The sequence below is a fragment of the Peromyscus eremicus genome, chromosome 12, assembly GCF_949786415.1.
Source record: "Peromyscus eremicus chromosome 12, PerEre_H2_v1, whole genome shotgun sequence".
Classification (NCBI taxonomy): domain Eukaryota; kingdom Metazoa; phylum Chordata; class Mammalia; order Rodentia; family Cricetidae; genus Peromyscus; species Peromyscus eremicus.
The window spans coordinates 6,236,496-6,308,288 of NC_081428.1; the positions used below are offsets into that span (position 1 = coordinate 6,236,496).

The following is a 71,793-nucleotide window of genomic DNA, read 5'->3' on the forward strand; positions in this document are numbered from 1 at the left end:
GGTTAGGAAACCTGTAAGGTTCTCTGAAGGTGCCTTGTAGGGGCTGTGGCGGTGGGGCTGGGTCAGCTGGAGCTGGCTCGGAGAGTCCCAGCCCAGCAGACTCTAGTACCTGGGCAGTGGGCCGCAAAGGCTTGGACCTGAGCAGTCCCGGAGGGTGACCTCACTGCCCTGTTACCCCTGGGAGCCCCAACAGTGCACAGCCCAGTGTGATTTAACTGAAATCAGTAAGTGTAGTGGCTTCCAAACAGTGGGCTGTGAGGTACCACGCTAGCCACAGTACACATCTGTTGATAGTGACAGTGGGCTGTGAGGTACTACACTAGCCACAGTACACATCTGTTGATAGTGACAGTGGGCTGTGAGGTACCACACTAGCCACAGTACACATCTGTTGATAGTCACAGTGGGCTGTGAGGTACCACGCTAGCCACATACACATCTGTTGATAGTGACAGTGGGCTGGGGCTTAGTGGTGGTTTAGATCCTTTTGTGTTTTGTGTGACTAGTTTCGAAGTACTCTGAGCTCTGAGTGATACTCAGCCAAAGCTCCAGGATCCCAGGGGTCCTCTCAGGGGTCTTCCCAGGAGTCCTCCCAGGGGTCCTCCCAGGAGTCCTCCCCAGCTGGCTTACCTCAGCCCCATAGCCCTATTCTTGCTCTAACATATCCCCAAAGACGATTAATTTGTGCATTTTATATCAAATTCCTAGTCTCATATTTTATCAGATGCACTCACAATGAAACGCGAACTTGCCCTCTGAATTGGTAAAGAGTAAAACATATTACTATCAAGTAGCAAAGACCACAGGCCTTTATGAGGGCGGTATTTCAGCTATGTGTGGTTTGGCCCTTTTCCTATTCCGCCGTCCATATAGATGTAGATCTGCACACTTAGTGTGGGGACTGACAGAACAGTGTGTTGAGGTAGGAAACTGTGGTGGGGGGAGGGAATGAGGGAGGGAGAGAGGGAGGGAAAGAGAGAGGGAGGGAGGGAGGGAAAAAGGGAACGAGGGAGGGAGGGAGGGAGATACACAGAGACAGAGGGACCAGGCAGAGAGCAAGCACACAGACCAGAGTTCCTATGTCCCCAGTCCCTAACTCGCTTCTCCTGACAGCCCACCTCCTAAAAGCTCCTCCACTCCCAGTAGCTCTCCAGGGTGGAGACCAGCTTTAACACACAGGCCTTTGTGGAACATGCCATATCTGCCCTCTAGCTCTGGGGAGACCTGAACTAGCAGGGAGTGCTCTCACTCCTTAGGTGTGTTAAGGAACGGACCACTTGGCGACCAGGATGTGTGTGGACAGCATAAACACAGGGAGGCCCAGTGACTTCTTCACTCTGGGCAAGTGCCGGTCCCTGAGCTGTGACTTCATTACAAACACTCATTCACACAGGCAGCCATGGTCAGTGGCCCGCCCCCGCCATCCACTCTCACTGACTTGCCCGGCCATGCCCTGGACAGAGTCTGCAGCCCCTGTAGAAACATCTGCTTCACATTCCCCAGAGTCTGGGAAAGCAGCAGAGTTTTCAAAATACGCCTTAACATCAGGCATTATTCAGGGAGGAGACTGGTGCTGGTGTGGGGTTACTATGACAACAGATTCTGCAACAGCAAAAGAGATGAGTCTCAACTGGAGCACATCTTGGAGAAGTGGGTCTCGAAACCCAGGAATAGTGTGGGGTCAGAGGATGGGAAATCACCAAGACCAAGAATTAGGAATGAGAGGTTCTCTGGCTGAAGACAAGGGAGCGATACCACCTGGGAGACAGTGGAGGGTAAGCCTGACACCATCTGAGGAAGCGGGTGGTTCTCGCTAAAATCGGACATCACAGGGAGTGCGCAATGGACCTCACAAAACTCCAGGAATACTGAAATGTGGTCGAGCCACAGGTCTTTAGAAGTGCCCACCTCCTCCTCAGCCCCTCTTCACAGGTGTGCCCTCCTGGGTTCTCATGATGGGACCTGCCCCACCCCTCCTGGGGAACCTAGGATCCCTCCAGTCTCCCCTCACCCCCGCCCCCTCGTGGCTCCCAAGACCTGTCCCTCCTGCCAGGACTTGTGGACTCTTCCTACAAGTGGCGCCACCCTTGAGGGTGGCCACTGTGGCCTTCCATGGTTTACTAACAGGTAAAGGAACTGGGGGTAGGGGTTGGGGGAATGAAGAAAAGGAAGGGAGATTTCTCCTCATTTGTTACGGGAAGGACTATTTACTTCCTCTCCACACTGATCAACTTTTCTTGCATATTTACTTTCTGTTAATGTACATGGATTACACAAAACCATGGCCACGTTACACCACGTTCACAGTCTGTGAGGTCCGTTGTAGTTACTTTCCCAGGGACTGTTGGCACTACAGCCTCCCTCCTACACGAATTTCTTTCTACTTTAGGTCTCTTGTTTTTTCTTCTATGTCTACTAGGGAATGTGAGGCCTGTCTCCCTGAGTCTGTCTTATCTCAGTTAACACAGTTCTTCCCAGTTCCTTCCATTTCCTGCAAACCTCACGGGTTCATTCTTCAAAAAATAATTATGTGTGTATGTATGTATGTATGTATGTATGTATGTATGTATGTATGTATATGTATGCAGTTATTTATGTGGGTGGGTGGCGTGGGTGCCAAAGCCTGCACATGACAGGAGTTAGTTCTCCCCTTCCACCGTGTGGGTCCCAGGCTGGCAGGCTCAGCAGCAGGCACCTTTACTACATGCTTCAGTCACTTTTCTGCTGCTCGGATAAGACGCTGTGACCAAGATCCTCGTGGAAGGAAGGAAGGGTTTGTTTTGGTTTACTGGCCCAGAGCGGCAAGGGTCCATCACCCTGGGGAGGCATGGTGGAGCCGGGCAGTAGGAACAGAAAGCCGGGCACGCACATCTCCAACGACAAGCAGGGAACAGAGAGCAAACTGGCAATGACGTGAGGCTTTTAACTTCAGCGCTCACCCCCAGTGATGTGGTTCCGACAGCAAGGCTGTGCCATCTGAACCTCCACAAACAGTGTCAGCGACCGAGTGTTCAAATACCCGAGACTGTCTGGGATTCTCACTCAAACCCCTATTCCCTGGGCCATCTCACTGGCCCAATTTCATTCCCCTAAAGGGTGAAAACATTCCATGTGGGGGTGGGGAGCAGTGTGAGTGTATGTGTGTGTGTGTGTGTGTGTGTGTGTGTGTGTGTGTGTGTGTGTGTGTGTGTGTTATGCGTTTATCTACTCATCCATTTCTGGGCATCTAAGCCCACTCCACAGTTTGGCTACTGTGGAGAGCCATAATAAACACAGGTGTGTAGGCATCTCTCTGTGTTACACTTGATTCCTTGTTTGTTGTGATGTGAATGCCAAACCTGCATGTGGAGGTCTACTTGCAGGAGTCAGCTCTCTCCTCCTACCACGTGGGACCCAGAGATCAAACCCAGGGTGAAAAAGTATATACCTAGGAGCTGGGTAGTGTGGTAGCTCTTGTTTTAATTATCAGTATTATTTGATAAACCCTCAGACCTTCCACAGTGGCTGTGCATATTCACACAACTGTTAACAGTTTGGAAGGACTCCTTTTCTTTCATACTTGTTTTGTTGTTTGTTTTTTTATGACAGCCACCTTGACCATGATGAGCTAGACTGTCAATGTGGTTTTGTTTGGTTCTTTTAGTTTTTTCAGACAGGGTTTCTCTGGCTGGTCTCTGCCTCCCAAGTGCTGGAATTAAAGGTGTGCGCCACCACTGCCTGGCGTCAATGTGGTTTTGATTTGCATTTCCCTGATGGCTAAGAATGCTGAATAAGAGCTTTTTAATTTCACGTAATCTCATTTGTTAATTCCTGAGCTAGTGACGTCATTACCCGAATCTGTAGCTTCAACTGCTTTCCTTTACTCATTTCAAGATTTCAGGTCTTACATCTTACAGAGTGACCTTTAGACAGGACCACCTCATTCTTCTGCATATGGATATCAGTTTTCGAACACGATGTGTCCTTTTGCCAATATGTTTTGGGCACTTTTAAAGTTGAAAATCGAAGGGTTGAGGCTGTGTGGTTTACTTCTGGGTCCCCTCTTCTGTCCCATTAGTCTACATGACTGTTTTTGTGGCAGCCATGCCATTTTGGTTTGTGAGATTTTGTTACTGACACGGTAAAAAACAAAACAAGACAACAACAACAAAAAACCACTTTAGTTTATCATTTGGTGTTATTTGTATTATTTAGATATTGGTTTGTGCTAGTTTTTTTGTTTTGTGGTTTAAATTGCAATTTGAATATAATCATGCATACCTGCTAAAACTGAATAAATCTAGAGAGCAGGATGTATTCATGAGATATGGATATCCTGTTTTTTCCTCCATTCTCTCCTTCTGCTAAGTAATCAGTTTAGTGTTTATTCTCCTGTAATTTCTATGTGAAATATAATTAAATGTTCATACCTGTCAAAACATAAAACACACATATATATTCTCCCATACTTTTAACAAGTTTCTCACATCTGTAACTTCTCATAAGAGAAACAGAAGGTTGTATCCAAGTGACATTGCACGGCCATTGTGGCCTGTTGGGTGCCTTCGGGCAGGAGAGGGAACAAGCAGAGTTTCTGAACAGGGGAACTATGGGACACCGTCACCAGTTCAGAGTGCTCTGGTCACACACTTGGTATCTGTATCAAATTTGATCTTTAATGTGTTTTCCACAGCTAAAGGAACGTCTCCAGAGAAAACAGCCACAAGACAATTACAAACTGAAGCGGCCGCCTGTGGTCTCTGGGGGGATGTTTGGTAACCACACGCTTCTTGTGAACTTGGCTGTGGTGATAGTCCAGGTTTGCCTGAATCCAAGAAGACCCTGGTGGATCGGGGTCAGGGAAGAGGAGATTCCAGTCATTCGACAGAGAAGCAAATGACCAGACCAGTCTTTTTCCCACACTGTCGTTTGGAGGACCCACTCAGCACATTTACGAAGCACCTTTGGCTTTGATTAAAGGACAAGAAAACACAAAGGAAATTTAAAAAAGTCAGAGAAAGGGAGGCAAGCCATCATTTTCCCCAAGTATAAAACGAAGTGCTGCTGAATGTGGTGGTGCAGATCTGTAACCCCAGAAATTAAACAGCCGAGGCAGGAGGATTGCTAAAAGTAAAAGGCCAGCCTGGGTCAAATACTGTGCCACTTAGGGCTACATAGCAAGACTTTGTCTCAAAAAGCTATAACAAATCAAATGCTTTTCAGATAATGTGCTGAATCGGCTCAAGTATTGGCAGCCCCTAAGAGGGACAGGCACACAGCTTGTGTCTTCCACTCTCTGCCATCTGGAAAAACTACTGTAAAAGTGGGCAGGCAGGTGGCACAATTTCCGCATGTACACAGGCACACAACACTCACACTCCAGGCTTCCCTGAACACATCATGGCTATCCCTTGGCACATGGCACAATCAGTAAATACCTCTGAAATGGATGGATAAATATGATATCTATCCTGATACCCGCATGGAAAGGAGCCAGAAACTTGACCACCATAAAAAGATCTATTCCAGAGGGATGTCAGGTGGCATTTTCTGCAGTTGGTGTTCTGAGCACGCGGTTCGTGATGCTTTGTGTCTGAAGTGTAGCTACGGCGCTGGCAGAGCTATGAGCAAGCCCTTTATGAGGTCATCATCCTGCTCCTTCCAGAACTCCCCCGATGGGGAAATGTAAGCCACTTGGGGAGCCCCCATGGCTCGCTTGACAAACTCTCTTCTGAAGAACATTGTCATCAGAACTCAGTTTGACAGCGTCAGGAGGAAACAGTGTCTCCAGTATCTGAACACTCTGAGAACTCTGCAATATGATGGATATAAGACTGTGTATTTTGGGGAAACTGAGATCCCAGAAACCCTTGTCACTGGGGAAGATTTTAGTGACAGCTATTACATGAACACTCCAACCTGGTGTATTCTACATGCTGGAGGCAGTCAAGGGTGGGTGCCTTGGAAATACCGGATGTTCTTAAGAGATGACCTGTGCATCAAACCGGAAGACAGCCTCTTCTTTGAGTTCTGTGACGTCGTGAAGAAGGCCTACGGGAAGTGCGCCATCGTGGTCAAAGGACGAAGGCAACAAGACGAGATGAAACCAAAGGCCAATAAGGAGGGGGGCGCCCAGGCCTGTGCCCCAGCAAGCATTAACTTAACCAGCATCGTGTGTTCTCCGGGAGTGGCCAAGTCCTATGGCCATGAACTAATCTCTCTGCCCTCCCCCTATAACTACCTGAACCCCTTAGACTCCGCTTGGTCTTCTATGAAATGGTTCATCATCAACAACAGGAAAGAGTTTTGTCTGCAGTCTGTCGACAATGTCTATGCGTACCAGTACATACTTTTCAGCGACTTAATTAGCAAAGGGATCGAAAAGGTCAGCCTGAGCAAGTGGAAGGCCCTAACCAGCAAAGTGCGGAGGTGGGAGAACTACTATCTGGGGAAGTTTTCTTAAGGGCGTCTCCTCCACGAAGAGACCAGCCGTATGGTCTTTATTGCTAACTGTGGAGTTTGATTCTGGCCCTCTGTCACCACAGACACCTCAGGAGTGAACTCACAAGAATGTTGCCTGGACTGAGAGGTTCCTGGGGGTACTGGCAAGGTCCTGTGGTTCCTAGAGGCGCCATTAAAGTTTGTTGATAATTATAGGGGGCAGTCTCAGCTCTCATCTTGTGATAGCTACCTTAAGGACCATATTCACAGGGAGGATAGGGAAGACTCAAGCCCAGAGGACTGTAGTGGTGAGCAAAATTAAAGGATGTATGGTCAAAATTTAGGTTTAAGGAAAAAAAAGAGAACCCAGTGTGTAGTTATTTAAAAAAAATAAAAACACTCAAAATTAAGGACTAAGCCAATAATCTTCAGCCAAAATAATCCAGGAAGATCTAGCTTGCTATGAGCAAGAGACATGATCAGATGGCCAAGTAGATGCTATTCTTCTGTGAGGTGGTGGTGGGTGAGCGGCCCCTGCACAGGACAAACCCCACCATATGTCTAAGGCAAGTGGGGGTGGTCCACCAGAGGGAGCCAGGGAGACACCACAGGTCTTAGGTAAATGGGTGGCATGAGAGGGGGCACTATGGAACCCACATATCCAACCTGCAAGAATCCCATCAGGAGGGTCCAAGGCTGCCATGGTTTACCTCAGGACTCTGAGCTGAGCCTCCTGCAGTTGGTCCAACACCCTGTTCAAACTCAGGGTGCCTGCTGTGGGCCGGAAGGATTGGTGGCTGCATGTTCGTTACAGAAAAAGCCTGTCCCCTGTGGAACCCACCACCAAGTTCATTCTCCTTGTATATGTTCAAGCAATAACTTTACAACAGAAGGAATCACCCTGAGGTGCATAAAATAATGACCAACATGGGAAAGTATGGAAAGCCACGAGGCAGGAGCAAAGAGGGCGTGGGAACTCTGCTCTTTGTGTTCAGTTTTGCCGAACCTTAAAAAAAAAAAACAAAAAAGCAAGCTCTAAAGATAGTCTATTAAAAAATGGCTTGTGAAAGTTTCCAGCTGGCTCCCATCAGACTTAACTGCCGATGAAGCCGTGAAGCCAGGTTCTCACCAGACACAGAATGCTTTATGGTCTTGGCTTGGCTTTATTCTTTCTAGAACCTTCCTGTGCTATTCAGAAAGAGGCCGTGGGATGAAAAGAGGTGTCCAGGGCTTCAGTGTCCTTCAGTCACAAGTGGTGGGTTCAGCAGACTTTTCAAGCTGGGAAAGGGGATCTTAACATACATCTTATCTAAGGGGGTCACACCCCAAACTGCCAACCACGGGCACCTACCAAGTTCCACCTGTTGCAGATCCAACTTTACACTGTGCCGTGTGGGCTTCCGGTGACCGCTGTAACAAATACTCCAAATCTGGTGGCTGGGAGCAGCAGCTTATCCTTTCCTGTTCTGGGCACAGGGAGCCAGACATCAGTCACACTGATCTAAATCAAGCTAGAAATAGCATGGCCACACTGCTCGGGGCTCTGGGGAGGTCTGCCACAGACGGCTCCACAGACGGCTCCACAGATGGCTGGCTTGCCCTTTGGCTAGTGGCCCTCATCACTTTCTCCTCCCCTGGGTCAGATCTCCCGTCTTTGTACTTAGAGTCCATTTGACACGATCTTCACATCCTAACGTCCTTCACTGGACCACATACGCAAAGACTCTTTTCCACGTTAGAAGACATAGCTCTAGAAGGCAGGACCTGAATGCTCTGGTCAACCACGGCCGCGAAGCTGGCAATGGCCCCTTACTCTGCTCCTTAAACACACTGTTTCTCTTCGGCAATTAAGCTGCCAAACCAACTCTGTGTAGCACACTTGTGCGGTCTACTTCACAAGTGCTGTGAGGTTTAAATTCCTTGGGAGCAGTGAGCATGACTGGTCTTTAGACTTCTTGGTCTCTTTAGCTGTCACTGTGCAGATGCAAGTGACACACGCCTGAGTTTGGGGCTGTAATTGGGGTTGCCCTTTGACTATATTGATGATATTGACCTCACACTACCCTGAGTTCTAGGGTGATAAGTGGACTCTGGTGTCAACTGTCCTCACACTTGATGTGTCTGTGTGTACGTGGGCCAGCTACTGCATGAGTTAATCACTTCAACATCACAGCAGATGCAATGGAGGGATGACTGTGTCTACACTTTACAGATGTGGAAACCTGGGGCACAAACCTGTGAGAAGAGCTGCTGTGCACAGAGCTAAGATTCATATACAGTTCACAGTTAAGGCACTGTCACACTGCCTTGTTTACCACGTCACTACCCACAGTACCTCGTTTACCATGTCACTACCCACAATGCCTTGTTTACCACGTCACTACCCACAATGCCTTGTTTACCTCATCACTACCCACAATGCCTTGTTTACTACATCACTATCCACGATACCTCATTTACCACGTCACTACCCACACTGCCTTGTTTACTACATTACTACCCACAGTACCTCGTTTACCACATCACTACCCACGGTACCTCATTTACCACATCACTACCCACAGTACCTCATTTACCACGTCACTACCCACACTGCCTTGATTACTACATCACTACCCACACTGCCTTGTTTACCACGTCACTACCCACAATGCCTTGTTTACCTCATCACTACCCACAATGCCTTGTTTACCACGTCACTACCTGTAGCTTAAGTTTTCCTGCCTGGCCCACAGTCAGGGCAAATCTCTTTCACGTGCTAGTCCCACAGCCTCTCAGACCCGACCAAGTAAACACAGAGACTTATGTTGCTTTCAAACTGTATGGCCGTGGCAGGCTTCTTGCTAACTGTTCTTATAGCTTAAATTAATCCATTTCCTTTAATCTATACCTTGCCACATGGCTCGTGGCTTACCGGCATCTTCACAAGCTGTTTCTCATCATGGCGGCTGGCAGTGTCTCTCTGACTCAGCCTTCCACTTCCCAGCTTTATTCTCCTCCTTGCCCCGCCTATACTTCCTGCCTAGCCAACGGCCAATCAGTGTTTTATTGATTAATTAGCAACACATTTGCCATACATCCCACAGCACTTCCCCTTTTTTTTTTCAAAAAGGAAGGTTTTAACCTTAACAAAGTAAAATTACATATAATTTGGGAATTTGGGCGTAGCTTCTCTTACTACTTCCTGCTGGAAGGGGGCGCTGTATCTTATGGGGAAACAAAGAAAATTTTAGAATTATGGAGTAGTCCATGAGGCTGTATCGTCTGAGCCAGATGCCTTCAAACCATTCTGGATGTTGGATCATCTGGGCCATGGTGTCATTGGAGACCTTCAGGGGGTCTTGGCTGGTCAAACCTGATGTATCTTAATCTTGAACAAATCCATAGCCTCTGGCTTTCTGTGGGAACAAAAACAGAGTCTCCTTTCCAAAGTAACATATCCTTACATCGAAATTTTGAAGTCAAGATATCTTTAAAATATGCATATTGGTTTAACTCAGCTTCCTTTACAATCAAATATCTCTCTGCAGTTAAAAATCCCAAAGACAACACAATCCAGATTCTCTGTGTAATATTCATCTTTACGTGGCTTATTTTTTATACTACCTTTACTGTCTCTTTAATGACTTTATTTTTTAAAACTATGTATTTCTTTATACAACTGTATATATTCCTTTTTCTCTCTCTTCCAAGCTTACGTACATTTTTACACACATTGTAAACTATTACATCTGAATCTGTCTTATTGTGAATCTATTACTTTAAACTGCAGCAGCTGTGGCTGCTGGCTCCGCCCACCTCAGCTTCCCAACATGGCTACATTTACCACCAGCTCTGGGAGCTATCGTGGGTCTATGTTTTTATCCAAGCACCGTGTAGTCCAGAAACCTCTTTTTTTGTTTTGTACCAGCAAAGGCTAAATCCACCATGCAGCTTAATGTGCCACTTGCAGAGGCCTCATTTCCGCCCTACTGCAGATCAAGCACACGCGCTAGGAACCCGCCAATAGCTCAAACTGGCAGCTGCCACTCATTTGAGAGAGACAATTAGGAACTGTTTTTAGCTCCGATTTAGAATCTTTTTTCTCAGTTTTTAGGTGGAAACTCTTGCCACCACGTTGGACGCCATTTGTAGCTTAAGTTTTCCTGCCTGGCCCACAGTCAGGATATATCTCTTTCACGTGCTAGTCCCACAGCCTCTCAGACCCGACCAAGTAAACACAGAGACTTATGTTGCTTTCAAACTGTATGGCCGTGGCAGGCTTCTTGCTAACTGTTCTTATAGCTTAAATTAATCCATTTCCTTTAATCTATACCTTGCCACATGGCTCGTGGCTTACCGGCATCTTCACAAGCTGTTTCTCATCATGGCGGCTGGCAGTGTCTCTCTGACTCAGCCTTCCACTTCCCAGCTTTATTCTCCTCCTTGCCCCGCCTATACTTCCTGCCTAGCCAACGGCCAATCAGTGTTTTATTGATTAATTAGCAACACATTTGCCATACATCCCACAGCAACTACCCACAATGCCTTGTTTACCTCATCACTACCCACAATGCCTCGTTTACCTCGTCACTACCCACAATGCCTTGATTACTACATCACTACCCACACTGCCTCTTGTCCGAGACGACCTGCCAGGCAGCTGCTGTCACTCTTCCCCTTGACAAACATGGAAGCTGAGGGGTGAGCCAAGACCCTAAGGTAGTCAGGTCATAAGGACAAGCTTATCCACCGTGCTCCACTTGGAGCATGCTCGACTCCTCATTTACAACCTATAAGAAAATCAACACAGGCACCACCCAGCATCAGCTACACACCACAACAAAATGTATTTCAACACAAAATTGAGGGGAGGCAGGACACCTTTAAAGCCTCATGAGTTTGCAGTGCAAAATAAATACAAACAAGCAAACAATAACTAAGCAAAGCAATTGCACATCCTGTGGGTATCAGATGACCAGACAAGGGAGTGGGAGTGTTCCTCATCTACACAGCGGGCTTGGAGCTCCGTTGCTTTGAAGCTTTGTTTAATGCTGAGAAGAGCGAGCAGAAGAGAGTTCAGCGTAACCAGTGCCCTCAGCGGGACACCTTAATGTGCAGTTTGGTAACGCAACCCCAGACTCACAATTGTGAAACCTGTGTTTGTGATACACACAGAAACGAAAGCAGAACATCAGAGGCCACACCGACCTTGGGACCAGGGGCCCCTGTGGGAATCCTGAGACCTTGCCAAAGCTGCTTGGCTTCCCTGAGGCCCAATCAACTCATCAGGAAAATGGGCCTTAAAAGGGAGTCCTGCGTGCTGAAGCCACCACAGATGCCTAGCCCTTCCTGAGAGCTCAAAATGAAGCCCATGTCATGGCTGAGGTCACAGTTAAAGTAATGTCTCCGCCTTCATTTCCTTTCTGTTATTTGAGGAGTCAACTTTGTTCCCTGGCATTTATGATCATCTGCAGTAGGTGACGGGAGTCACAAGTTTATCCTTGTGGAGGTGGGACAGGGAGGCTGGACAACACGGCCCAGGGGCTCTCTGGGAAGAGCCCAGTGAAGGTAATAGTGGACAGTGCCACACACCAGCACACACACTAGCACACACACCAGCACACACCAGCACACACACCAGTGCACACATCAGCACACACACCAGTGCAGGGTTGAGCCACATCACCACAGACGTGTCCTCTAGAGTAGCATTTGTGGTGTTGGTGGTGTTAGTCTCTCCTGACGGTGGGCTGATGGACAATCCCACTCTCTCCGGCCTTTCTGCTTCTAATAACTATCCCTGCCCTGCCCCGACCCCCCACTGTCTTCCCATGGACCAGAGGAGATGTCCAAGAACATGGTGGTCTAGAAAATGATGCTGTCTTAGAACCAGTGTGAATAAATGTGATAGTTTAGATATCACCCCACCTGGCATATCCTGTGTTTTGATAGCTGGTCCCCAGCTGGTAGCACTGTTTGGGAAGCCGTGGGTCTAACAAGCCAAGAGGGTCATCGGAGAGTATACTTTGAGGGCTCTCCCCCTCCCCCGTCCTGCCTCCAGTCCTTCCTTCCTTGCTGGTGCAGCTGTTTCTGCCAGCTCCTGCCACCAAAAGACAGCTGTGCTACCATGTCCTACCAAGACCATGTCCTACTTGGACTATACCTGAATCCAAGTCCATCCCTCCTCCTTTAGGGGCCCCCTGTCAGGCATTTTATCCCAGCAGGAGAAAAGTAAGCAACATAATACGCAAATAGAACCTTTGCCCATTGCCTCTAGAGTGCCAACCCAGCTGGACAGTCCCACAAATGGTACATACTTCTTCCATGGGTGATTTTTTTTTTTTTTTTTTTAGTGCATGGCAACTTTTCTTTCCATATTCAGTTTTGCTTGGTTCAGACAACTACTACGTCCAGGCCAGTGACCTTTAGGCCCATTTACAAACACAGACATGACTGGGTTGGTGACTGACACCTAGACACATACACTGCCAGTGGGCAGATGATGAGAAATAGAATCCAAGTCTTCCTACAAGGAAGTCCCTGTGTCCATCTCTTCATGTCATTAGGTTGGGCCAGGAATCCACAAAGATGTCACCAGACTATCAGGTGCATCCTCTCACTCATCATAGTAAGAAGTGCCAAGGGGACTGTCCATGGCGCACATTGGCCCTCAGGCACCAGGGCCCAGGGTCCTAGCTCTGTTGTGAGAACAAAGGTCTTTTTACCCACAAATCACTAGGGAAACCAGGAATGCTAAATACACAGGACTGTCTCTTCAGTGGAGGGTAAAATACCTGCATTCCACCCAGAGTGGAGGCTGTTAACAGCCTGGTGACCTTTGTTATCTGTAGAGGCAGACCTCACCCAAACCTCTGGGGACGTTTATCCCAGACTCTTCCCTATTAGACCTGTATCTTTAGCTCTCAGTAAATAGGACTGTCTTTAGGGGGATGTCACAGGTACTTGAGACCCTGCTGATCTCTAGGCTCTCTCTCTCAGAGATAACACCGGAGCCTAGGCCCTTACACTATAGAACCTGTCTTCATGGTCACATGTACGGTGCGCAAAGGAATCTCTATGTAGTCACACTTTAAACTTCATTGTGTACCTGGAACTGGGATGGTTGTTTCCTGCAAACCTGGAATTTCCCAGAATTCTGCTGTGTTTAAATATGCCGGCAGTAAACTGCTTGACATCAGACTCCTGAAGTTGGATCCAGGCTGAGTCAGGCTGAACTGAGTTTTCATTCTCACCTCTTTGCAGACGGTTCCCTGCCTGCCATGACACCTGTAGGGAACTTCCTCATAGCTCCATTATCTCAGACTTGGTTTGGGCCTCAAAGCTACCTCATAGTTCAAAATGGCTGATGAGTGAGCCACCGCATTAGCGTTCCAGCAGGCAAACGAGAAAGGAGGACACAGGGCTCAACTCATCTCTTTCTTTTGATTTTTCAAGACAAGGTGTCTTTGTGTAACAGCCTTAGCTGTCCTGGAACTCACTCTGTAGACCAGGCTGGCCTCGAACTCACAGAGATCCGCCTGGCTCTGCCTCCCGAGTGCTGGGATTAAAGGCGTGCACCACCGCCGGGCACATCTCATCTCCTTTTCACTTACTATTTGCAGTTCTAGGGATGGAACTCAGAGCCTTGAGCATGCCAGGTCAGTGCTTTACAGTTATCTATACGGCTTCCCACCTCATCCACTCTTGTGGATGTGTGTGGACGTGATGTGTGCACATGTGTACGGGCAGATGTGCACACCTGCATGCACACAGAGGAAGGGGGACACTGGATGACTTGCTCTATCTCTCTCTCTGCCCTGTTCCTCTGAGGTAGGGTCTCTCACTGAAACTAGAACTAATCTGGCAGCCAGTAAGTCTGAGTGGCCACCCTGTCTCTGCCCACCCCCCATCCCCCACTGTGGCACAGGAGCCCAGGCTACACTTGGCTTTGCTGTGGAATAATCCTTCTGTACACCGTAAAGATGTATGGCTCTCATTGTTAATAAAGAGCTGACTGGCCAATAGCTAGGCAGGATTTTCATGGCAGAGAGAACGCTGGGAAGAAGGGCAGCATCACAAGGAGTTACCAGCAAGATGCTGAGGAAGTAGGAGATGAACACACCATGCTGAAAAAAGGTACCGCCACGTGATAAAGTGTAGATAAGAAATATGGGTTAATTTAAGTTGTAAGAGCTAGTTAGAAAGGCCTGGAGAGATGGCTCAGAGGTTAAGAGCATCGGCTGTTCTTCCAGAGGTCCTGAGTTCAACTCCCAGCAACCACATGGTAGCTCACAACCATCTGTAATGAGATCTGGTGCCCTCTTCCAGCCTGCAGGCATACATGCAGGCAGAACACTGCATGCATAATAAATAAGTCTCAAAAAAAGAGCTAGTTAATAACAAGCCTAAGCTATTGGCTGAGCATTTATAAATAATAAGTCTCTGTGTGGTTATTTGGGAGTGGCTGGCAGGACAGAGCTGACCAGCAGTCCTGACAAAAAAAACCCTCCACCTACATAGCTTTTTATGTGGGTGATGAGGATTTGAACCAGGCTACTCATGCCTGTGTAACTCTTACAAGTCAGTTCTTCTTCAGCCCTCATGTCAGCTTTTAAGGAAATAAGTTCTCTTCTGTGTGTGGGTGTTTTATCTACACTTACGTGCATGTACCACGTGAGTGTCTGGTATGCACGGAGGCAAGAGGGCATTGGATCCCCTGGGACTGGTCTTCCAGACTGTTGTGCTCCACCATGTGGGTGCTAGGAACCAAACCTTAGTCCTCTGAAAGAGCAGCCAGTGCTCTTAACCCCTGACACAGCTCTCTAGTGCATCTCCTTCCTTTAAATGAACTCATCAGGAAGTCCTAACGTGCTCAAACTTGATTAGTCAGACTTGGTCACAAGGCGAGCTGGGACATGAGTCTTTAAGTTGGTGGTACTATAGATATGTAAAACTCAGGATTATTATCCAGGCAGTGGTGGCACATGCCTTTAATTCTAGCACTCGGGAGGCAGAGATAGGCAAATCTCTGAGTTCGAGGCCAGCCTGGTCTACAGAGCAAGTTACAGGACAGCCAGGGCTACACAGAGAGACCCTGTCTTGAAAAAAAAAATCAAACACAAAAACTCAGGATTATAGAGACGAAACACCTTAGGAGTATGCCAAGAGGGAAGGGAGAAGATAGACTGGGGTAGGCATTTATGGTGTTGCCATGGGAGAAGGGAGAAGATGGATTGGGGAGGCATTTATGGTCTTGGGGAAGCTCCCTGCTCCCCTTCTTTGAGGTCATCAGTACACACTCATCAAATATTCTGGTGCCTTCTATGTGTTTGACAACAGCTCAGGACTGCCAGGAAAAACAAGTCTGGGTGCTCTAGGAAGTCTGGATTCAGTGGTGGAGCAGCCCCCAGGCTCAGCAAGGTGTGAGTTTGTGAATGAGAGCTTAGAGGCTGGGCCTGTGCTGCGACATTACTACAGAACATTTGGAAGAGTACAGAGAGCAGGAGAGCTCTAAGGGAGGGCATGTAGGCAGAGGGAGACCAGTGCATGGCTCACCAGAAGGTCATATTTTGGATTAAGCTCCAGGCCCCGGTCACACAGATCAGAACAAAGGCCATGAGTGTGCTGTAGTGGAAATATGGATAGATATGCTATAGATTTCCATGTGTCAGAATTTATTGACTGACAATAAACCCAGAAGCTATGTCAGCCATTTAATTAGCTGCAATGTGCCAAGCACTCCAATCTCCCTTGGTGGCTGGCCATTGGAAAACATACTCATTCCAACCTTAATAACTAATATTAACTCTCAGATCACAAAATAATTATATCGTTCTATTATGTCCAGGTTACAGAACGGCAATAAAAGGGTTTAAAGAGGCCTCACTAAAGGAAGACACCATAGACCCTGGGGATGGGGCAGAAGCTTCAAGCCACGGACTTCCCACCTCTCTCCTCTAGGTCCTGAAGCCACGTGGACCTGGCCAGTTCCAGACTTCTTCCACAGCTGGAACCACGAGAAAGCTCTCATAAAGAGGCTGGTTCCCGTCCTGACAGGAGACAGCCTGACCCACCTCGACCATTTACATACTTCTGGCAGCAGAGAGAGGGTTCCCCACAGTCATGTCTGAACACCTCCCATCACTGAACCCTGAGCTTGGCACTAAGCCTGTGCTGAGCAAAACTCTGGAACATGGACACAATGAAGCCAGGGTGGGTAGCACCATGAAGGCTCGGCTCATGGAAGTCCTTGGGAACCAGTGGTTGAACATCTGTTTCCTTCCATGGAATTTGAGCACAGCCAGGGCTCTGTGGTTTCTGAAATACATTGTACCCATCTCTGCCTTGCTGTGGGATGTTCTGTATGGCAAATGTGTTGCTAATTAGTCAATAAATAAAACACTGATTGGCCAATGGCTAGGCAGGAAGTGTAGGCGGGACAAGGAGGAGAATAAAGCTGGGAAGTGGAAGGCTGAGTCAAAGAGACACTGCCAGCCACCACGATGAGGAACAGCATGTGAAGATGCCGGTAAGCCACGAGCCATGTGGCAAGGTATAAATTAATGGAATAGATTATTTTAAGCTGTAAGAACAGTTAGCAAGAAGCCTGCCATGGCCATACAGTTTGTAACCAATATAAGTCTCTGTGTTTACTTGGTTGGGTCTGAGTGGCTGTGGGACTGGCAGGTGATAGAGATTTGCCCTGACTGTGGGCCAGGCAGGAAAACTCTAGCTACACTGCCTCCTCGATCAGAGTGTGGGAAACCACTTAACCATTTTTTTCTAAGGTCACCATAAGGGACAAATGTCATCACGTGGGTGCACGATGTGGAGCGGCTGGCTACCGACTGCACTGTATGACATGTGGAGATCAGGTGTTCTCTGGCCTGGTCTGCTTGTTTCTTTTTTTAGGAGTCTCTCCTCCTTTGCCAGCGTAACCAAAGAAGGCCGATCAGGGATGTGTGTGAGGTTAACAGGGATCTGCACAAGGAACGCTGAGGATGTCTCACGGGGAGAACGTGGGTTTCCCTTCGTGTTCTTCGTGACAACTGAGAGCCACCCAGATGGCTGTCATTTTCTAACTGTGCCTTCTCAGTAATGGACCAGCTGCTGGCTGAGGTCCCAATAGGGCTTCTGGCTGTGAGCCACACCATCCTGCCTGCCTGCCAACTTCCAGCCGCTGCTTCCGAACCAACTATTTAAAATATAGCTACAGATGCCCAGGCTTCACTTACAAATGCAGTAAGTTCAAGGTGGGCAAGGGGTGACTGATCATCACCCCCTAGTGGCAGAAGCGTGCATAGGCGGGGGTAAAGGAAAATAACAGAAACTCCATACTGTTCACAGAAAAGTAATGGGTGTGGTCAGTGGTTAAGCCCAACCCCTGGGTCATCATCTATGGAATGTTCCAAGAAGACAGCCACGTGCTCTCCAAAGCTGAAGGGTAAGCTTTAGACCCCAACACCCAGGAAGGTGAGCTTCAGATAAATACCTGCTGGTCAGGATGACTTGGTTAAAGCCAGTGGACGTCTCTCATGAACGCAGGGGGTATGTGGATGAGTGGGAGTGGGAGGTGGTGTCCAGTGCCCTGAGTCTGAGGTCAGGCATGCTGGGAAACAGTTACATCCTAACTCTGCAAAGTGAGTAGCTCATAGAGGTTTGAAATGAAGTGGGTCCACCTGCAGGCTACAGGGAGGCCCTGACTGAGGCATGAGAATTGGCTATGGTCCAGGGTGTGACCACAGAACACAGGCACAGCCACAGAACCTAAAACCTTGGGCTCTGCCCATCTATGCCCCGGGATAGTCCCAGGCCAGAAGTGGGGTCGGTCAGAGAAGAGGTGGCAGCTAGCTCCGGGGCAAAAGTTGGAGCAGCCTCCTGCAGCGTGGGCTGAGGCAGTTTCGGGTAGCATTCCCCTTTGCCTGTTTTAACACCTGCCCCTTGTGACCTGAGGGTCATTCTGTACCGGCATCTCCAATCCACTCAGGTGCCTTGAGGCGAGAGAACTACGCCTCCAGACCCCAGTCTGTTAGGTGCCAAGTCTCCTCTCAGGCAGGAAAGCATCAGTCGACTGGTCAGGAAGTCACTGTGTAGCACAGGCTAGCCTCTAAATGTTGGCAGTCCTCCTACTTCAGCCTCCCAGAACTAGGCTTTGTGAGCCACCACGCCTCCACCAAGTAGCTCTTTCTAGACCTAGCTACTGTGATCCCTCACCACAGAAAACCTCTCAGACCAGCGGAGGGTCCAGCTCTCATGGATCTGTCATAGACAAGCACACAGTCACCATGGAAACAAGCTGCTCCTGAAGGAGCATGGTGGTGAGTGGGGACAAGCGGGCTGAGGCTTCTACTGATGCTGTCATCGCCGAGGACCATCCCTCAGCAGTGTCACCCCCGACCCGGGCACGCATGCACATACACCCAAGATTTGCTATCACAACTCCACAACCAGCATGTGCCTGGGAAAAGAGGGGCTGAGTCCTCCCATAAAGTGTGGGGTAGGAGGAAAGAAAGAAGGAGGGAAGGAGGGAAGGAAGGAAGAAGAGAGGGAGAAATTGAGGGAGGAAGAGATGGCAGACAGTCTTTTTTTAGAAATGTACTTTATTTCAGTAACAAAATACTGGTTCTTCTATAAACATACAAAATTCACACTGTTAATCATTAAGTTAAAGGTCTAGGCTGGAAGCGTGTCCTCTGACATCCGGTAATCCCTAGATCACTAGTCTTTCTTCTCTCTTCTCTGCTGGAGTCCACTCAAGCTGACATTTAAATAGAAAAATCTAGAAAGGAAGGGAGACCACAGCAATGAGGGAGGCGCTGGACACACAGCACTGCTTTGCATACTCAGCATCAATGCATGAGCGTTCCGTCAATGCATGAGCATTCCATCAATGCATGAGCATTCCGTCAACGCATGAGCATTCCGTCAATGCATGAGCGTTCCGTCAATGCATGAGCATTCCGTCAATGCATGAGCGTTCCGTCAATGCATGAGCGTTCCGTCAATGCATGAGCGTTCCGTCAATGCATGAGCATTCCGACTGCAGTGGGGCCCGCTCAGCCTGACCTACTCATCAGTGCCTTTGGACAACATGGCTTGCTTTCTCTCTGAAGATTCTTTTCTTAAAAGCAGGCTCGGGACAAGCTGCTATCCTGAAAGGCCATCTCCCCATCAGTTCTACGTGGACTGTGCACACCCACGGTTTGACACGGGCTCAATGGAAAAGTGGGCATAACAGACGCTGACGTCACACCCCATCTTTCCAGCTTCTCGGGTAACCAGAATCATGGCTCTGCCTGCAACATAAACCCAACCAGCATTTCAACTAACTGTCTGTTCTCAGCATTTCGAGTCGCTAATCACTCCCTCTCCTCCGACTAGCACTGGGGCCACGCACTTCCTGCTTATTTTTGCATTTCAGTCAATAAGACAATTTTTGAAAGACAAGGTTCCAGGGGGTAGGTTCTTCCGCCTGCAGAAGTCTCCACTCACTGAGGACCAGAGAGTGGTGGCAGGCTTCGAGGGCCTGTGGCAGGACCGCTGCACTCCTCTGGTCTCATTTGTGTGGGGAGATGACACAGCTTGTGTGTGAGCAGGGCAGTTCAATTGCCAGCTCTGCTCCCCATTGTTCTCAGAGAGTTGTCAGAGGGGGGCGAGGAATGCAGCCATGCATGAAATGCGCAGTAAAATACCCAGCCCCAAATCACCCCTTAGTGCTCCGGTCTCACCTTGGTCACTAAGACACCTGCTCTACTCCCAACAGCCCAAGGGAACACCTACTTTCAGAAGCATGGCGTAGGGTGGGCAGCGCTGTGAAGCCAGTTCAGTGGTCCCCTCGGCGACCTGGAGCTGAGCAGACTGAAAATCCCCTGGTGGGTTCTCAAATAAAACACTGCTCAGACTGAACCGGGGACATCATGCCCTTTCCTGAGGCGGGAGCTTGAGAATCTGTATTCTCAACAAGCAACATAGCATCCACGCAGCTGTGTAGGAAACTCTGCTCTGCAGCCGGATTCTGGAACTGTAATCTAGAATCTAGAATCCTTGCTCACCATATTTGAATCCTGAGAGGCCTGGAGTCCGGTTTGATAAGTGAAGAAACAGATCCGTACATGAGAGTCAACGATCATGGTCTACCTCTGACAAGGCCTTAAGAATAGCTTCTGGGAGCCTGGAGTCCCGACCCCCCCCCCCCCCCCCCAGCATGCTCCAGAGCCCTTCCCGCCCCATCTCAAGCACCCCGAGAGGCACCAGCTACAGCAACGCACAAGCTCCACGTCTCCTCGGGAGGAGCTTTCATCATCACTGTGGAAGTGGACTGGGGAGAGGGGCAAATGAGGTGTGGCCAGATTACGGTCCGACTGCGAAGGGATTATTTGCCACCAGGGAGTCAGATCTCACCTAACAGGGTTCCTAGGACCTGTGAGTCTCTCTCTCCTCCTCTGCCAGGCAGGTCAGCACATTCATGCACCAATGCTTTGCAGCTTTTAGTACCTGGGCTTCTCTGGAGCACAAGTCTGCAGCTAAGTCTGGGTTCTGAGCCGCGCCCCCACCCCACCCCCGCCGTGTGCGCGCACGCACGCAGGCACGCACGCATGCATGCATGCACGCACATACACACTGCCATTAAGAAGCGCAACAAGCTTGGAGCAGAGGACTGATACTCTGCGAATGGTCAGCAGTGGGGGCAGAGGGCGGGGCTCTGCACCCTGTCTGTGGGGACCACACGCCCTCTTGCAGCCCTTCAGAGAGAGGATGCTGAGATCTCAGGGCACCACCCTTGTTGGGCACTGTAGCGCTCTGGACAGGTTCTGCTTACAAAGCCGGGTACCTCTGCTATCTCCTCAGTTCTCTTTCTTCTCCGACCGCTTCTTCTTCTCCTCGGCTTGCAGTTTCGCTTCCAGGCTTTTCCTTTGGTACATTTTCACTCCCGCAAAGGCCAGGCAGAGGATCAGGGTCTTTGCTGCCAAGATATACAGCAGCAGGGGCACGTGTTCAAGAACCTCAAGGGAGAAAGACACATGCTGATTGCTCTAGAAGTCACGTGATGAGTCTCCGACAGACTCCTTCATCCCGCAAATGTTACTGAGCACCTATAATGTTTCAAACAGAGGCTAGGTGCTTGGGCCATGCCGGTGTCCTAGTTAGCTTAATCAACGACTTGACACAACCTACAGTCACCTGAGAGGAAAGCCTAGATTGGAGGAGTTGCCTAGACCAGATGGGCCTGTGGACATGTCTGTGGGGGGTTGTCTTGATGATTAACTGATGTGGGCGGCACCATCCCTTGGTAGGCAGGCTTGGGCTGTATAAGAAAGCTAGTCTAAGGGGCCGGAGAGATGGCCAGGGTTAGATGGAAACCAGTCTCCTGCTCCCGATTCCAGTTTATACACATCTGTGTCCCTCCAATTGTGTCTAGGTCCTCTGTGGTTCACTCTTGGTCGTGGATTTTATATTTAGCAGATGGACAGATGAGAAATTAACTACCAGGACCCCACTCCCACTCTTCTGAGGCCTGATTCTCCATCACTACATTTCCAGGTAACACATACCACACCCTCCTACCCGAATCAGTTTTACAGTTAAGTCATGCAAGTCAGCAACAACTCAACTGGATTAGAAACTATTTAACCATCAGGTATGAATATCCAAGGATCCCTGAGGAAGGTTGCCCTGTGTTAGAATAATTCATGAATACAATGGACAGGGAGAAGATCAATATTGAAACTGCTTAATTTAACTATAATTAAGTTAACTTAATTAAATTAACTATAATAAAGTAACTGTGTCTACTTTCAACCGCTAAGTCACCTGAGAGCAGAGATCCAACAGCTTAGGAGCATGGGGGATCTGGAAGATGACACTACAAAGGACAGTGAGGGACATTCACCCTGACAGCAGGAAGGGCTGAGGCTGCCGTATGTGGTTCCTCCCAAGCCCTATTGGCTAACTTCCTTGCTTCCCATAAACCTCCCAGGCTTCTTCCTGGAGGTTCACATTCCAAGGGCAAGACTCCAGGTTCACAAATTAGCTGTCGGTGAATGCATGGCGTTGCCACAGAAACTTCCTGTTCTAGGCTGGCTGAAACCAGTCTGAACAGGATTTCTCTCTGGATACACCCTGCCGTCCTAGTAAGATGACGCCCACGTCACGGCCCAGGGCTCTCCATGGCACAAGCAAGGGCGTGAACATATTATCTCTACAGGAAGTTCGAAAACAGACTGAAAGGGAAACACAACTAACAGGCATAGGTTGAGTGGTTTCATTATTTATTTTCTTTTTATAGAGACTAGAGAGGTAAGACTTTCCAGGCTTAGAGGGAGAGAGGGCAATGCCAGCAGAGGGCAGAGCACTGAAGGGCTGAGGAGCATGCCCCCTTGCCTGCCCCTTCTTGGGCAGTGGCTTCAGCTGGCCTCAGTTTCCCTCTGATTTTCTTTTCTCTTTCAAAATATGCAGACCTGGAGCAGGGGAATGACCACTGCTGGGTGGGTGAGATCGTGTGTGTGTGTGTGTGTGTGTGTGTGTGTGTGTGTGTGTGTGTTTGCATGTGCTGGTGCACTTGCTTGTGTGTGCATGAGGACTGTTTTTCTTTCACTCTTCACTGAACGTGGAGCTCAGCTCAGTTTTGGCTAGACTGGCTGGCCAGCAAGCCTCCTCAGATGTGTCCATCTTCACCCTCCCTGTGCAGTCAAGCCTCCTGAGATGTGTCCATCCTCACCCTCCCTGTGCAGTCAGGCCTCCTCAGATGTGTCCATCCTCACCCTCCCTGTGCAGTCAGGCCTCCTGAGATGTGTCCATCTTCACCCTCCCTGTGCAGTCAAGCCTCCTGAACGGCAGGTGCACACCAACCTGGCCACGCAGCTGTTGGGAGAGGCAAGCTCCCCCTCACCTCGAGGGTTTTAGGCATTTAATCCAATCCTCACCTTTCCCCTAAGGACGCTGCTGCCCAGAGTCTGGTGAATGCAGCCAGCCGGCAGGCTCTGCTCTGCCTACCCTCAACCTCTGCTCTAACAGCTAAATCTAACATTTTATAGGAATCTTTTGCATCTATTTCCAATCAGTTCAACTTGTCCTTGGTATACCAATGAGTAATTTATGGCTTTTTTCTCAAGGTGGTTTCCATGAAAACTGAGTTGAATTCCTCAAGAGACTTACATGTGGCTAGGAAAACAAACAATGCTCTTGGAAAAACAACTGTATGAGACTATGGAAGAGGACCATGAAAATTTGAAGTATTTGTTTGTTTGTTTTCCTAAGACAGGGTTTCTCTGTGTAGCCCTCGATGTCCTGGACCTCGCTCTGTAGACCAGGCTGGCCTCAAACTCACAGAGATTCACTACCTCTGCCTGAGTGCTGGGATTAAAGGTGTGCGCCAACACCGCCCAGCAGAAATTTGAAGTTTTGTACAGATTGTTTTGTACGATCTTAATCCATAGTCTTCATCAACTCAGGCTTGTGCATCAGTTATAAATGGACATCTGGAGGCTGCAGTCTGATATAAGTACACTGTGGTCATAGGCTAATGGGGGGCTCCTTCCGGGATGAGCCTCAGACTTTGGTATTCTCACACAGCAGAAAGAGGCCAGGAAGCTCTTTGCGGTCTGTTTTATAAGGGCACTCACTGTTCCTGCTTCTTTTCTGTTGCTGTGACAGAACACCCCAACAAGAGCAAACACCCTAACAAGGGGTGGGGGCTGATTGCAGTTTGCAGTTCCAGGGTACAGTCCATCATGGTAGGGGGGTTATGATAACAGGAGCAGGAGACAGCTGGTCACACTGTATCCATAATCAGGAAAACAATGAATGCTTGTAGTCAGCTCAAGTCTAGGACCCAGCTCAGGGAATGGTGTTACCCGCAGTGGATGGGTCTTCCCACCACAACTAACCTACTCAAGCTAATCCCCACAGGCAAGCTAGAGGCCTGTCTCCTGAGGTGACAGCTGAGATCAGCCACCCAGGTTACTAGTCCCATTCATGAGGGCTCTACCCTTGCAACATAATCACCTCCCACGGGCTCCACCTCTAAATACCATCATCCTGGCCTCAGAAATGCAACATATAAATTTGAGAGGCACCAACATTCAACCATTGCATCCACTTTAAAGAAACAAAACGTGAAGTGTGAAGTGAAGCTTTAAAGGCCTGGTTTTTGAGAGAGAAGTGAGCTAGGTCTCAAGTCAGACGAGGCACCCACAAAGAAAGGTCTCGCCTTCCTCCGAAGTCTGGAGAACAAATGCAGATTTACAAGTTTTAACTCAAAACATTAAATGTGATTACATTTTGTTTACTTTATAAAAAAAAATGCTTCACTCCCACTAGGCTCCAAACCCACGGTGACAGACAGCCCCGGTAAAACTCGGTAAGTCACAAAACAAAAGAAAAAGACATGGATGTGACCATGGGATCTGGGAGAAGGGAAGGAAGCTGACTGGATTGGAAAGAGATAAGGCAGGCTGGGAGTGGGTGTGTTATACACTTGACAAAATTGTTGAAGCACGGATTTAACTAATACTAAATCTGGTACAGCACTGTTACTGTTAATTTTTTACCATCATGAATGCTATTATTGTAGCATGTGTTAAAGGCTTGTTCCAAGTGCAGTGAGCCTTCAGGGAGAGGCCTTAGGGGAGGTCCCAGGTCACTGGAAGTCCGTCTGCAGAGGGGCTGTGGGACTCTGGTTTCTTCTTCCACCCCGCTTACTGATCCCAGGAGTGACAAGTACTTCTAGCTCTGCCCATGCCGTCTGTTACCTGACCAGTGGTCGGTCCACAGCAAGGCTGGCATTTCCAGACCCCATGAGCTGCAAATCAACCAGCTGATCAACTCGGGTGTTCCACTTGTGTGACTGATACATGTGGAGAGACAGAAACCAAACAAACAAAAACTCTACATTTTAAAACTACTCTTACCTTCCAGTTCATGGCGGGCCAGCTGTGAGTTCACTCCTGACCAACGCACCTCGTAGACGCCGGCATGAGAGGCAGCTGGAAGCTCTGATCTGGGGAAAGGAGAAAGAAGAAGAAACACATCAATCTCGAGCTTCAGGGCAGACCACCTTAGGAAGCCTCACCTTTGACAGAGACGGGCACATGAGCAGAGGTGAGACAAGAGTTCTGCACGAGGTGACCCAGAGCTCTTCCGGGCGGCTCTCCACGACTTCCTGCACATCTGTTCCCATTCCGTTCCTCTGTGCACCTAACACCCACACTCAAAAATGTCCCCCCTCCCCATCTCCTGACTCAAAGGCAAGCTGGTTTAGGGCTGTAGGTCCTTGTGCTCATCCTGTGCTTTAAAAAAAAAAATTATCTAGAGGGAAAGAATGAATGAGAGAGAAAGCCTGTCCTAACGAAACAGCTAATGTATACATAAAATCCTTCTATAGAGTGAAGCCGATGTAGAGCATGTGACAGCGCAGAGGTCGCTAGAGAACAGACATTCTCCAGGGCCGCCTGCCCCGTAGCCAGAACTCTTGAGATCTGCTAAAGAGCCTGCACACTGTGTCAGCCAGATGGCCCCTACTATTTCTGAACTTGACTTTATAGCAGGTTATCGACAGCTTGGCTCTACCAGGCCAGTCTGTGCTAATGTGCTTAGATGAATTAAGTCAACTAGTCTCTAATGTACTATGTTGACTTTAAAGGGAGAAGAAATAAGGTTTAAGTAACACACGTAGCTCTTCTGGGTGTGACTGGAATCTGAACCCATCTGGTACCAGAGGTCTATGTCTCAAATGGGTGTCTTCAGGTTCTTGGCCTCTTATTAAAAAGTACACAGATAGAAAAGTGATGAGGAACTTTATCCAGAAGCATGGTACCGTCTAGATGCTCTACAAGAGGCCAATGGGCTACCTGAGCTGAAGTGGACAAGTCACTATCCATGGCTTTCTTTTGTGGGTGCAGGAGGGGGTGGGAGCTGATTGCTAGGGGCGAGATATAGGTGTTTTTTTGGTTCTAATTGATAAGCTTGGGTTATGTAAGCTTTAGTTCACATCCTTTCACACAGGATGCATTTGATTTTAATCCTATATGCACCCAATTAGGCATAGCCAAAAGAGGGCAAATGGGGATTTTTTTCCTCCTAACGGTTCATTTTGAGGTCATAGCTTGCCTTACTGTGCTTGCACCCAAAACCAGTATATGTTGGATCTGGCCATGGTCCCTAGTTTCAGGATATGTTTGGTCACCAAACAGGAGTTTCTGAGGGTTGCTAGGAAGCTACAGTTTGGAGTGTCCATAAGCCTCTGTTTAAAGTGAAGTATGGAGCCGGGAGGTGGTGGCACATGCCTTTAATCCCAGCACTCGGGAGGCAGAGGCAGGGGGATCTCTGTGAGTTCAAGGCCCACCTGGGCTACAGAGTGAGTTCCAGGAAAGGTGCAAAGCTACACAGAGAAACCCTGTCTCAAAAAAAAAAAAAAAAAAAAAAAAAAGTGAAGTGCATGCAGCTCCCTATGGGGGGAGGAGGGATCCCTGCTAGTTTTGTTGAGAGAGCAGTATGTGTGTGTAGCTCCAGCCAAACTGGCTCTCAGGTTTCCCTTCCCTTGCCTACAATAAATTCAGTCAGTCAGTCAGCTCCGAAGCTCTTCAGCAGGCCACCCGGACACAGGCAGAGAGCTTCCAAATCATGGGGCAGGGGTACTTTTCTTCACATGAACTTAGATCAGAAATAGAAAAGCAACAGGAAATTTCACAGGCTTTTTGAACAGACTTCCTTAGGTAAACCTCATGGGAGATGGTTTAGAAAAAAAAATTTCAATTACAAAACTATCTAATATATAAAATTCAGACCTCAATCTATTCAAGGTTACAGACTGTGAAAACCAGCTAGCTATTGGCACAAGATAACCATGTTTTCCTCTTGGCTTGTGCAAAGTCAGATAAACAGTAAGGTCTAATTCAAAGCTCTGTTTAAATGTGATAGCAGTGATTGAAGGTGCCCACTACCTTCACGAATTTGCCTGTAAGGAGCAGGAGAGTCTGACCTATAGTGGGAAAAAACAGGTTCTTGGCATGTTACAACCTGCTGCCAGAATTCATACTGTGAATCTCTAGGAATCTTAGGAATTGCTGTGCTGTATATTAAAACGAAATATTTAAGTTCTTTTCCATTTTATTTGTATAATTCCTTCTTAATTGAGTTGTACACATATATAGTCAGCGATTTAACTCTTTCCCACAAACTACCTACGTGGACTGATATGCACAGGCTTAGGTCAAGAAAACAAACAGGCCCAAGAAGCTTACAAGAGGAAATAAATGAAAAACGATCCCCAGGGGTCTGGAAGTCTGGCAAACACAATGCATTTAGTAGCAATGTGACCTTGGTACTCGGCCTCTCAAAGCCTCCTTCATCAGTAAATTCTCCTTCAGAAGTTGGCCAGTAATCACGAAGAACCACGAGTGACACACAGCAAACACTAAATCAATGTCAAGTATTACTGTTTTGATAATCTCTCTCCTTTGCTAATGGTTCTCCAGATACCACACAGCACCAGGGCAGGATGTAGTCAGGACAGGACAGCCAGGCACGGGATAAAGAGTAAAGGCAGGGAGAAGGTCAGGACTCTACTCCAGGTGGCACTAATGGCTGGGCATATGACATGGGAAAGCCATTAACCTCCTGAGCCTCTTGTAATACCAGGGTCGAAAGAGTGAGTCTCCCACTCTGGAACTGATGTCAAGGGAACCTGATGGTAAAGAGCCTGGCAACTAGAGGGTTAGAAGGTAAAGTCTCCCAGAAGGAAACAGAAGGGTGGTGTGGCTCAGCCACAGAGTGCTGACCTAACATGCACACAACTCTAGGTTCAACCCCAATAACCCATAAACCAGGCATGGTGCATGCCTCTAGTCCTAGCGTTTGGGAGTTAGAGGCAGGTGGATCAGAGTTCAAGGTCATCTAAGGCTAGAGAAAGAGTTTTCCCAGTCTCAGATTCAGGGGATCCTGCCAAACGAGAAGAAGAAAAAGAGGAGAGAAAAGAGGAGGAAGGAGTAAAGGAAAAAGGGTCTCTGTAGTAGTCGCAGAGTTGGCTGGGCGAAGAGAAGAGAGCAAACGACCCAGGTCACCTACTGCTTTAAATGACAGGCACCAAAGCAGACATTCTCACAGCAGCCTGCAAGCCTTCTGCAAACGAGACAACCACGAAAGCCAAATGCACCAGTGAGCGGTCCGCTTTGATATCAGGTACTCCTGGTCCCGCACAGAAACAAGGGGCAGCTGCCATCGGAGGGATGGAACGAAACTACCACGGTGGGGACAGCTGAAGGGCATTAAAAATATGAAACCCAGGGACCCAGGCAGGCTTAGCTTAACCCTCAACAATAACAAAATGGATTAGATAAAACTGCTAGTAGTTTTGATCTCTGTTGCAAAGTATCTCCCCCCCCCCTTTGCTAGTTTCATTTTAGAAACAAAAAAGCTATGCACTTTTTTTTTTCACTTTTATTATTATTTTTTTTTAATTTTTATTTTGCAATACAATTCAGTTCTACATATCAGCCACAGATTCCCTTGTTCTCCCCCCTCCCGCCCCCCTCACCTTCCCCCCAGCCCGCCCCCCATTCCAATCTCCTCTTTTGATTAGGCCAATTAAAACAACATGAGCAATATAGTGCTCACAAGCTCCCTTTGCTTCTTGGCAGGCCTGACGAAGTCAAGGGTACGCCTATCTCAGCATATAACGCACTCATTTCGTCACCTGAGCAGCTGTGGGAACTTCCTGAAGCTGTTTTCACTCAGTCTCTACCCCTTTCTCTTCAATTGCTCACCCAACAATTTCAAGTATGGGTGGGTTCGGTTGCCGGGGACGCTTGGGCCTCACTCAGCCCACTCTGCACAGGCCTTGGTTTTCAGGAAACCCACGTCCACCCAACCCGGGCGGCCCAAACTATAAATCTCAGTACTTTGGGGATCCTCTGAGAAACCAGAGCCACGGTGAACCTCTCCACTCGCTGGAACCGCACACCTCATTTGCACAACTTTGGCGCCTGTGCTCCTATGCAAATTGGATCCTACGCGCCACCGGATCAAAGGGGGCTTTGCTATTCCTGGGTAACGGGGTCTCCCGTTTGACCCACATCCCCAACACACGCGCTCCACTAAGGGGCGAAATAGAGGCCCCATCTCTCCCTCCCTTCATCCCCAGAGCAAGGCATGGGTTCCCATGCATTGTGTGGCCGCGGCCAGCAAGTGTCATCGGGGCAGAAGCACAAACACGGGGTGGCCGAGGGATCCCCAGCGCCCCAAAGAGTCAATCACACACTTACAACTCAAGGCGGCTGGGCCTCCTGTCCCGGTGCTGACAAACCACGACTCCCACAATCCCGTAGGGAAAACTACATCTCCCGAAATGCACCGCTCCGCACGCAAGCGCAGTCGTGGAGGTCACCTCTTGATGCGCAGGCGTATGTCTCCAAGCGCAGGCACTCGGGCATTAGGCAAGTCGTCCAGGGTAATGAGGCTATTGCAGAAATGCAAAGTGGACCCCTAAGGGTGGTCCACAGGTGTGATGCGGCCTGGGGTCCTTGCTCCATGCCGCAGTGCGTCTTCATCCTCGGCTGCAGTCGCTGCATGTCGACTAGCTGTTCTCTACAGCTGAGGACAATGGGCCCCCAATTTTTGTTTTTGTTTTCTTCCCCCCCAGACTTAGCGTTCCTCCAGGGGGACAACATGGCTGCATCGTCTTTTGGGTTAACTGAAGGAAATTCTTTTCTAACCAGTGGTTCCTGAAAGCATGCTGGGTGGGGAGGCGCGCACCGAGCCCTGGACAAGGCTGTGGTCTCAACTCCTCCCTGTGCTGCTGGCATCAAACTGCAGTGGCAGGGTGGATATTTGAACCCAAGAAGTCTAGCTTCAGATCTCATTATGCTTCTCTGTGGAGATAAAGTAGACAGTGCTAGCGTGCAGGCGAAAGCAGACTTGGTTGTGCCAACAAGGGAGTGTTTTTTTCAGAGAAAGTAACAGACCTTTGTTCTAGGCACTTCGAGACTATTGTCTAATTTAATGAGACCTCTAAAGGACACACTATAATTAGAATCATTTCACCAACGACGAAATGGGAGCACAAAAAAAAAAAAAAAAAAAAAAAAAAAAAAAAGACTTGTTCGGAGGTAAGCCATCACGTGACACAACTGGGGCTCCTCATAGGTTGTGAGACCAGAATCAGATCAATCCTGCTTCTTTTGAGAGAGCTCTGAATCTGGTGCGCCGGACCAGGCTAAGCAGAAAGAACTCTAAAAGGGAACGGATAGAAAGAACAGCTGTTTGAATGGGCGTTTTCATTTGAAAAGCCTCCCTCTGGTGGAAGTTGACACTGGAGGGGGAGGTTGGGGCAAATGGATCAACCACCGGACACCCAACATGCATGCCTGATGTGCTAGTTACCTGCACTGTTAACGAAACTGAATCCCTGACAAAAGCCACTCAGGGAAGGAAGGGTTTGTCTGGGCTGGCCAGAGAGTCCACAGCCGGGAAGCACACGGGGCTGGAGGCTTGTGCTCGCTTCGTCTTCTCCTGTTTGTTCCATCTGGAATCCCAGCCCAGGGAATGGTGCCGCCCACTTAGAGTATGTCTTTCCCTCTCTTTTAACCCAATCTAGATGATCCCCCCAACAGACATGCCCAGAGGCTTGTCAGCTATGGGAGCCTAGATCCTGTCAAGCTGACCATATTAACTATTACCTAAAGATGTGGCATTTCTCCTGTTCTTCCCCAAGTATAACCGACTGACTACAATCCATGTTATAAGGATACTTTCCAGTGTTGATGGTAGAATGTGCTTAATAATGAAGTCCTGGACTTAGTCACCAGTGTATTTTCCTCAGTAACAGATAAACCAAGCGGAAATTTACCAACAGGGAAGGGAGGGTCCATGTGATCCGTGCTCTGGAGGAAAAATAATTTCCAGATATGTGACTCTGACCTGCAAGGTGCGGACCTAGCAGAGTCTAATGTTTGCATTTCTAAGAGACCATTTTAGATGGTAGAAGAATTACTCCTCAAAGGGAAAGAGAGAGGATTTGTAATTGCAAGCTTTCTCAGTTGCACTGAGAGAATCCAGTAGCCTCTCTGCCTACTTTAAGGGGCTAGGATAACCCCAAGGACTCAGCTTTGAGCTCTTAGGAAAAAACAAAAACAAAAAAACCCCTTCAAGTCTCTTAGGCTATGAAGGTTGGTGAAATAATTTGGACCAAGAGTACGCAGTTTTTACTAGCCAAGGTTGGGGCCTTGTCAGGAAGATGGTTCAGAGGGCCTTGACTAGAGATGGATAAAAAAGACAAGTCTGTTGTCAGGGTAGAAACCCTGGCTAGATATAGCCCCAGGCTGGGATCTCTGGGTCAAGGTTATCTAGGATGTCAGTGTACATCAGAATTTTAGGCTTCTGGTCTGAGGAAGGCAGCCACTCATGGCAAATCTGCTCTTGGGACATGAATGACTTTTTCTAACACTTTAGTTCCTCTGATAGCTAAGTGCAAAATGTTGTAGGAAGCCAACACTTCATGTTATATCTCCTACAACTCTAGAGAGACAAACATTATACCTGGCTTTATGGTTTGTGGCCACCAAAACTCATGTTAAAACGTGGTCCCCGATATATTGAGATATGGAGGCATTTAAGAAGTATTCCCTCACCCCTCCCCCAAGGGAAGAATGGCCTTTTGTGGAGCGAGTTTTCCTCACTAGGCTGATTAACGCCAGGGCACACATTATAATGCGTTTGTGTGTGGTGTGTGGTCTCCAGCTTGGCCTTTCTGCCACAATTTAAAGCAGTGTGAGGCTTCACCAGGAACCTGGCAGGTGTTGGTACCCATGCTCTCAGGCTTCCCAGCCTCTAGAACCATGAACTCAAATAAACCTCTACGAATTGTCCGGTCAGGTCGTCTCTTCTGACAACAAAAATGGACGTCTTTGAATCTTGTCTTTGTTGTACTCCGAGGCTTGAAGCGTCACTTGTGATTCACTTCAACTGTGACTGCTGTGCCCTGGCCATGGCAGAGGAAAGACCTGGGTATGAAGCACATGATGCCAAGGACCAACCTGTCTCTCATTTGCCCTGTACTTCTACTTTCAGGAATCATGTCCCGATTCTCATGTCTCTGCTCTGGCTGTGTCCACTACCTGTTGATCTCTGTTAAGACTTGTTCACACTCTAATGCTCAGCTGACTCCCTCCCCACGCGTGAGCTCCTGCAGCTCAAGAGGTCTTACTTTCCTCTCACCCGGGGTCCCAGGCCTGTAACCCGAGTAGATAAACATCACATGGTTGAATTAATGAAGAAAACGTCTAATCTTAATAGATTGCAGCTTTCTCATCTGTAGGTGAAGGGTACAGGTGACCTCCAAGGTGCCTTTCAGCTCCGGCATGATGATGCCATGTACTCCATGGTACAAAATATTCATTTTATGTTTTTAATGATAGGTTACATTGTATGTACAGACATAACAAGATGTTTTGAAGCATATACCCATTGTGGAATGACTAACATATAGCATCTCATACAGATAAGGACACTTGACATCCGCTCACTTCTCAGTTTTTTTGTTTGTTGTTTATTTTGAGACAGGGTTTCTCTGTGTAGCTCTGGCTGTTCTGGAACTCGCTCTGTAGACCAAACTGGCCTTGAACTCACAGAGATCCACCTGCCTCAGCCTCCTGAGTGCTGGGGTTAAAGGCATGTACCACCATGCTCAGTCATGTACCAGTTTTTTAAAGAACAAACAAAAAGCATTGTTACTGATCTTTCAGTACAATGGATCTTGAATGGCTTTAAACCTCAGCTAGCTCCTGAGGGTTGGGGTTATGGGTGTGCACCCCCAGGCCCCTTTAAAATTTGTAGCCTTTGACCAACATCTCTCCACCTTCCCGCCCCCACTATGGTGCAGAAGATTAAGCAGCTGCTGTGTAGTTTGCAACAAACACCTAGTGGATGTTCTGTAGCTTTAGTCTTGTCAAATATTCATGAGAATAAGCTGTTGTAAATAGAAGGAACTAAAAATAAGTAAAAAGTATGATGTTTAGGAAGAAATGCCATGTTTTTAAAATTTATTTTTCTGGCCTGGAATCCAATCCCTTTCTTTTTAATTTGTTTACTTATTTATATGAATTGGTGTTTTGCCTTCATGTATGTCTGGGTGAGGGTGTCAGGTCCCCTGGAACTGGAGTTACAGATAGCTGTGAACCACCGTGTGGGTTCTGGGAATTGAACTCGGATTCTCTGGAAGAGCCATAGTTTTTTAAGTAATGAGAAGTTTTAAAGTTGAAGTTTCTTTAAAAAATTGAAAACACGTTTTGGTTGCCTTAGGTAGTTCTTGAATATTTAACGCCTCTGGTGTGGATTATTTTGTTCTTTCAGGGAGGTAGGGAGGAAGACGCAAATGGAGACGTTTATTCTGTCCAGATGCCTGATCAGTTAAATACCAGGAGAGCGGTGAGTGCAGAATAACCCCATGCTTCTGTCTGTTCATCCCCGCGGACTCTGTGCCCATGAATCAGTTAAGCAAATGCTCGCCTGTCAGTTCAGCAAGCCCGTGATAGATTTAAGCCTTGGCTTCTGAATAACACGTTTGACTTATTCGTAAATTGAATTTGCTACATTCAGACTAACATTTCCTATGAGGATGAAGGTGGAGGATTTATAAATCTCTGCTTTCTGCCCCACTGCCCCACCCAGGCCCCTGCTTCCTGTTTGGCTCCATTCTCATGATTGAAACTGACTTACATGACATTTACATAGCATGGCAAGTAAAGACGAGATCTCCAACACACAGTGTCTCCCCAGTGGGCTCATGTAAACCACGGAGATAGAAATGTCACCCGGGTCAGTTGGCCAGGCAGGCCATCACCCTGAAAGTTTTCAGCACAGAGAGGACCTAGCTTTCTTGGGAACAAGGACAAGTCGGACTCGCTAGGTGGCAGAAGCACCCCTCCACAGCCAGATGTCCCCTTGGTATTGATCAGGGCGACACCGTCAACCCCGTTGCCCCCATGTTCTCGTGGATGGTGGCCTTGGAGTCCTCCAGATGCAGGATCTGACTTTTATACTTCTCCTGCCAATCCTCCACTATGTACTGGTGGTAGGGGTCCTGTGAGTGCTCCCGCCGCTTGGACTTCACCGTGCTCACCAGGATGGCCACCACAATGAAGGAGAACATGCCGATCATCACCATGAGGTACAGGATGACGTAGTAGAAGTTCTCGGCGTCCACCTTGGCCTGGAGCGCCTGTTCCTCGGCCGTCATGTTCTTCCTCCAGGTGTCCATGTAAGTAATAAAAATCTTCTTGAAGACATCCTCCAGTGTCTGTGTAAAGTTGGCTAATGTGGTCATACTTCTCCCTGGCTGTAATAAATGATAATACGGATTAGTAAGGCTAAGGCTACCTTCGGGGAAGGTAGGGAGGCAGACACAAATGGAGAGAATGCAATTTCTTTTCTTTTCCTTTTTTTGAGGGGGGCAGTATTTATTTATTTACTATGTACACAGTGTTCTGTCTGCATACCAGGAAAGGGCACCAGATCTCATTATAGATGGTTGTGAGTCACCATGTGGGGGCTGGGAATTGAACTCAGGACCTCTGGAAGAGCTGCCAGTGCTCTTAACCTCTGAGCCATCTCTCCAGCCCTGAGAAGGCAATTTCTTAACCTGGCTGGTGGTGGCTTGAATTCAAAATTGGGTAGTCTTTAAACACACTCATTTTTATTCATTGTTTGAATGCACTATTATAATAAAATGTAATAGAAGACATAAAGTGATAAAAAGACATTTATACATAATTATATATGCACACATTAAAATGGGGAAAGATTAGAAGGAAGTAGATCAAAATGTGTGTGTATATATACACACACACACACACACACACACACCTATGTATAGCCATGTATTTTTGCTTTTCTTGGTGTTTTTCTTGAATGTTGAATTCTTGTCAATCATCTTGCATTTCTTTTGTGCTGAAAAATACCAGTGACCTCTCAACCACCAGCAAAATGTATCCGTATGTGTGTATGTGTGTGTGTGTGTGTAATGTGTGTAGTGTGTGTGTGTGTGTGTGTGTGTGTGTTGCAATTTATGAGATTTTTTCCCTTTGTAACTACTTGATTTCACAGTTCTGGTGTGTGAACTTAGCTGATGACATTTGTTATAATGTCGAAAGGTTGGTTGTGACTAGCAGACAGATTTTACACACACACACACACACACACACAATGGAAGAGTGTTTTATAGTGATGCCAAGGCATAAACTAAGCATTCTGGGTCCTCACACCCACCTCTCCTCTCCCTCCCCACTACCTCTGCCCAGCCCCCGCCATCTCTCTGAAACACTGCAAGCCCTTTAGGCAGCACAAGGACATTCTTTATCAGAAGAGGACCAGGGTGATCCGTCTCCTTACATCACAGGCTGTGGGCCTTCCTGATGTCCTAAAAATAACTTCCTAATTCCTTAACGAGACTTACCTGTTCCCACCCGGCCCACCTCTGCACTCACTACTTACCCCAGCTACTCACCTGCAGCCAGCTACTCACCTGCAGCCAGCTACTCACCTGCAGCCAGCTACTCACCTGCAGCCAGCTACTCACCTGCAGCCAGCTACTCACCTGCAGCCAGCTACTCACCTGCAGCCAGCTACTCACCTGCAGCCAGCTACTCACATGCAGCCAGCTACTCACATGCAGCCAGCTACTCACATGCAGCCAGCTACTCACATGCAGCCAGCTACCCACACCCACTTTCTCTCCTCCGAGCCAGCTCTTGTCTGTGGACATTTCAGTCTGGCCTCACTTCCTCCCTGCCCCCTCTTTGTTCCCGAAGTCCCGGTGTGCGAGCTGCCTTGAACGCGTGTCGGACAGGCTGTGCCAGGCATCCTTATCGAGAGAAGACCACCCCGAACTTCCAGACATTCTCCCATGGAACACGTCTCCCCAAATTGCCCTCAATGAGAATCCTGTTCCCAATACATGTTTTTCTTCTGACTTCAAAAAATAAGAGATATTTATTTTATGTGTGTGGGTGTTCTGCCTACATGTATGAATATGCACCATGTTCATGCTTGGTGCTTAAGAAGGGCAGAAGAAGGCGTTGGGTCCCTTGGAGCTGGAGTTACAGACACTTGGGGGCCACCATGTGTGTGCTGGGAGCTGAATTCCAGTGTTCTACAGGAGCGAGTCCTCTTAACAGCTGACATTTTTACTTCTGTTTTTCAATGGACTCTAAGATCTCTCTCTCTCCCCACCACTCAAAGTCTAGTAGCTGAAAAGGGAAGTTAGCAAACAGATGAGATCTCCCAGGTATGTGCCAAGTACACTTTCTAAGAGGTGTGGCAGAGATGTGCACTACCACCTTAAATACTGTTCACAGGGAAGGAGTAGAGTCAACATGATTTTTCTCCGTAAAGTTTATGTATGCACATAGGAAGCTCGACGTTCAGTTTCAGGGGACCCCTAGGCTCCCCAGAGTCTAAGAGTCTCCTCCACAGGTGTCCCGAGGTGAGAGACTTTTAGCAGTACATTCTGCTGGAACCGCTCAGGCCTGCTTCCTGGTGTGGGCACCGTTGCCAGCCCCTGAGAGCTGAGAGGCCTGCACCACCCACTGTTTGCTTGGCTCTTTGCTGCTAAGCAGGTCACGGGTGCTTTTTGTTCAGACTTAATCACAGGCTTGAAAGGGCCTACGAGGATTAAATAAATGCCTGAGTGATGACCTCTGTCCAGGCTGAGCAGGGTTCGCATTTTCAATACTGAGGCATGCGAGGCTTGGCTGCAAAGTCTGGAGTTTTCCGACCACGGAAAGACTCAAAGCACTGTGTGAAAGCAATTTTATTGATAGGGATTGTGTTAAAACATATTCAGAGCTAAGCAGAATGCACTATGGAGGTGGAAAGGGAATGTTGGGGGTCGAAGGGCACAGGCATAGGGAGAGATCAGCGAGATGGGGGAGAGGAGCTGTCAGAGAACTAACCAAAGCCAAAGGCGTAACGCCACACCTCGTGCACTAATCTTCAACAGAAATGTAAGAGCGGGGGAGGGGTGCAGTAGGTAAACCTGAGGCTGGATCCCCAGAACTCACGGAAAGCTGACACAGTCGCACTTGTGTGCATGTGTGATCCCTGCACTCCTGTGGTGAGATGGGAGGTGGATACAAGGGGATCTTGGGAAGGTAACAGGCCAATCTGCCTGGAGAACACGCAGCAAACGTGAGACCTTGTTTCAAATGCAGAAGGTGAGGACTGATGGCACACTGAGGCTGTCCTCCGATATGCACGTGTGCACGGTGGTATGTTTGGGTCTGCAGTCACACACACACATACATGCACACGCATGCACAAGCAAACAAACTCACACACATGCAAATTAAGAAACAAATAAAAAATTAAAAAATCTGAAAACTGTGAAGGATAAATAACAAGTCAACGTTAAAAATGAAAAAGGAGTTAATTTAAATTTTGATTCCAAGACTAACCACTGACCTGATGGACAGCCATGTCCGGCACACATACATTCCCCCTTATAAATCCGAAGGAGGCATTTTACTTTAGTAACACCCAGAGAACTGTTGTGTACAATCATTTGAAATGTATGAAATCGCCTTAGGTCTATGTAGGTCTAACTGGTCAGCATCATGTGGTTCCACCTAGTGGGACGTGTATCTCCACTAAACGGTTCTCAGAACAGGATGGGCCCCCGGAGAACAGAGACCAGCTTGCTCTTTGGTGGTGTTATGACTACAGCCTAGCACCTAGCTCTGTCTAAGATCAGGGCTCTCAAGTTGGCTCCCGTGCCTGGGCTAGAACCCAAGTGACCCAGGCCAGTGCCCAGTACTCAGCCTGTCCTAGCGGAGGTGACACAATCCAGTAACCCACATTTCCACTCCTGTGGCCGGATGGCTCAACTGTGTAAAGGACAAAAGACCAAGACCAGGGTTCAAGCTTACATGCTTCCATTGGTAATGCCTTGTCTCCAGGCCATGGAACGATCCCTAGTTCCAGCTACTCCTACCACAGATCAATGAGGTGACCTGCCAAGGACAATCAGGACACTACAAGGAAAGTCACATGCAGTTGACCCCAATAACCGAAGCTTTCTTTGCTTGAAATATGATGGATCAATACCGTTATCTGAGCCTACAATAGACAGCAAAGTCTTGTATTTTTTATGGGAAAAGATAGGATTGGCTACATTTGCCATGAATCCTTCATTTAAAAAAGCGCTTTCAACATTTTCATCTGAAGGAAATTACTGAAGAAAGGAGGAAGAACAGGTTAGAAAGGGAAGGAGGCAGGATAGAGGGAAGGAACGTGGGTATGAACAAGACATGCACACACACACACACACACACACACACACACACACGTGCATTCAGATTTCTGAAAAAAGAAAAAAGTTATGTCATTCTTTTTTTAAAAGATGTATAATAAAACTTACCTACACAGTGTGAGAACGACCCAAGAGGCCTTCAAAAGCCGGGCTCTGCCCTTCTTGCTGGCGTTAGCTCTTCAGGACTGGATATAAACCTCAGCCCCTCTTGCTGGCATTAGCTCTTCAGGACTGGGTATAAACCTCCACGGGCTGAGCACTTTCAGCTTGAGACCCAGTAAACCCTTGCTGAGTGGAGTCTGCAATCCTGGGCTTTTACAAATCCAAATGTTTAATCTTACGTGGAAAGTTAAATACTGGCTGGCAGCTGGGAATTAACCTTGACGCCTTGATACGGGTGGGGCGTGGGTTTCCTGTGTGGAGCCTGGCTGTGGGTGAAGTGGCTCAGGTTCCCTCTTTGGGACTGCTGTGTGAACCTTTCCTGGGGAAGTGTGGACGCCTGCTCACCCCAGATAGGGCACCAATGACAGAAAGTAATGATTCCATCCAAATCCATCTTGGTGAACCAATGAGTTGGTTAGAGTTACTTACAGGACTATGGATGAGAGGTTGCTTATGGGAGTGTTGGCAGCCCACCCCCACAAATGCCGCACAATTAAAAAGTCCCACCCAAGCGTGGATGAAGACTTTCCCATAGCTGCATAGATAGAGTCCCGTCCCCCCCCCATGCGCCCCCCCCCCCTCGCTTCAGCTAACAGTCCACACTGTCCACACTTTAGTATCTCCTGAGATCTGAGTTACTTACAGCTGGGAATAGATGGACACAGAACAGAGTGAGTGAATAGAACCTCAGGTGACACCCCCTGACTCCTACAAGGGATTCTGTGGGTGCCAACAGCTCTTGTTGAGGGTCTCTCGGAGGTAATCACATATATTCTGACTAAGATGGTAACGGCTGTTATGCTTGGAGCATTCCACAATAGGGACCCACGATGTTCTGCATCAATTAACAATAAAGACCATCCCTCACAGACATACTCATCCAGGCAACTTCTTAAGTGAGACTCTTTCCCCAGATAGTTCTAGGTTGTGCTAAGTTGACAATCAAAGCTGACCAGGATGCAGGGTGGGGGTGGGGGGTCCTCAAGAGCACTGGGACTTCCTGAGACCTGTCATTCCACCATGAGTATCTCCATGTGCCAGGTGCTTCTCCAAGGATTTATCATATTAACTTCATACTGCCATTGTCACAACCCAGTACAAAATAAAGGCTAACTTTCTTCTACAGATGGATTTTCCAATTAGATGGTTCTCCAAAGGGCATGGTTGGAAGCCTACCGGGTGTTAGAGGACTGTAACATTCCATATGTACTAGGTATGAGGTATGTCTCTGTAATTCTGCACCAGATTCCCAGGATACCATTTCTTCCCTGATTTCCTTCACTAGACAAGACAAGGCAAACCCAACCACAAACGAATAACCAGTTGATCTATGGGCACCTCCAGAGCAATGGAAGCCGGATGTTCAAATGAAGGTTTGCTGGGTGGTTGTGCCTCCTGTTGCTGGGAAGAGTAACAGACATTGTTCTTCCTCCTCAACCAGCCTTGAAGGTCTGAATTCTGTTGTCACATTGAGGAGTCTCAGAACGCACAACTATGGTCATTGCAGTCAGTCTGGAAAGAGGTCTGTCATGGAGGTTGAGGGGCCTTGAAGGCTGACAACTTAGGCGAGCACATTACTCTGCACCCCGACATTTGTCTCCTTCAGCTGTAAGATGGAGGTGGCAAGGGTCTCTAGTTGGGTTGTCGTGAATGAGACAATGGAGATACTGCACTTACCACACAACTCGGCACGTAGTGAGACAGCAAGTTGTGTAGCCATGTTAACTTTTATCATTATGAGAAAGAAGCAAGAGGTGTGCCAGCGAAGTCACCATCCAGAAAAAAGTATTCTAGAACCAGGTCTCTCTAGTAGTTCATTTTAGGATCCCTCTTATCCATACCCCACTAACACATTTTATAAACCAGATTTAGACTATGGCAGGGAATGAAGTATTAAGGAATGGACACAGAAGCAGGGTGTTAACATGGCCCTGGTATCAGAGGCCAGAGGAAAAAGAGAGGCAAGAATTACGTGACATATCCAGGCAGGCCCCTTTTTCCATCAATCAACGGGCCCTCCACAGACTCACTCACCAACCAGAGGCAGGACACACAGATACAGTGCTCTCTTTCAAGTCAAACTCAGCCTGTGAGTTTCCCAGCCTCTCCCTGTGTGTGGTGCATGTTCTCGAAAACCAGACCATGCATTTAGATTTAAAACAGAACCTTTTCAACAGAGAACTGTGGGAGGCTTTGATTCCAATCAATTCTGCCTATTGTGTCCCCAGGGCTGTTTTTAGGGCACCTCCGTGTATACCAAACAACAGACAAACAAGTCCCCCTCACTGGATATGATGGCCAAAGACAAGCAACGGGATATGGAAAGGTGCACTGGGGACTCCTCAAATCAGCCAGTGCCTCCTTAATTCATACTAGTCCTGGTAAGAGATACGCTACATTAGTCCTACCTTTAAAAATTATATATTGATATATAATTGTGGAGATTTATGCAGTACCAATGACAATATGATTTTCATCTTATCACTTCTAACACTTGACATGTTTTGGGATGAGAATGTTTGAGGTTTACCCTCTTAGCAATATCGAAATGCACAGTACCCAGTTATTATCCATATTCATCACACTGTTCCACAGATCCTAAAGACATACTAAAAATATTTGATTCTGGAACAAACTTTACTTTTTGTTATTATTCGCACTCTCACTTTAAAGAGACATTTTGCACACGTGAAAACAGTATGGCGATAGCCTTTTAAAAATTGTTGTTTTTTTTTCAAGACAGGGTCTCAGGTTGACCTGGAACTCAAGGACACATACACACACACACACACACACACACACACACACACACACCTTTGTTCCCTCTAACTGCTTTAAGTTTTGCTCCTTGTCATTAGTTTTTGTTGTCGTTGTTGTTGTTTTGTTTTTGAAACAGGGTTTCTCTGTGTAGTTTTTTGGTGCCTGTCCTGGATCTCACTCTGTAGACCAGGCTGACCTCGAACTCACAGAGATCCACCTGGCTCTGCCTCCCGAGTGCTGGGATTAAAGGCACCTGAAGTTTTTTAAGTAATTCTGGAAACCTCTCAATCACATTCTTCAAACATTGGTTGTACCTCTGTGAGTTTTTTCCTTAGCCCCTCACAATACTTCTGACTCTGCCTCCCATCAAGAAAACCTGTGTGTCTTGAGCACACAGTATAAACATGCCCACTGGGTGAAATTGAACACAGCAGGACCTCAGCAGGACCTTGGTGACCCAGGCCAGGCGTCTGAAGACTGTCCGGGCTTTGGTGCCATGAACCAGTCTGACAGCCAGTCAGAAAGAGCAGCTGTCAGGAGAAAAGGCACCTTCTCTCAGATCTTGCTGTTTCTGTTGCATTTTCTCCTTTTTGCCCTGAACCTCTTTCCATTTCAGAAGGCCTTCTTCGGCTTGTCTTCCTTTTTGATCAACCACGAGTTTGCTCCTGAATACCTGTGAAGGCTGCTGTCTGCATTTGCCCTTGTTCCTATGTTTCTCAGAGCAACCAGCTTGATCTGTGAGAGCATGCTATTCTCTGTCTTAAAACCCCCATTGGTGTCTATCAGTGTAGAATCAAATACAGAGCCCTTCAAGCAGCCTGCCAAACCACAAAGTAATCCTGCTTCCCCAAACCCCTTTCTGCTATAGTGTCTGTACTAGTTTCTCGTTGCTATGCTAGCAAATTACCACAAAATTGCTGACTTACACATACTTCTTACCTTAATGCTCTGAGGGTCAAAAATCCAAACTGAGTCTCAATGAAGTAAAATCAAGCTGTCGCCCAGGCCCAAGGCTCCTGTGATCCATTTCCTTGTCTTTTCCAGCCTCCAGGGGTCACCGACATTTCTTGGTTCATGGTCTCTTCCTGGCATCGGTTTTCACCCTCTGTCCAGTTTGTGTTCACCTCTTCTCTTGACTCTGGTCCTCCCGTCTCACTCATATAGCATCCTTTATGAGTTGTATTCAGCTCACCCGGATGATGCAGAACAGTCTTCCCACCTCAAAATTCTTAGCTGCCGTGCCTAGGAGGTCAGTTTCCCATGTGAGCCAGCATAGTCACAGGTGTGGGATTAGAGTACAGGTGCCTTTGAGGCGCTCCTGCTCAGCTTGAGCCTGCATCTGTGCATCATCGACTGGTACCTGCATTGCTGTCCTTCAGGCTTTTGCGTGTCCATCTGTACTATTGACTCCCACTCGGTCACTGGACATAGTTCCCTTACAGTATTATTTTTGTTATTCATTTATCTATTTATTTGTGTATGATGTGTGCATTCCTGTGTGCATGAGTGAAGAAGGGGACTATTTTAGGGAGAGGAAACTGGTTATCAGAAGAAGAGAGAGTGACTAGGGGGTAGCAGGAATGTGAAGATTAACAAAATTGAGCAAATATATATGTTGTGGAATATTAGTTTAAGATGTGCTATATTTGTTTATGCTGTGGAATATTTGTTTAATGATGCAAAGATGTGTTGCATTCTTTTACATTGCAACATAAAAGAATTTGTTTAACTCTGTAAAGCTGTGTTACTTTGCTTGGCTAAAACACCTGATTGTCCTAATAAAGAGCTGGACAGCCAATAGTTAGGCAGGAGAGAGGAACAGGTGGAGCTGGCATGCAGAGAGAATTAATAGGAGGAAAAATCTAGGCCAGAGAGGGAGAATGGGAGAAGTGAGGAGGGAGAAAAGGAGGAGAGGAGGATGCCAGGGGCCAACCACTCAGCCACACATCCACTCAGCCGCACAGCCAACCACAGTGTAAGAAGGAAAGAAAGATATATAGAATAAAAAAGGTAAAAAGCCCAAAGGCGAAACATAGTTAAAGAGAAATGGGATAATTTAAGTTAGAAAAGCTAGCTAGAAACAAGCCAAGCAAAGGCTGGGCATTCATAAGTAAGAATAGGTCTCAGTGTGTTTATTTGGGAGCTGGGTGACAGACCCCAAAGAGTTAAAAAAAAAAACCACAAATATGTGTGTGTGTGTGTGTGTGTGTGTGTGTGTGTGTGTGTGTGTTGCAGGGGAGGTTACCCAGAGTTTTCCAAATGCCCTACCACTGAGCTACACAATGAAGATCATCATTTTGTATGACAACTAAAAAAATTAATTAAAAGAACCCAGCATGTCTATATTTTAAAGAAAGTTAAAATACCTTTTGAAAAATTAAAGCATTCAGGAATAATGAAGACCCAGAATTGTTACAGCTCTGTGTAAGACTAAAATATTCTATTTGTTTTGAAATAAACATATTTATTGGTTTTCATTCCATACTCAGGGAATGGTTGACCGTTTGGGGACAGTGGCCATTCTTGACATTGGTCCTCATTCTCAAACTTTCTTTGGGCAGAGTTTTTAGTGCTTTGAAGCTGTTGTCTCTGATCCAGACAGAAGCCCAGGGTGGACTGGGTCCAGGGCAGGAACAGTTTCCCAGCTGCTCCCTGGGATCTGCCTTGTCACCATAGGTCCTGCTCTTCCTACTCTCCTGAAGCACCCAGATCTACCCCTGCAAGAGCTCCACAGCTGACCAGTGCTGCCTTGAGAAATCCTTTGAAAGGATCCCACGACCTTGAAATTTTAGAGCAAGCTCATCATCCTTTGTCTTTTCTTAAATGGAACTCCTCTCCAAGTCTGGAAATGGAGATATCAGTAGACACGTAAATGTGCTAATGGAGGTGTGAAATGGATTGTTAATTTCCATGGAGTAGTAGCCACTGAACTATATACTTGTATGTTCAATGGTCATGTTGTACTCCTTAAGTATGGAGCTTAGAAACAATGACATGTCCGTAATCCCAGAATTAGGAGGCAGAAATAGGGAGAGTTCAAAGCCAACCTGAGCTATGTAGTATAGCCCCGTTTCAAAAAATCTAAACATCACCAGGCAGTGGTGGCACAAATCTTCAATCCTAGCACTCAGGAGGCAGAGGTAGGTGGATCTCTGTGAGTTTGAGGCCAGCCTGGTCTACAGAGTGAGTTCCAGGACAGCTAGGGCTGTTACACAGAGAAACCTTGTCTCAAAAAAACAAAGAAAGAAAGGAAGAAGAAGTGTAAACATCACATGTGTACACATGCATGCTGTGGGATGTATGGCAAATGTGTTGCTGATTAATCAATAAATCACTGATTGGCCATTGGCTAGGCAGGAAGTATAGGTGGGGCAAGGAGGAGAATAAAGCTGGGAAGTGGAAGGCTGAGTCAGAGAGACACTGCCAGTCGCCACGATGAGAAACAGCATGTGAAGATGCTGGTAAGCCACGAGCTACTTGGCAAGATATAGATTTATAGAAATGGATTAATTTAAGCTGTAAGAACAGTTAGCAAGAAGCCTGCCACGGCCATACAGTTTGTAACCAATATAAGTCTCTGTGTTTACTTCGTCGGGTCTGAGGGGCTGTGGGACTGGCAGGTGAGAGAGATTTGTCCTGACTGTGGGTCAGGCAGGAAAACTCTAGCTACACATGCACACACATACTTCTGATTTGGAAATTTCCAAAAAAAAAAAAAACCAAAAAAAAAACGCTCTCCCTCTTTATATATGCACACATGCATGAATATAATAAGGAAATGTTTTTAAAATGTTAAAAAGACATTAAAACCACCCCAGGAATCCCTGGATTCTGGAATGACTTTAAGATTTTGCCTCCTACAAGCACCTTGCAGGAAACATCAGGTATCCCACTGATCGTCCAGAAGGCAAGGGGCCCCCAGGAGCCTGCTGTCCATATCTAGGAAGGTTCCAGCGTTCACATTCAAGATTACTGTCTCTCCAGCCTGGCTCATCAGGCTGTCTGTAATAGGTTACCCTGTGCAAGGTCTGGAGAAGGGAACTCTAAACTCAGAGGCTGTGGTATTCCAAATGGCCACACTGTGTCCCCACAGTACTGCTGAAGTGTGCGCATGTAAGCCAGCAGCTGGAGTCAGAGGTTCCTGTCTCTACCTCACGCCCCCTGGGTGACTGCTCACTCCATACAGTCTGATCGAATTGCTAACAGCCCACAGTAAGACTTTATAGTGCTGCCTCCGAAAAGTGATGGATCCATTGGAGTAACTGTAGTCATCATTTCAGTGTGTAGGTATATCGAAACGTCGTGTTGTCTACCTCAAGTATATGTAATAAAAAGGGTAACTAAAATGTTTTCACGTGTGTGTGTGTGTGTGTGTGTGTGTGTGTGTGTGCAAGTGTATACACAAGTGCTGTTGCCACAGAGGCCAGAAGAAGGGGTCAGATCCTTTGGCGCTGGATTTACAGGTTATAGGTGCTGGGAACAGAACCTGGGTCCTCTGGCAGAGTGGCAAGAGCTCTTCCCTACTGGGTCATCTCTCTAGTCCCTAAGGGGAAGCTTGAATTTCTTTATAGTTCTATAAAAACTTCCTGAGATAATTTTAGGCTCATAAAAATCTTGAGTCCCACGTGCCATTCACCCAGCTTCCCCCGGCAATTACATCCACCATAACTATACAGAATACAAGAAATAGGTGAGTGATTTTGATAAGCTAGTGACAGCAAAAATCATGGACCACAGTCAGAGATCACTGTTTTTACCTGTGTGCGTGTGCGTGCAAATGCGCGTGCGTGAGCGTGCACACATGTGTGTTTGATGGACAGATTCGAGGTGCCACCACCATGTACGAGACTACAGAACGTCCCCCACCTGTAAGGAACACTTGATGCCATTCCGTGGCAGTTGAGTCCTGTCTCCCCTTCGCCCCAAGCAACCCCTCTCCAGATCTGTCATTGTGGGAGCATTATGGGATGCAGAACACACAGCAGGTCACTTTTGATATCAGCTTTTCCCACACAGCCTAGTTCTTTCCATCCATCTAGGGTGTGGCGGATCTCAACAGCTACTTTCTCCTTAGTTTTCACTAGTACTCTGCTGTACAGATGTGTGACCACAATTATAGTTCCTGTGATTCACCTGTGAGTGTGGGTGTGCACAGAAAATTTCATTTCTCTGGACCGAATGTTTATGAGTGTATAACTTAATCACATAATGACTGGGTGCATGTTTAGATTTATAAGGCATTATGAGGCTAAAGATCAGGGAATTTCCAGCGTTACTATACCATCTAACGCTCTAATTAGCTGCAAACACAAACTCCAGTTCCTCCGAATGTTCCCAGCAGAGCTTGGATTTCCATGGCTCTCAGCTCCTAGCTGCCCAGACTCTAGAATATTAGAACTCTGTAGGGCCTCAGAGATCATCCAGTCCATACCCGTGGTTGTAGAGGAAGCCACCAAGATGCTTCTCCTGCATTTCAATCTTCTATTATTTTCTCCCCTTTCTCTCTGCCCGAGGCAGGCAGAACTGTACAATCTCTGGAGTCTTGTCGAAGGGTGGCAGGGCCTAAGTGCCCTTCGAAGCCTCAGAAAAGAGTCCTGCCCGGGAAATTTGACCTTGTGCTTTGCAGCCATTACAGGAGCCAGGCATTACAGGAGCCAGCCACACATTCAGATCTCATCAGGCCACACTGGATTACCTGCTCTCAGGAATTTAGTAACAGCCCCCAATTCAATCAGAATTTACAGCCTGCAGCCCCCCGTCTCAGGTTCTCTCCATGCCCCGCCTGTCAATCATGTCAAAGGTTCATGCCACTGTTCAGCTTCTCCAAATCGCTGGTTGTCAAGGAGTGCCAGGCACTTTAGAAGGCTCTGGTCTACGCTGTCTCTGCACTTAGGTTTGGAGAATGGCACTTGACAGATGAGAAAGAACTAGCTGTGAAAATCAGAATTTCTGACTCAAATCTTGGGGTAATCTAGTCTAGGTCATTCCTTCATACAGCTCCTCAGAGCACAAAATCCGTGACGTGCTACTTTCTTGATTCAAATAGCCATCCTTCCATTTCTGAGTTTAAATGTGCAGCTTGACTCCCTTTCTGGGTTTGTACCTGAAATTTGAGTATTTGCCATCAGGGGGCGCCAGAGAAGCGATTCAGTGACAGCCGTTCAAGACCCTTCTTTCTGATTGTACTCTCTCCATCCAGGTTCTGGGTTAAATCCTAGCATTTCTGGCACAGGGAGCTCTTTATCAAAATAGCAGAAGTCCCTGATTCACTAGGGATCACCAATGCCATCTGACATCTCTCTAAGAGGGACACACTTTACGCCAGGAAATGAAGACAAGATTTAGGTAAACGACGCAGAATCTTCTGCTGTTTTACACTCTGATGATTCTGGTCTCAGCTCTGCTGAATCCCGAGACACAGAACGTGTCCCAAAGCCATACTTATTCTGAGTTACCTAAAAGCCACTCAGTTCCCTGTGCAGATGAAGTTAAGGCAAGCATTAGCTTTATTTAATGTTGGGTTTGTTTGACGGTCTTTGAATGGCTGCAGCATTTTGTTCTGAGTGTCCATGCACAATTCCTCACAGCTTACTGACTTCCGGTTTCCTTCTGTATGGATAGAGAACATCCTCTCTTCCTTCTCCAGAACCATGACACAAGAGGAGAAAAAAATGGCTTGTGGGTTCCTGGTGGGCAACGACTCATGATTATTTTTCCTGATTTGGGAGCTTGCTATATAGGGACTTTGGTCCACAGTCTCTGTTCTTTGGATTTTAGATGTGTGATCAATATACACTGTTTGCCTGGGAACTTTTGCATACAGGGTCCTGATGAGTACCTTGGTCTCAGCAGGATGGTCTGTAATTTTACCTTTAAGTCTGAGCAAAGTACCGGTGTTGACGGAAGGTAAAGAGGTTAAGAGTCAGCTTCCATCTCTGCAGAAGACTTCTGGTTGAGCTGGCTCTCAGCCTCAGCCTTCTCACTCACTCTCCAGCAATGTTAGAGTGAAACTCACCCCCTCTGCATCCAAAACCCATCCAGTGACTCTGACCGTGGCCGCATCTCACCAGTGTCCTGACACTAACACATGTGTCTCGTGTCTTCCAAGACCCACAGAGGTGAACAGAGCATGGAATCTGAAGAGAGATTTCTTCATGGCTATTAAATAAATTCCCCTCTTCCCCCGAGGCCACCAATATCATTCAGCAAGAGCTTGCAGGACCTGGCCTTGAAGGTCAAGAAAGCTCCACAGAGGGAGCAGAAAAGAGGCAGCATGAGATGTCACAATGTCGCCCAGTCTTGGCTCAGCTAGGGAGATCACTGTCCGAGAGTTTTTGGAAGCTGCCTCAACCTCCGAACTTTCTTGCCACCCTTCTGGGAACCAAAGCTTCCCTAAGCTGTCTTCCTCGGGACTTCTATTTCTGTTTACAAGAAGCCTTCACTCAGGAAGAGTCTCGTGTTTGCACCAGACCCTCAGACTCGAAGGAGATGAAGTTGTGGTGACTGGGGTGGGGAGAAAGAATTTGTCTGAGGGATTGTACTCCATTCCCAAATAAGTTCTGTCTCCATCTCCCAGCCAGACTCGCTATAAAAGGGAAAACTGGACAGAGGGCGGTGGGAAAGGAAGGAGTCCGGGCTGGCAATCTCCGTGAAACGCGGACACCGTGCTGTTTACACATTCCTGCAGCCAGCCCTGGAATCCGCATGTAGACAACTGTGTTTATGTAACAGAAATAGACCCCAGCGCCGCATGACCGAGGTGGCTACTGGGAGTTGGGTCTCCCGTGAGGAGACCTTCGGTGCAGCTGAGGTCGGAGGGGACAGCAGAGGACAGATTCCCTAGGGTTCCTGGGCAGGTAGGATGTGTTTTCAGACCAGGCTTCTGGTTGAGGTCTCTCGCATGACAGGCACGTCTAAGACGTGTGGGAGAGTTGAAAGAAGCCACACCCTGACATCTTTTCATTATTGTCAGTCACAAAGAGTAGTGAGCTCTTCATCCAAGAGGAACATGACCTGCAAGACACAACATTGTCCCCTCCCAGCAGGGGGCACCGAAGACTCCAAGCCAGCCAGTGCTCCGCATGAGGCTTCTCCCTATGGCTCCACCTGGAGAAGTGCAGCACATGGTTCTCATCAGCCATGCTTTACCTGCTCAACAAGGAGGTTTGAATGTTCTAGAATCAGAAGAGCTGTCAGCCAATCAAACATTCCCTCCAAGCCTTGGTCCCAGGCTTACCACTTTCTTTACATCCCTTGTTCCTCCAGCCTCATGAATGGATGACTCTCCCAAGGGATGTCTCTCGAGACACAGATCAAATGCCTGCCCTCTTCAAGAGATCTCCAGTTGTCCCCACCTGAAAGGAGTCTCTCTTTTCCCTGGGCACAGTGATCGCCTGTCTCTAGATCTGTTCCCTCCCCCAGGGTCGCCCATGACTTTGAAATCAGACGTGTGTTTCGTCTTTGCACAAGCTTTGGCCCAGACGCAGCGCCCAATACAGGAAGCCAAGCTGCTCAAAGGGGGAAAATAGCATCAAAGACAAGGGTAGGAGAGGAGAGTCTGTGTCACCATAATGAAATTCCCAAGGCTGGATAACTTAAAAAGCAAGTAGGTTTATACAGTTCAAAGTTCAAGGGCACAATGTCAGGAACGGCCCAGCTCCAAGGACCTCACAGGGGATGGACTCACAGTGGTGAAAAGAGTGTGTGTTACCAGACAGAAATCCAGAGAGAGATGAAGAGGGCCAGTGATGACCTCCAGCTGGGCCCCACTTCCTAGAGCTCCCTCCCCCCCACCTCTACACCGTCAGGCTGAGGACCAAACCTCTTCCATATGAACCCTTGTGGGACCCACACCACACCCAAACCGTAGCATGGTCCAAATCATGCCCCTAGCTCCTTGCAATCCCTGAGGAAACCAGCGTCCTCATATAACTGGTCAGGCTGGCAGCCTCCTGACCAGATTAGGCTGGATTTGTAGCTCTCTGGCCCCCTGGTCCTCTCAGCTGTAAGAGCTCTGTACCCCGGGGACCAAGGCTCACCTTCTTCTCTTGAACCTGCACCTGCCCCTCCGGGTCTACACTTTGCCTGGCCCTACTCCCCATTCAGGTCTCCACTTCCACGCCATCTCCTCGAGGGCAGTTACCCACACAGCAGCTCCTCCCGTCTAGACACACTGAGCTTCTTACACGTGGGTGGGTGCACTATCATGATGCCTTGTGGATACTCACGTGCCCTGCTGACGGCAACTCAAGGGTTTGGTTCCAGGCAGTGTGTACCCTGGGTCACCTCTGCAGCCCATGCAGCGTTCGACTGCTCCGACATCTACTTTCCTGCCTGATTCCTGGAGGGCAAGAACCCCATCTGCTCCCGCCATCTTCCCTGTGCCTGGCAGCAACTGTGTTATACTAATGAGGGAATTCATGAACACACCAGAAGGGGCGGGGCAGAACACAGGACAGCTGGGATGCGTGTCACCTTGAGAGGACACTGAGCTTGAACGCCACCAGGACCCACCCACCATACCTAGAGCTTCTGGGTGACCGCTAATGATGATCTCTGACCATCTCTTGGGGCCTTAAGAGGAGGAAAGGCCAGGTATAAAACAAGACCATTTACAGCTGGGTGCTGTCTTCTCTTCCCTGTGGAGACACACACACAGGCATGGGGGTGTGGCTGCAAGGAGGGGAAAGTTCTTGACACTCAAAGCCCGTGATCTCAGACGCAGCCCCGAGGACAAACAGGCCCCTGGGAAGTCACAGTTAAATGCCAAACTCATGGTGCAAAGGAGGCCACTATGGCTGCCAGGATCAGCCCAGGCACACACAGAGTTATTCACAGCCCATGGCCACAGTCCCTTCCACCCACCCACCTACCCCGTGTGCCCCCAGCAGAAGACAGAACCTTCTGTCTGGGGGCCTGAGTCAAGCTTGCACATAATTAACTGTAATAATTGGCAGGTGGGTCACTGGCTTCTGGCTTCCAATCCACCAGGGGCTCATGAAAAAAAAAATCCTTGGATGCTCCACAGCTCATATTTAGCTTGAGTTTGGAGAAGCTTCAGCCTTTCATGACCAGAAACAAACTGTGGGCGTCAGCTGTCCTGGGCAAACAGGAGACCCAGAACAGCCTGGAAGGTCGAGGTTCCTTTGGCCCATGGTCAGCTTGGGAAAGGGGGAGCAGTGGTGTGGCCCTGTTCTGAGAAAAGAGGGAGCAGTAGCCTGGGCCTGTGGCCTCTTCTGGAAATGCAGATATGGAGAAGAAAGGAGTCTTGCTCAGGTGTTTTCTCTTTCTGTTTGGAAGAGTGATCATTACCTACCCAGATTCCACAGACCATGAATGCCTGTGTCAGCATCCCATGAACACCTGTGGTACCCGGGATGCCCAGCCTCACCACAGGTGAACCGCCATCTAGACAGCATCTACTGCCCACATGCCAGCTGCTCCCCAGTGTGCCTGTTCCAGCCATCACTAATCAACAGTGTGCTGTCTTTTCTGAGGTTAAGAATCCTTCACACAGAACTCCAAGAAGCCATAACAAACAGGAGTAGATATGAGAGCTAAGAAGGATTCGCCACTTCGGTGTAGTCATTCAGAGGAAGCCAAAATGTCACCCGAGAATGATTGATAAAGAGAAGGATGAAAGGAGACCCTGCTTTGGACCACGGTGCTGAGGCCAACTACTGCCAGAGTGGTCAGCATACCTTTCCAAAAACTCGGTCCTCTGGTGATCACCTTTGGGGAGGGGACCATTGCATGGGACTTCATGAGAGACCCAGCCATGGTGGCTAGAGCTGGGGTAGCCAATGACAGGAACACATCTTTTCTGCTCATCCCATCTGTATTCCAAGCCTAAAGCCTGTTCTCTCCTGGGAGGGGTGAACTGTGTTTTTGTCTGCGTCCTAACCGGCTTCTCATTGCTGTGATAAAGCCCATAATCAAAATCGGTATGGAGAGGAAAGGGTTTATTTCATTTTACAGCTTATAGTCCACCACGAAGGGAAGCAGGAATGCAAGGGAGGAACCTGGAGACAGGGACTGAAGCAGAGGCCGTGGAGGAACGCTGCTTACTGGCTTGCTCCTGATGGCTTGCTCAGCTACCTTTCTTATACACAAAAGACTACCTGCCCAGTGGGATGGGCCCTCCCACCTCAATCATTAATCAAGAAAATCCTCACAGACATCCCCACAGGCCAAGCTGATGGAGACATTTTCCCAGAGAGCATCTTTCTTCCTAGATAACCTAGTGTACGTCAGGTTGACAGAAACCCTGACCAGCACAGGTCTGCTTTGGTTGGATTTTGCTTGGTTCTGCTACAAAGGCAGAACCAGCCTCCAACCCAAAGTGAATTCTGGGAAACAGCAGCCCTTTCATTGAGTGGTCTCCCTGCCTCATGTCTACGACACCACTAATTCTCAGCAGATTAAGTTCATAGGGAACCAATGTGAAGTACTGGGATTGGGGCATTTTCTTGATTGGAATTCATATCTAGAAGTGGAATTGCAAGGCTACATGATAACTCTATGCTAAATGTATTTAGAAAACGACACGATTTTCTACAGTGGATTTACTACTTTATATTCCCACCTACTTTATATTCCCACCGGCCATGCATGATGGTTTAACTTTTTCAAATTATCCATATGAACATGTTCATTCCTCCCTCCTTTTAGTCATGACCATTTTAATGAATGTAAAGTAGTATCTCATTGTGTCTTTTTTTCAAATTATTATTACATGCATTTATTTATTTACTTAACTTTGTGTGTTTGTGCATGGGGTCAGAGCACAACTTGCCAGAATTGATTCTTGCCTCCACCTTGTGGGTTCCGAGGTCTGAATTTAGGTCCTCAGGCTTAGTGGCAAACACCTTACACTCTCTCACTGGCCCATCATTGTGACTCTGACTTGCATTTTGCTAACTACTAATGGCCTTGAGGATCCGTTCATGATCTTGCTAGTCATTTCAGTCTCTTCAAGGAAGTATCAGCCTAAGTCTTTCACTGGTTTTTAAGGTGAGCTGTTCATCTTTGTGTTGTCTTCCCTATGGAATTTAGGTCATTTTCTTGTCAGTAGGGGTCAAGGATGAGTCAAGAGGTCATTGAGGTGCTGCGGGGGAGGGCAGGGTGGCAGATTTAGAGTCCACCAAAACTATTATGTTCAGGAAATAAATAAAATTCCTTTATTTTATGTCAAAACTTCTTTGTCCTTCCTTCTGGGTCTTTACTGTTGGTTAGGGATGAAAAGATTAATTTTAGTCTGATATGCTTTATGACATAGACCCCAAAACCTAAACATCACTCCCAGTCTTTCTCCTCAGCCTTTCTAGGAAACCCCAAAACAAACACCAAGTCTAAGGAAGAAGCTTCCTCTTCCCCGGCCTATTCCATATTTCCTGGAAGTGTGCCGTGGTGACGGCTGAGGCTTTGCAACCACAAGGCACAGTGAATATCTTAGCACTCTTGGCATGGTAATTTGTGGTGACTTCTGCCTCCTCTGGGCTCTCGGGCCACATTTTCATCTGCTAGCTAAACCTTGCCATGAGGACAGTCACCAAAGGCTGTGGCTTTGTGGTCAAATTTCTCCTGGCTGTTAGAGTCTACCACCTCCCATTGTCCTGGCTTTTTGGTAGAGGTGGCTGTGACTTCTGCTCCACCCTTCTCATGGAGAAAGCACCTGAGTTCAGTTAAGCCTTTGGCTTCTCTCTGAAGTCTCATTCTCCCCACAGGTAAACTCAAGGAATCTCAGGAACACCCAAGCATCAAGGCCTTCCTGCTGAGCCAGTCTGCACCGGCCAGTCTGCTAGGATGAGCTACCTCCCCACGTCGGGAAACTGCACCATACTCCCTGAACTCCAAGGGCAGCAAGTGGAAGGACAGTCTGCTGGGGGCTCGGAGGAAAGAGAATTCAGGAAGTGGTAAGTAGACCAGTCTTGGAAATGGAGTATGGGAACTCCATAGTGAGTCTCTTTCATCTCTTCAGCACCAGAGACCATGGTAAGGACAGGTGGTGCTCAGCCATCAGTGCCTTGAGTTGACCTTGAAGGATGAAAGCCCTGAGAAGTTAAAGTTATATCCAAGTGGCTATTTCTTTTTAAATGAGAAGAAAACATTGAATGGATACCTGTTATGGTTTGCCTACATTCCTCCCCAGAAGCAGGTGTGAAAACAACCCCTGGCATGAGGGCGGTAGGAGCTGGAGCTCATGGGAGGTATGTAGGCCATGAGGATTCCATGCTCCTAAATGAATTCATGTGAATAACCAAAAGTCTAGTGACTTCGAAGTTCATCTCTCTTGGTGTCTCTTACAATACTGTGTCTACTGCTACATTAAAGAGCAGGGGAAAGGCCCTCACCTCTTTGTTCCCCTCGGTCTTGGACTTCTCAACCTTTTAGAACTGTGAGCCAATGAATTTCTATCTATCATAAATTACCCAGTCTATAGTATTCTGTTAATAACCCTACAAAATGGATAAGGGTGCCACCTGGAGCCCATCATTATCACTGGCCATGAACATCTACAACTTATTACTCACAGTGTAACCAGTGTATAGAGTCTACATTTATAGATCCTCCTTGCCAATCCTCAGGAGTAGAAGGCGGCATACAGCTGATGTTCATCTCTCTCGGTGTCTCTCGCCAAGTGATACCTGCTGCCATGTTAAGCTGCAGCAAGAAGGCCTTTGCTTTGTGGCCCCTTCAAAGTGGATGGGCCACTTTAAAACTTATTCTCCCCTCTTGTTCAGAGTTCCCATTCCTTCATCTTCCTCAAGATCTAAACCTTGATCCCATGTGGAGCTCAAAGCACAGATGCTGCCCTGTTCAAGACTGTAGAAAGGGGTTGACCAGTTGGCTTATTGCCCATTCTGGTGAGCAGACACTCCCCCTTTCCTGTTGTTTTCCACTGCCTGATAAAAACTGTGCCCTAATATGCCTGCCAGTAGAATTCGGAATCAGGAGCATTTCTGAATCTCTGTGTCGAGGGGAGAAAGCAAGGCTCAATCAGTCTATGAGGGACAGCCCCTGGTGGAGCTGAAGAGATGGAAATGACAAGAAAATTCAACAGGATCATTAGAGTCTGAGAAAGGCTTCACTGGAATGGGAAGAAAGAAGATTTGTATGTGGAAAACTTAAGATCTAAGATGGTAGTCACTGCTGGACAACGGATTAGAGTTTTAGGAAGTTGAGTGAAAGAAATATCTCCAGTATAAAAACATGGAGGGATGGAAACTAAGAAGGAAGGGTGAGAGACATTATAAAATGGAAGGCATAGAGACAGAGAGAGAGACAGAGAGACAGAGAGGCACACAGAGAGAACACAGATGAAGGGAAAATTTTGCTAGCACAGACTTGGGCCTATGAATTAACTTCTGGTCACTCTGCCTTCACTGTGCTGGGATCATGAGGCATGATCATAGATGAGTGTTACCATGCCTCTATATGCCACGCTGGGTGTCAAACTGAGGAATTTCTTCATGCTAGGCAAACACTCTATCCACCGAGTCACATCTCCCCTACCCCAGGACTCCTTTTTTGAAAGACCATGCACAGGGGTGTAACTTAATAAAATCTCCAAATTCTAATGTTAAGAATATTGTTTAACCAGATGGGAGAGAGAACACAGGTGTCTGGAGGGAGATGAGAATTTACGTCTTCCCTCTTACAGTTCTCCAGGGCCACTGGAAAATGGCAGCTCGTTATTTTTAAATTACTGAAGACAAGTGTTTTAATGCTTCCACCCCAATTCTTACTTGTCTATGGCATCCTCTTAACCCAGTGGCTAGCTGTCCTCGTCCTTGGCTAAGGGAGGCTTTAAATAACCCATCCAACCCTGGAACACTGGCCACAGTGCCAGACCTAGAAGGGATGTCTTAAGAGGATTACTATTGACACTGCCCAGACACTGCAAGGCACCTTAGTGAGCCCAGTGAGGTTTCTAGTGCTCAGTGTTGCTGAGAACTGATGCATTTGCCTGTCTGAGGATGCCTCCTGGGAGCACATCCATGTATAGCTTCCTAGGTCCTCCAGAACACTGGGTGGCACTGGACACATCTTCAGCACAAGGTAACCAACCCCCACGGCTTGACATCTTCCCACCTCTCCCAACCTGTCATTCAACATAGACTTCCTTGAGGCCCCCTCCACCTGTCTGCTCAGAATCTAGCCTTGGGCTTGATGGTCTCCCTCTGCTAAAGCTTCTTTTAATTTCCGAGGTTGAGAAACAAGGGCATGGTTCACTCGTCCTTCCTGGTCCCCTGAGATATGCAGTGGAGCTGGGCCAGAACCCCAGAGATCCAAATGAGGAAATGTCAAGGCACTCTTGGGGAGACTCGGGTCACTTTGCCAACATTGGCCAAGATCCCCGAGCCAAAGGGCATGAAGGCACAGGCTTCCTGTGGACAGTGTCCCCAAGGATTCGCACTCCTGACCAGTTGACAAAGCCCTGAAGCGCCAGCTTGGGGAGGAGAGAGCCAGCTCTCTGTGTAGCCTGGCACCAGTCTAACAGGCCTGCAAGGACTGGCGAATGGCCGAGTGTGGATTTCAAGACCCCTGAGCACCCGTGTTTGTCTTTCTGCTCAATTTCAAGAGCTCAGCAATGTGTACATTTCAAAATAATGATTACAATGCTCTTTGGTAAGACAGAGAGGCTGGAATCCATGTCAAAGTACAGTAGAACAAAACACCCCAAGAGAGCAGGAAGGATGGGATGTGACCTAGGCGTTCTCCCAAGGTGCGTGGGCCTTAAGCAAACCATGGCGTCTGGATGTGAAGACATTATAACGGGAAGAACTGATGCAGGACATGACCAGAGCTTCGTGTTTTGCAAAATTGGGTGTTTCAGCTTGTTCTGGTCATCAGACTATGAAAGGCGCAGCATTTGGAGATTCAATTACCTCCCGATGTTGAGGACTGGCTGAACATATTTGGTTCCTGAAATGTCCCAATGAAGCGAGAGAGAAACTAGGACAACAAGCTTTGGCAGAGACGAAGCCTTTCTCACAGCTGTGGCAGTGAGAGACGAATCCCAGAACACTCTACCACGGCCACCCCTTCCTCATGGAGCCCTGGAAGGATGCAGGAAGCAGGGCTCAGCGACAGCTTGGGGACAGGAGGCATCCAGGCCCCCTCCCTCTGAAAGGTTCCTTGTGTCAGTACACTGTATGACTGTCTCACTGGGAGAGAGAAATACTGAAAAACTAACAATTCTTTCTAATTAAGGACACCAGGTGCCCAGGCACCTAGGCACATGAGTATCTGGGCACCTAACTATCTCTTTCCCTCTTCTTAGGAAAATGCCCACTTCCTAGCCACACATTGACATCCCTGGCAAAAACAGCCTTATTATCCCACCTGAACCAACAGGAAACAAAGCCAGTGGAGAAATTTGCCTATTGGGATAGCAAGGCTTTGAATAGCATCAGTCATGTGGAAAATGCTGAGCTGAGCCTGGCAGCATCCCCTAAAACCTTCATGCAAACAATAAAACGATGCCTAGAGCCTTTAGGCCTATGTGGCATAGGACCACTCATTGCAAAGCCAGACACTGGCCTCCTCCAGTGGCCCTAATGAGGACCAGGTGACCACAGATGAATGCGATCACACTGGGTTCGTTGAGTCTGAGGATTCTGCTGAGCCTGGAATGAACACATCTACAAACAAGCAAGTCTGTCTGTCCAGGAGCTGGAAAGAATGGGATGTGGAGAAGGCAGGGGTAGTGTGTGCCATCAGTTACTTGTGGCTCTCAGAGTGCTGAGGATTAGGCTTGGACGTACAACTGCTGAGCATCTGGAGGAGACAACATTTGAAGTCCTCTGGACACATCAAGGTCATTGAGACCAACCACGCCAGGCCAGATGGAGGCTTTACTGGGTAGTGTACGGATGGGTTGATGGCTCAGCTCAGCTCACCTGCCTCTTGCCTGTTTTCTTGCTGGTCTACTCCCTCCACTCCACACCAACAAGAGCTAGATATACAGCAGGAAAGGACTGGATACAACTCTCTTTATTCATGGCTGGTCAAGTACGTGCCCAGATCTCATATCAAAAGCAGAACATGGAAGTGTATGCTTTTCATTACAGTGCTGGGGAGACAGGCAGATCGCTTAGGGTTTGGGGGTCAGCCAGCCTCGCCTAAAGGCTGAGCCCCAGAACCCAGTGAGAGACTTTGTCTCAAAAATAAGATGGACTGAGTTCCCAAGGAACCACACTCCAGGATGTCCATCTGGCTTCCACACTCACACACATGCATACATTTGCACCCACATGTACACCAACACACACACACACACACACACACACACACACACACACACACACACAAATCCAAACTTAACATTGTAACAGGAGGGAATGGTTTCTGATAGAGTCAGAGTCCTTACTACAGAAACTGAAGAATTAGCTATCAGAGGGAATTAGGAATCACAGTTGTATGTGCAAAACGCTTGAGAGGAAGGACTCGGGAGGTGGGTCCTGCTCTGCACCTGCCTCTTTCGGGGGCTTTGGCCTCCAATCTCAGCTCCCCCATTTGTATAAGGTGAGACACAGCTAAGATAATTCTGATATACCTTCTGTCTTGACTAGTCCATGGGCCACAGGTCATTGAGAACTCTTTGGTCCCAAGAACAGGGACCTGCTGGGCCCTGAGGACAACATGCTGGTCTCAAGCCGTTGCTCTTAACTTGTACTATAGAGATATGTTGACAGTTGAGTAGTTCACAGGTTGGAGCTTCTCAAGTGGGAAAACAGGCTACCCTGCCCCAGCTCCTTGAGTCCCTAGTCAAGCCCCAATCCCCTCTGAAGCCTGCTACTTGTCATAACAGGACTACTATCTACAGCATCCCTCTCCCAACCTCACACACAACTCAATACCCAAAAGGTGCTTCATAAACCCTGTGGACCAGACTGCAAGTCTAGGCCACAAATGCCCACTCCTTGTTATTCATTAGTCTTGTGGATTTGGGTTTTCTTCCATTTGAGAAGTATTTGAGTGTCTGGGAGTGAGGGTTTTTTTAAAAGGCACTTTTTATAGCAAATGAATACTTCAAGTATCACTTAACAAAAGACGTCTTTGAAGCTGGGTCGATAGAACATGGCCACAACGGGTACCCTGCCTGCTTGCTGCAAATGATTTATTTTGCTACAAACTGAATGCAGAGCAGAGGACTCTGGGGGCCTAGGATTTCAGAGATCTCAGCCTCAAAAAGAATTCAAGGAAGCTCAGCACCGTCCCACACTCTCCACCTCAACTATGCGCTGTGGAATGATGTTGTGCTTGGAGTAGCTCCCCATCGGCTCTCACTTGGCTCTGGTGTGGGCTGGATGGTGACTTGGCTCTCACTGTGCTCCTGTTTTAGATCTTAGAGTAAAGGAGACTAGTTCATGAGGATTCAAGAGTGTAGGGGGTGGAGGAAGGGAGTATAGGAAGGGAGAGAGAGGTAAGTTTTCTCTTCTTAGAACTTATTTGAGATGTCTTCACCTTTTAATCCCTATGCCTCCCCCCCCATTTCTCTCTGTCTGTCTCTCTCGTCTCTGTCTCTGTCTCTGTCTCTGTCTCTCTCTCTCTCACACACACACACACATACACACACCAAGGCCTGGATTGCAAAAACGTGTCTTTCCTGCATCTGTAAGGGAGCATCCTCACCTCCTAATTTTCCACCTCGCTGTTAGAATGTAGCCACATTTCCCTAGCTCTGTATGTCCAAGCTTTAATACTTGGCCCATTCCAGTGTGGCTGCAGTGGAGACAGGGCCCTCAAAGAAGGGGTCACGGTCAATGAGATAGGAAAGTTCTAATACAGCGAGACCCATGGCTTTGTAAGAGGAACATTGGCCACCGTATCAGTCAGGGTCCTCTACCAAAACAGAACCAATAGAACACATATGCATTGCATGGGGATTTATCCGATTGTTTCACACAGTGCAGCCTGGGTAATCCTACAATGGCTGTCTGCACAGGAGAGGCTGAGCCCCCCAGAAGCTGTCAGTTCACCAGACTGGACACTTCAGTAGTCGCCATCTTCTGCTGAAGACCTAGAAGTTTCCTAAAGAGCTGTTAGTCTTTGGTCCTCCTCGGAAGACTGAAGAAACCCTGATTTCTCCTCAGACCCCATATCTGGGCCACTGCCAAAGTTGCTTCCACTGTGAAGGAGGTCTCCCCACTTCAATTTTTCTAGAAACTACCTTCCCCAGGGCTTGCCCAGGCATTGACTCACTCATTCATTGATTCAGTCAAGTTGACAGCCAAGATTAACCATGATAGCTGCTTAGGGAGACACCAGCAATGGAAACATAGAGATTGAAAACCCCATGAGAATAGCAAGAAGATGCCACCACAGACTAAAGAGAGATACCTCAGAAGAAACCAGCCTTGATGCCCCCTGCTCTTGAACCTTCACCCTTTGGGACTGTAAGACCTCAACTCTTGTTGAAGCCATCCAGGGGGTGATGTAGCAGGGACAGAGTGACAGCATCATAAGACCAGGGACTGTAGGCCTCACTTCCAGCTCCCACGACCTGCCTATAGACAGAAGTATTTTAAAACAATATTCATTTTTAATTGTGTGTGTTTGTGTGCACTTGAGTACAGAACCCACAGAGACCAGAAGAGGGCATCAGATCCCTTGGAGCTAGAGTTACAAGGTGTGTTGTGAGGGGCCCAATGTGGGAGTTGGGAACCAAACTCTGGGCTTCTGGAAGAACATCAGGTGTTCTTCACCACTGACCATACAAATATGGAAGATAGAAATACTGGGATATATTTCCGGGCAGTGGTGGCACACGCCTTTAATCCCAGAACTGGGGAGGCAAAGTCAGGCGGATCTCTGTGAGTTTGAAGCCAGCCTGGTCTACAGAGTGAGCACCAAAACTACACAGAGAAACCCTGTCTCGAAAAACCAAAAAATAAACTAAAATATAAATAAAAAGAAAAAAATAAAAAGGAAATACTAGGATATAAATACTGAGGATATAAATAGTGAGGACATAAATACTGAGGATATAAATATGCCTCAGAAAAAGGAATATTTATATCTACCTTCAGGACTCTTGTAAGAGCCATGGGTACCAAGCATGGGACACAGGACACAGGGACACAGAGATGCCACCGGCTAAGCCACTGTGGCTACCAGAGTCACTGTCAGAGCTCTTAGAGACAGTTGGTTTGTAGGCTGGTTATGTATCTTTTCAAGGGGCATTCCATGAATTGAATGACTCAGTACCAAAGAATTTAGTGCTCGAGGCAACCTTGGAGACTTCTTCTCCCTGGGGCACTATGCGACCCAACTTCCAGAGGTCGTTCCCAGGATTTGTTCTGGGAACAAATGTTCTCCCCCCTATTTACATCCACGGACCTGCAGCCACCTGCTCGCCATCTATTACGGTTGCGTCTGAGATGCTCCGCACACACCGTGTTCTGCATGCTTTCTCCGCGGCTGGTGCTATTGAGGAACGTGTGGAACCATGGGAGGTGGAGTCTGGCTGGAGGAAGCGGGTCACCAGAGGCAGGACTTACAAGTTCCTGCCTGACTCTTGGCTTCCTGGACACTATGATGGCAACCTCCTGTGTTACACACATCTGTCACCATCATCCAAGCTGCCCCTCTATCCCTTACCCTCCACAGTGAACGGAGCCCTCTGAAGCCCGAGTAAACCCTCCCTCGTCTCAAGCCCTTCTGGCTCTTATCTTGTCGAATTTGTATAAAAATAACCTGTTCATTATTATCACATGAAGGCAGCATTTCCTAGGACTCATGACAAGATAAAGCTTTGCTGAAAGTCTGTGAATTATACCCACAAGGCAACCATCTCCATGCCAAGCCCCAGTAAACTGCTCAGGGATGATTTTTAGCCTTGTTTGTCTTCTGCACAGAAATAACTTGTATTTGAAAGTCCATGATCCTGACCTCTTCTAGCTGTTCTTTGTGGCACACCAGAGGAGCAGGGCCACACACTAAGCTCTCCCGTATGAAGCGGGGTTTCTGTGGCCACTGTGGCCACATGTTACTGTTGGCTTACACCCTTCCCAACAGCCCTGGACACTGAGCTACATTTAGTCTTAGAAAATACTGGACATTGCTTATGTTTGAAATCTGACCCAATCAGATAAATTAGAATCTCTCCATACACGTTCTCCCAACCCACAATGCCATGGATGCCAGCCAAACGCACTTCTGTCTGTCCCTTATCTCACCAAATGAAAGGCATCTCCCAGCCATGGCCGTGGAACTCAGGCCTGGTAAAGTCACACCCATGCCCCAGGACGTTCAGATGGCTCTCGCTGTGTCAACGAGAGACACACAGCACACAGTAACATGGGAGACGCCTGCAGGGCTTCGTGCTTGCAACTTTTGAGGCATTTTCTCCTTACACCTTCCAGGATCTATCACCAAAGCAGCTGCCCACGGGTCCTGACCCAAAGCAGAGCCACAAGAGCTGGTGTGCAGAACCCAAGGTTTTCACCCACCAAGTGTATGCGGTACAGGGTCATATGCTGTTTGCATGAGCTCGGGTGTACAGCACACACACACACACACACACACACACACACACACAGAGAGAGAGAGAGAGAGAGAGAGAGAGAGAGAGAGAGAGAGAGAGAGAGAGGGGTGGGGTGCAGAGACCCGCCCCGTGGGATAGAGAGCTGACAGGGAGCACATGAAGGGACAGCAGACAGTACTAGGGTTTCTGCTGTGCACCTGAAGCTCCCGCGGTTCAGATGGCCACGCCTTGTTTACCGATTTCACAGGCTCCTGTAGATGAACCATCTTATTAAATAAGAAACACATGCCGGGCGGTGGTGGCGCACACCTTTAATCCCAGCACTCAGGAGGCAGAGGCAGGTGGATCTCTGTGAGTTTGAAGCCAGGCTGGGCTACCAAGTGAGTTCCAGGAAAGGCCCAAAGCTACACAGAGAAACCCTGTCTCGAAAAACCAAAACAAACAAACAAAAAACAAAAAACAAAAAACAAAAAAAACCCAACAACAACACAGAGCCAGTTGCAGAGTTAAAAGCCCAAGAGGTCAGAGCAGTAGCTGAGAGCTGAGCTTACCCTTCGCTGCCGCTGCCGCTGCTGTCCTTCCTCTCAGCAAGAGAACTACTTCCTGTGTGTCTGTCTTTTCATAGACTTTCTGTTCTGCCTTCTCATTGGTTGTAAACCCAACCACATGACCTCCTCGTCACTGCCCATCCATACAGACCTCCAGGTCTTCTATGGTTGGTATTGAGATTAAAGGCACGTGTCTCCATGCTGGTTGTATCCTTGAACACACAGAGATCTATCTGTCATGTGATATGGGATTAAGGGCATGTGCTACCACTGCCAGACTACTGCTGTGGCTTGCTGTTAGCTCTGACCCCACCCCCAGGCAACTTTATTTATTAACATACAAATAAAATCACATTTCAGTACAAATAAAATATCACCATAGGCTCCCACAGCAGAATGCTATGAACATCACTTTTCCACTGGGGTAAAAATCACATGGTCAAAGCATTGGGGGCAATCATCCAGATACAAATTTGTTTTCATCTGAGTGTGCCGTAGGAGACACCCTGAAAGGCAGGCTCCTCGGGTAATTATGGAGCCTGCAGGACTGACTGAGTTTTCCAGCTTATCCACTAAAATGTGACCCTGGAAAGTCACCAACTCATCCAAGTGCTTAGAAGTCAAGTATGATATCAATATTAATTCAAATTTGATAAAAGAGGCTGAGGATTGTAGCATCAGGCAATAGACACTGCCCGGGGTTTAGACTTTTGGTGACATTAGGTTTGACAAACTTTATCCGTAGTTGTCCACGACCACTCTGGAAGGTGTAGCTCCCATCTTGAGGGTGTCTTGAACCCTAACATCTCAAGCCACAGGGTACCAGCTGCTCTGGTCTTCCACCCTCCATTCCTATTTCCTGGGAACCCCCTCCCCGAACTCCCCAGAGGCTTACATCTCAGTTGATTCCCATCCGGTCGAGCTGACCGTCCAGATTAAGCATTGTACTCAGAACAACTGTTGGTTGTGGGGTGTCCACAACAGGTCCATTCCTGAAGTTGGCTACCTGAGTCATCGTGACCCAAGTGGAGATGCTGGAAACCAGTGTGCTTCTTCTGAAATGCCCTTCCTACTCCCTCAGACATCCAGAAGACCAAGCACATGCCTACGTGGATCAGAATCTTTGCTGTGTCAAGATCTCAGTGGAAAGCAAGGGCAGGGGGACCACTCATGGAGAAAATCACCACAAGATGGGATCGGGTGCCTAAGAACATGGGGAGCAGTGCAGGAAGTCAGGAAGCACCCCACCCACAGGCCTAGAAGGACAAGAGGGTCTCCAAACACAGAATGGAAGGGTCCCAGGAGCCAAGACCGCTTTACAGAGGGGTGGGACCAGAGACCCTTCCTTGCCCACTTCTGATCTAGGCAGGTATCTCCTGAGCTGAACCCCTAAAAAATAGAATTCTTAGATTTTCAGGGCAGAGAACACTGGACAAGGCATGAAGTGTGCCTGTCACTAGAAGTCAGTCTTAAGGAGGGAGGGCCTCAGTGCTGAAGTCACACCATCTTACAGTTTCACTGTTGTGGTGGTATTGTGTTCCCCCAAATATTGTGCACCCTAATAAACTTATCTGGGGTCAGAGAACAGAACAGCCACTAGATACAAAGGCTAGAAAATGGTGGCACTCACGCCTTTAATCCTAGCATTCCAGAGGCAGAAATCCGTCTGGATCTCTGTGAGTTCAAGGCCACATTGGAAACAGCCAGGCATGGTGACACATGCCTTTAATCCCAGGAAGTGAGGACAGAAAGCAGAAAGATATATAAGGCGTGAAGACCAGAACTAGAAGCATTTTGGCAGGTTAAGCTTTCAGGCTTCTAGCAGCAATTCAGCTGAGATTCATTCTGGATGAGGACACAGAAGCTTCCAGTCTGAGGAAACAGGATCAGCTGAGGAACTGGCGAGGCGAGGTGGATGTGGCTTGTTCTGCTTCTCTGATCTTCCAGCATTCACCCCAATACCTGGCCTCAGGTTTGATTTTATTAATAAGACTATTTAAGATTTCTGCTACACACTGTTGATGGTTAATATGTCAATGCAACAGGATCTAGACTGCCATGACAGACATGCCCTGGAGCCTGTGAGGAGGGTTGAGATTACGTTACCCCGAGGGAGGAAGATGCACAACGCTAGCCGGTGGGCTACAGTCCAGAGCAGAATAAAAGGAAGAAAACAATGGGGGCACACGCATGTGTCTCTCTGCTTGACCACGGACACAATGTGACCATCTGCCTCACGCTCCTGCCACCATGGCCATGACTTCCCTCATGATGGACTGTACCCTCAAGTCATGAGCCAAAACAAACCTGTTCTTCAGTGCCCTTTGTCTGAGTATTTTGTCATAGCAACAAGACAAGGAACTAATACTGGCTTCTGTGCTGTGGGAGGATCCTTCTGTATACTGTGAATGTGTGTTGCTCTCATTGGTTAATAATAAAGCTGTTTGACCAATAGCCAGGCAGGATAAAGTTAGGCAGAAAAACCAAACTAAGGAGGGAAAAAAGGAATGCGGGGCCAAGAGACACAAGCCAGCTCAGCTGCCCAAGAAGTAAGATGCCAGAGAACCGGTTAAGCCACGGACCATGTGGCAATACATAGATTGGTAGAAATGGCTTAATTTAAATGTAAGAGCTGGTTAATAATAAGCCTGAACTAACAGCCGAGCATTTTGTAATTAATATGAGCTTTTGTGTGTTTATTTGGGACCAGGCAGTCTGGACGGAAAAGCTCCGCCTCCGTTTACATTTCTGTTGTAAATATAACGAAGTCTCTGTGTCATCGTGATAACCTCAAATGGTTTAGAGCCTGGATCCAGTCTTGGAGAGTGTGAGTTTAATTGAATGATCAGGAAAATTAGTTTTGAGGAGTTTGTAATCAATGCTTATATACAAGGGGATCTTTAATTTGTAAATTCTTAAGTTTTATTGTATTGGGTGGGTAAGTGATATTTGAATTTTTAAGAGAATGAACAGTCCTTAGATCGCTCCAAATGACCAGAAGACACTGATATGCAATTGCAGAAAGCAGTTTTATTCTCGAGAAAAGACCAGCATGCTGGGGCCCACCAAAAATGGCTTCTACTCCAGGAGAGGGTAAGGCAGTCCCTTTTAAGCCTGCTTAGGGGAATTCTAGCTGTGGTTAAGTGTACTTAGAAGTGATTGGGTATAAACCCTTACTGATACAGGAATCATTTTATGATTGGCTCCTGACATCTGGTCAGCAACTGTGGTTGCCATGTCAGGGGTCTGTCTGACTGAAAATAACAAGAACAGTTCCTGCTTGTAGCTGGGTCGGACCCTGATTGGCTACCAGACTGGATGTACTTCCTGAGGGTCTGGTTGAAGCCAGACATGAGTCAACATAGGATGGTGGGGTAATATGGGGCAGAGGTCTTAGCAAACTGGTCCCTGGAAAAAAAACAACTGGTCCTGGTCCCTTCAAGAATATTCTGTGCATCTGATATTAATGTCCTGTATATTAAATGAGGTATACACAGCCCTAGTATTGATATCTGTGCACATAGCTTTCAGACATTCCTAAGGAGTGTGGGCCAGGACCACCTGGATATGAGGTCCAGCTCAAGAGCCTTCTTGTCCAGAAAGATTTCACTATTCCTACCAACTTCTCCCAGCTTGCTGACTGCCAGACACTTTTGAGGGGCTGGGATTTCTGCTGCACGACCTCCTTCTTATCTTCTTGCTTTTGGCGTATACATGTCTGACTCCTGAATGAGGTTGAAGTGTCTTCAGGGGACAGGTTCCTATCATTAAAGAGTCTTTACTTTCTTCCCATGCTCCATTTCTCTAAGCACAGTGCTAGACACATGCGACGTCCTCAGTGTACACTTGGTTCCTTGGATTTAGCCTTATGTACAATGTCACACTCCTGGTTGATACTAGTCATCAACTTGGTGGGATCCAGAATCACTTTGGAGACTAATCTCCAGGCATCTCAGTAAGGCTGAGCTGACTGAGGTAGGAAAATCCACTCTAAATGTGGACATCACCATTCCCTTGCCTGGAGCAAAAGGAGAAAGAGAGCTGAGCACCACCCCTTTCTGTCATGATATATTGTGTACCCTAATAAACTTGCCTGAGGATCAGAGGACAGAGCCAGCCACTAGATTAAACTTAGAGGTCAGGCAGTGGTAGCACACACTTTTAATCCCAGCACTTGAGATCTCATGCCTTTGCTTGGGAAGCACACATGCCTTTAATCCCAGGAAGTAATATGGCTGGGTGGAGAAAGCTTTACAAGGCACGAGGAAACGGGAACTCAATCTTTTTAGCCTGAGGATTTCATAGGGGTAAGAACTAGTGGCTGGCTGTTCTGCTTCTCTGATCTTTCAGCTTTCACCCTGATATCTGGCTCTGGGTTTTTTATTAAAAGACCAACTAAGATTCGAATAACACCTTTCTGTTCCCCGACTGGATGCTATGGGACCAGTTTTCTTGAACTCTCAATGCCCTGCCTTCCCCACCATGGATCGTACCCTCAAACTGGGAGCCTACATAGATCCTTTTCTCCCCAAGTTGCTTTGCTCAGACATCTTCACACAGAAATCAGAAAAGTAACCAAGACAAGCACAGACACCTTGCTACTCAATGAGTCTAAGTTTTAGTTAAGGGAGCTGTCTTTTGGAGTGCACAGCCCACCTGAGTTTGAGCACTGGGCAGGTTTCACCAGTATTTCCGTGAGATCAAGCTCCTTCCTTCTCCAGGGTGGCCCTCTGTCTCCAGCTCACTTGGCTATCACCATCAGGGACCACAGGCTTGCCAGCACCATGGACATTTCAGATGCTGACTTCTCTTGGGATACAGCCATCTGTTGATGAGCTTCTGGCTTTGTTGGCAGAGTTTATCAATGGGTACCCATGATGTATCTGTAACAGCTCTCTGGGGGACATAATTATGAAGGACATAATCCAGTCAGTACCTCAGGAAGTACCAAGCTGCACATGCTCAGTGAGGTGTGAGTGAGTGACCCGCTGCAGCACTCAGGGAGAAAGCCATCACTAAGAAGCAACGATGTCCCTGGAGGCAGGGTGGGAATCAGTGCGTTTGGGGGCCAAGCAGACAGTGTAAGAGAGGCAAGCATCTATATCTGATCAAGCTGTGTTATCTGGGTCACCGTCACACTGGGGCTCACTGCTGAGAGATTCCTAAAGGGGGACAGACAACCTCCGAGTGGACTTGGTGTCCAGGATTCAGTGCCAGCTCTCAGAGAGGAACTAAGAATATAATGTATTTAAATTAGTATTTGTTCCAGGTGATCCTTCTTGCTCCTTAGTTACTGTTATGCCACAGTTGGGGGCATTCCAAAATTAGGATTTTGAAATCAGGTGTAGCTGAGGGAAGACATGGAGTGTAAATAGGATTGTCAGAAATGCCGCAGGGACACAGGGAATCCGTAAACGAGGTCTTGCTCTTTAGGAAGAACTAATTCTCCCTCAGTATCTAAAGGGATTGGTTCCCACACCCCTGTGGACACCAGAATTCATGGATGCTGAAATCCCTTTAATGAAGTAGCACAGTATTTGCAGTGACTCATGTATATCCTCCTGCATATGATAATCAATTGTTTTTAATACCTTAATTATAATATCATGATATTATATGTAATACTACTATAATATAATAATACAATAACAAAGTTTATAAATGCTCAACACAGATGCAATTTTCAGCAAATATTTTCCATGCATAACTTGTCGTCTCTACACTGTAAAACCCTCAGATACAGTGAGCCAATCATACTCACAGGATCCTTAACGGTGGATGAGCTTGCAAGGTGCTTGCACACCAGGGTTGAGTGCTGGAGGAAGCCAGGTAGCTGGCCCCACGCGTTGCACAGCAGTTTCCTCTGAATGGAAATTTTCCCTCCAGGAAAGACTAAGGAAGCAAACAAATGTCACATGTTTGGGAAACTTATAGGAGTCACGAGGGCTCCGGCTCCAGTGTTACAGAAATGAAGAGCAACTGACGGTGAGGAAACGGATGGGCAGGATTGGAGGCAGAGGCTGAGCAGCAGAGAGAGGCTTGGGTGTTCTGAGTTTGCTCAAAGCCGTGTGGAGGGCTGCAGAATCTCCGCTCTCAGGAGTCAGCGTTGTGTCGAGGGGAGCTCTTCAGTGGTACAGCTTTTGAGTCATCCTTGCACCTTTTAAGTAACTCCCTTGCCCAGATTCTCGTTAGTAACCCAAATAAATAATCAGTGGTTCCCTAAGTCAGACTTCAATGCAATTGTTGCTTTGGACTGTCACAGGTTCCCTCTCTGACCAGATGCTGAAGAGGATGCTGTGGACAGGGCTATGATGGGAATCACAACAGCTTCAGGATAGGAAACATGAAAATGGGCGTGGACAATGATCCCGAGTCAACCAAATGTTTCCCGCCCACCTCCGAAGGCACAAAAGTTTAGGAAGCAGTGAACAGGGCTGGGGGGAAGATTGACATGACGCAGAATTTAGACACTTTAGTGTCTACCATCTGGAAAACTAAGAGCTTGAATGGAATGCAAGATCTGTTATTACAATTAACTTTTCAACAATTAAAATTATGAACATTTCTGAATTTATATTCCGATATTTGGGCCACATGTTTAAGATTAAAAGGAAAAAGTACAGACACTGAAAATAGACATAAGGCTGTTGGGGGGAAAACAGGAGAGAGAGAGAGAGAGAGAGAGAGAGAGAGAGAGAGAGAGAGAGAGAGAGAGATAGATAGATAGATAGATAGATAGATAGATCATGGATCATGTCATAGAAGTCAGGGGAAGGAGAAAGTCCCCGGGAGGGGACACTGAACCTCTAAAGAACCAGGGACAAGGTCCAGTGTTGATGACAAAGTGTGACCTTTGAAGGGACAGACTACACACATGAACAACCAACGCTACTTTGATGTAACCAGCTACCACTGGGGCTTGACCTGTATTGTAAACTTGAGGAGACATGGGCATGTAAGCCTCTCCTCTGGGAGACTGCCATACCTGCTCACAGATCACTGACTCTAAGCTGGATACAAGACCCTTTCCCAACAAGTTTAACCAGACTCAGGACAAATACCTAAGCAAATGCAAAGAAAACGCATCTGAGTTTTATGATCCTACAGGACTTTAAGTCATCATGCTACATCAAGATCAGTTTGAGAAGCTGCCAAAAGGCATGCTTTAAAATGGAAGGTACAAGATCAAGTCAGGTAAGCTGACAGCAGTGCCTAATGAGCTGATTGTGTAGGGTGACCATAACTGGTCCCTGGGTTGACCAGGCCAACACCATCCCAGAAGCCATTAGCTGTGAAACAACTAGGCAATGAGTTGCTTTTCTGAGTAGCCCAGCTGGTCAATGAGGCACTCTGCATCTTAGAGATGAGCTATGTTCTGTTCATGATCTTCAGTGCTACCAGGTTTTCTAGAGCCCGAACTCAAGGTACCACAACCGCTGACCGTCAAACCATCAGGGATGTTCTCTTGTTGGCATGGGTCTGTTGAAAGGAGCACTCACTGGTAGGAACGTGATTGGGTCACGATTTTGCAGTCAGCGTCAAAAGCCTTGACCATGTCATACCTTGACCCAACAGCCCCATGTCTATACACCCACCCAAGAAACCAGCATGGATGGATGTTCGCTGCTGGGACACAGACAGCAACACATAGGTAGAAATCAACTTCTGGCTCAAACAACAGGATCTAATTCCATATATTACCAGACCCTCACACACAAAAAAAGTACAGTGCATTAAATTATACCATAGGTGAATATTTAATGACATGGGAAATGCATAGAACAGAATGACAAACAGCAGGGAACAATGAAAAGGTCTGCTCTCTATCATTTGTTTCCTTTATACAGATAAAATTAAAGAAGGGTGTGGCCAGAATGTTAACGGTGCTGTTCACTAAGAACTAAGGTTAAAGGCCATAGTCATCATCTCCTTTGTGCATCTCATACTTTCTATAATGGACATGAGCTGTTTGTAATCGGGATTTTTAAATATAGATTTTGACAGAGTATTCGGTACACAATCCCTCCTCACATTCTGATGCCAATTAATCTCTAGAAATAACTCAGTAAACACTTCACCAACAAAAGGGTCTTTTATCTGCCTGGCTTAGAATCTTCGGGAGCGTGATTTTA

General features: G+C 47.5%; 3 protein-coding genes across 3 annotated transcripts; 1 reads left to right on the plus strand and 2 right to left on the minus strand.

The window, feature by feature from the left end:
- Window positions 1-5,627: 5,627 nt before the first annotated feature.
- C12H21orf140 (chromosome 12 C21orf140 homolog) lies at window positions 5,628-6,635 on the plus strand. Its single transcript, XM_059276989.1, has one exon. The coding sequence runs from the start codon at window positions 5,687-5,689 to the stop codon at window positions 6,440-6,442; it is 756 nt and encodes a 251-aa protein (XP_059132972.1). The 5' UTR covers window positions 5,628-5,686; the 3' UTR covers window positions 6,443-6,635.
- Window positions 6,636-18,998: 12,363 nt separating this feature from the next.
- On the minus strand, window positions 18,999-29,740 carry Smim11 (small integral membrane protein 11). The gene is made up of 4 exons (XM_059276992.1): window positions 29,661-29,740; window positions 25,311-25,399; window positions 21,233-21,404; window positions 18,999-19,180 (listed from the first exon to the last, which is right to left on the minus strand). The coding sequence occupies exons 2-3, from the start codon at window positions 25,320-25,322 to the stop codon at window positions 21,246-21,248; spliced, it is 171 nt and encodes a 56-aa protein (XP_059132975.1). The 5' UTR covers window positions 25,323-25,399; window positions 29,661-29,740; the 3' UTR covers window positions 18,999-19,180; window positions 21,233-21,245.
- Window positions 29,741-34,121: 4,381 nt separating this feature from the next.
- Window positions 34,122-34,717, minus strand: Kcne2 (potassium voltage-gated channel subfamily E regulatory subunit 2). Its single transcript, XM_059277869.1, has one exon. The coding sequence runs from the start codon at window positions 34,715-34,717 to the stop codon at window positions 34,346-34,348; it is 372 nt and encodes a 123-aa protein (XP_059133852.1). The 3' UTR covers window positions 34,122-34,345.
- Between the last annotated feature and the right edge of the window lie 37,076 nt (window positions 34,718-71,793).

Coding starts and splice junctions, on each gene's coding strand:
- C12H21orf140 (XM_059276989.1), top strand. CDS start 5,687: ATGGCTCGCTTGACAAACTCTCTTCTGAAGAACATTGTCATCAGAACT.
- Kcne2 (XM_059277869.1), bottom strand. CDS start 34,717: ATGACCACATTAGCCAACTTTACACAGACACTGGAGGATGTCTTCAAG.